The sequence below is a fragment of the Heteronotia binoei genome, chromosome 11 (genome assembly GCF_032191835.1).
Source record: "Heteronotia binoei isolate CCM8104 ecotype False Entrance Well chromosome 11, APGP_CSIRO_Hbin_v1, whole genome shotgun sequence".
Classification (NCBI taxonomy): Eukaryota; Metazoa; Chordata; class Lepidosauria; order Squamata; family Gekkonidae; genus Heteronotia; species Heteronotia binoei.
The window spans coordinates 9,798,565-9,867,525 of NC_083233.1; the positions used below are offsets into that span (position 1 = coordinate 9,798,565).

General features: G+C 47.6%; 4 protein-coding genes across 8 annotated transcripts; all 4 read left to right on the top strand.

The window, feature by feature from the left end:
* Positions 1 to 4,999: 4,999 nt before the first annotated feature.
* On the top strand, positions 5,000 to 9,114 carry LOC132579682 (uncharacterized). 2 transcript variants are annotated; one of them, XM_060250206.1, is made up of 3 exons: positions 5,000 to 5,373; positions 7,336 to 7,928; positions 8,109 to 9,114. In XM_060250206.1, exons 1-3 carry the CDS (start codon positions 5,058 to 5,060, stop codon positions 8,247 to 8,249), a joined length of 1,050 nt encoding a protein of 349 aa, XP_060106189.1. In that variant the 5' UTR covers positions 5,000 to 5,057; the 3' UTR covers positions 8,250 to 9,114. The 2 variants fall into 2 exon arrangements, with proteins under 2 accessions (XP_060106189.1, XP_060106190.1); XM_060250207.1 differs by lacking the exon at positions 5,000 to 5,373 and adding an exon at positions 5,847 to 5,988.
* A 3,834-nt stretch (positions 9,115 to 12,948) lies between these two features.
* On the top strand, positions 12,949 to 15,797 carry LOC132579639 (protein shisa-1-like). Its single transcript, XM_060250158.1, has 2 exons — positions 12,949 to 13,368; positions 14,301 to 15,797. Exons 1-2 carry the CDS (start codon positions 13,047 to 13,049, stop codon positions 14,645 to 14,647), a joined length of 669 nt encoding a protein of 222 aa, XP_060106141.1. The 5' UTR covers positions 12,949 to 13,046; the 3' UTR covers positions 14,648 to 15,797.
* Positions 15,798 to 18,667: 2,870 nt separating this feature from the next.
* LOC132579120 (protein shisa-3-like) lies at positions 18,668 to 24,900 on the top strand. Of its 4 annotated transcripts, none has more exons than XM_060249307.1 (3): positions 18,668 to 18,922; positions 20,147 to 20,389; positions 24,151 to 24,900. In XM_060249307.1, the coding sequence occupies exons 1-3, from the start codon at positions 18,752 to 18,754 to the stop codon at positions 24,184 to 24,186; spliced, it is 450 nt and encodes a 149-aa protein (XP_060105290.1). In that variant the 5' UTR covers positions 18,668 to 18,751; the 3' UTR covers positions 24,187 to 24,900. The 4 variants fall into 4 exon arrangements, 3 of the variants coding, with proteins under 3 accessions (XP_060105290.1, XP_060105291.1, XP_060105289.1); XM_060249308.1 differs by having other exon boundaries at positions 18,875 to 19,009; XR_009555960.1 differs by lacking the exon at positions 18,668 to 18,922 and adding an exon at positions 19,223 to 19,346.
* Positions 24,901 to 39,033: 14,133 nt separating this feature from the next.
* LOC132579263 (uncharacterized) lies at positions 39,034 to 43,665 on the top strand. Its single transcript, XM_060249514.1, has 2 exons — positions 39,034 to 39,630; positions 42,927 to 43,665. Exons 1-2 carry the CDS (start codon positions 39,327 to 39,329, stop codon positions 43,316 to 43,318), a joined length of 696 nt encoding a protein of 231 aa, XP_060105497.1. The 5' UTR covers positions 39,034 to 39,326; the 3' UTR covers positions 43,319 to 43,665.
* The last annotated feature ends 25,296 nt before the right edge of the window (positions 43,666 to 68,961 follow it).

The window sequence follows — 68,961 nt, forward strand, 5'->3', positions numbered from 1 at the left end:
ATGAATGACAGGCAATCATTCAATGGGCACATATGGGGGACAGCCTTGGGGTAAGACTGCCTGTTGGATTTCTGCCTTTCTCAGAAAAACTGTTTGGAAAGTGTAATGTGCTGAGTTCTGAGACGTTTAAAAGCCAATAAAGAAGGCTTTATTGGCAAGTACATCACAAAGACATGGCGGGCCGGGTCCCCGATTATATACATCTCCCGGAACAACCCCCTTACCTGGCCGGGTCCAATCCTGGCCAATTAAACTTCCCGTCACAGATCTTCATAGGCAGAGTGCATTTTTGTCCTTACATCCAGCGACCTGCGGTTTCCCTCTGGTCACCTCTGTGCGCACGTGCACTGTGTTTTAAATTCAGGGACCGAATTGCAAGACACAACACTCCTCCCCCCCCCCCTCCCAGTTCAAGAAACATAGTATTTCAAATAAGCCAGTGGCCTTCATTCCCTGCTCGACCTCCTAGGTTCGCTCTGGGGAGCCAGAGCGGCTGCTGTTGCTGGTTCCTCATTGTGGGGCAAAGCCAGAAGAGCGCTGGTGCCTGCAGCCGCTCCGGGGGCTCCCCTTGCCCCCCCACTGGGGTGGGGTTGCTCCAGCCATTGTGGGGCCCCTCCGCCACAGGGCTGGCGAGGCCGGCACCGGCTGGGTGGTTTCTGGCGGCATGACCGCTATCACCCTGCTCCCTCCGGCTCTGCTGGTTCTTCCGGCAAGGTGCGACGGCGCAGCTGATCAATGTGTCCCCGGAGGAGCTAGCCCCCTTCTGAAGAGACCTTGTAAGAGCGGGACCTGGTGACCCGCAGCACCCGGGCTGGTAACCACTCCAGCCCACTTGCAAAGTTCTTCACATAGACCGGGTCCCCTGGAAAGAACCCCCTAGCGCCTTCTCTTGTCTTGGGGAAGCTGTGGAGGTCCGGGGCCTGGTCAGGATTCAACCTATCTAGCCTAGTGGCTAACCTTCTACCCATGAGCAGCTGGACAGGGCTTAGGCCGGTGACTGGGTTGGGAGTGATTCGGTTCCCAAAAAGAAAGGCTGCCAGCCGAAGGTCCCAATCTCCCTGCACTATGCAACCCAGGGCCTCCTTGGTGGTGCGCACCATGCACTCTGCTTGGCCATTGGTGGCTGGATGGAAGGGAGTGGACCGTTTGTGTCAGATGAGATACCTATTCAGGAACTCCTGGAAGTCCCGGGAGGTAAAAGCGGTACCATTGTCCGTGACTAAGTTCTCGGGGATCCCATGGGTGCAAAAGACCCTCTGTAGGGCTCTGACCATGGCCACGGTGGAGGTTGAAGCTACGGGAATCACCTCCAACCACTTTGTGTAAGAGTTCACCAGGATAAAGAATATTTGGCCCTGGTATGGCCCCGCGAAGTTTAGGTGTAGCCAGGACCACGGCATGCGATTGGACTCCCAGCGGTGGACGAGGGCGCTGGGCGGATCTGGCTGAGACTCTTGGCAGGGTTGGCACCTTCTAACCCACCCCTCTATCTCTTCGTCCCTCCCTGGCCACCAGACATAACTACGCACCAGGGCCTTCATACGCACTATCCCCAGTTGCGTCTCATGCAAGGCTTCGAGCACTTGCTTCCGAAGTGGGGGGACGTCTGCGTGTCCCATTGCTTTGCGGGGGTGGTGGGGTGAACTAGCTTATACTTGTACAAATTGAGGAACTGGTTCCACCACAGGATGCGCTGTGACAGGATTTGTGGCATCTGGCGGTCTGGGGTGAGGAGGCCCAGCAGTGGCTTGTGGTCTGTGGCAATCGTGAAATGCCTGCCGTACAGGTAGTCGTTGAATTTGTACACGCCTGCCATGATTGCCAACGCCTCCTTGTCGATTTGGGCATAGTTACGCTCCGCGGGGGTCAGGGTCCAAGAGTAGTAGGCCACGGGGACTTCCCTCCTATCTGGGAGTTGGTGACCCAGGATGGCGCTCACCCTGTACGGGGAAGCGTCACAGGCTAGTATCATTGGAAGGGACTCATCAAAGTGGTGGAGCACCACATTGGAAACCAGGATGTCCTTTACTGCCTGAAAAGTGGTGGCCTGCATTTTCCCCCAGACCCACGGGACATGTTCATCAAAGAGCCTATGTAGGGGTTCTGCGAGGGCGGCTTTGTGGGGCAAGAAGGAATGATAAAATTCAAGAGTCCCAAGAAACTTTGTAACTCCACCTTGCACATGGGGGCCGGGGTGTGGACTATTGCCAGGGTGTGGACTATTGCCTGGTCTTGTAGGGTGTATTCCCACGGCATCCACTGCAAACCCGAAGAACTCCTCCCTCGGCACCCCGAGAGAGCACTTCTCTCGTTTCACCTTAAGTCCTGCAGTCTGGAAGTGGCGGAGTACCTCTCGCAGACGGCAGCTGAACTCCTTGGCATCTGGGGCGGCAATCAAAACGTCATCGAAAAAGGGTTGTTCTCCAGGAATCCCTCTGAGGAGAGAGTCCATTATGCTCTGAAAGATTCCCGGAGCCACGCTTACCCCAAATTGTAACAGCCACACCTTGAAAGCCCCCCTGTGCGTCACTATTGTTTGAGCCTCCACAGTCTCAGCGTCCACTGGGAGCTGCTGGTATGCTTGGACCAGGTCCAACTTCCCCAAAACCTTAGAGCCAGCCAGGGCTGTGAGGACGTGACTGACTACTGGGACGAGGTACAGGTTGTCCTGGAGCGCTTTATTTATTGCGCATTTATAGTCTGCGCATATGCGCACGTCCCCATTTGGCTTCACCGGAGTGACTATGGGGGTCTCCCATGCAGTGTAGGAAACCAACTCTAGCACTCCCTGGGCCACGAGGCAGTCCAGCTCCGCTTCGATTTTTGGCTTTAAAGCGAACGGAACTCGCCTGGGCTTCAGCCTTATTGGTCTCACGTGGGGGGACCACTGAATACCTCCGGGAATTCCCGGCACACATTTTCAAACTTGTGCGTTTGTAACTGCTGCACCCTTACTATTTGTATGCCCAGAGGTCTGAACCAGGCCAGACCCAGTAATGTGGTGAGCTGGCGCTTGACCACAAGTATGTCCAAGGCCCCCTTAAAGTTATTGAACTCTACCCTCACAGTGGCCCATCCCAAAATCCGTACGGGGTTTTTCTGGAAGTCCCACAGTATGAAATCAGCAGGCTGCAACGGGGGCCAGCTGTGGGGGCAGAGTTTTCATAGGGACTCCTCTGATATTATGGAGATGGAGGATCCCGAGTCCAGCTCCATTATGCAGGGAGAACCCTCAATTTGGACCGACACTTTGACCTTATTGGGGGTGTCCAGGGGCAAATTAATTACTTGGATGCTGGTTGATGCGGTCGTGTGAGCGTCCGTCGAGTCGTGGTGTGTGGACTGGCGCCTGTGGGTGGTCTTGGTTCTGCAAGTGCATGTGATGTGGCCCACTTTTCCGCAGCTCCTACAATCTGCATTGCAGTAGGGGCAGTCCCGTCGCTCGTGTGGGTCTCCGCAGCTGGCGCACTTTGTGCTGGCGGGCCTCTCTGTAGCTTACGGCTGGGTGGAAGATTTCGGCCCGTTTCCTGGTTGGCGGTGGAACTGGTTTGCCTCTTCCTCCTTGTGGTTACCTGACATCATCTCCACGTGGTGGACGGCTTCCGACCGAGGGCTAGAGTGAGCCTTGGTGGCTCTCTCAAATGCGGTGGCTTCATTGAAGGCAAGTTGGAGGGTCAGATAATCCTTTGTGAAAAGCTTTTGCTGTAGCCTTTCATCCCGGAGGCCCCAGACAAATTGATTCCGCGGGGCTTCCTCCAGCTTGTTGAAGCTGCAGTTTCCAGCGATTTGGTGGAGAGCAGCCAGGTAGATGGCTGCCGTCTCTCCCGCCTCCTGATCCCTCTTGTGGAACAGGAATCGGCAGGCGATGATGGATGGCTGGGGTAAGAAATGTCTGGTCAGGAGTTTGACTACCTTCTCGTACGTTTTCGCGGTGACTTTCGCAGGGGCAGAGAGACCATTGGCTATCTTGAATGTGGCATCCCCGCAGACACTCAAGAGCACGTTTTGCTTCTGGCTGTCATCCGTTAGCACGTTCGCCCGTAGGTAGCAGTCGACACGCTCCACATAAATCTCCCACCTTTCGGGTTTGGCGGGGTCGAACTCTGCAATGTGGCCCGTCATCCTGCTCGGCGGTTGCTCCGGTGGCAGCGGGCACTTCTGCCCCTCTGGGCTGCATGCCTTCTTTGTCTCCAGCCAGATCGGCGATTTCCCAACGGGGGAAACGAGCTGCCCGCTGACCCAGCTAGGATCCCATCCTCATCACCAGTGTAATGTACTGAGTTCTGAGATGTTTAGAAGGCAACTTGCTTTATTAGCGAGTACATCACAAAGACAACATGGAGGGGCCGGATGCCTGATTATATACATCTCCCGAAACAACCCCCTTACCTGGCCGGGTCCAATCCTGGCCAGTTATGCTTCCTGCCACAGATCTTCATAGGCGGAGTGCATTTTCGTCCTTACGTCCGGCGACCTGCGGTTTCCCACTGGTCACCTCTGTGTTGTAAATTCAGGGACCGAATTGCAAGACACAACAAAGTCAGTAGACTGACTCAAAGGCAAGCCCTTCTGGGCTCAATGGATGGGACTCATACATAAGAAGGCTTGGAGTTCAGCCTTTATAGCCATATCCCATACATGTTGGCCTGGAAGCAGCAAGAAAATGTGTGGCTTGGTCACATATGCTAAATATTGGACACAGAGATGTGTTCCCAAGTAATTATCCCAATGAGCAGGTGGTTATCAAGCAGGGAGCTCTGCTCACCATCCTAGGGCTTCCTTCTGAGTGAACACACGCTGGTTTGTTACTTCGGTGCACACATAGCTGGTGTGGAGCTCTCCCCAGTGAATGGATGACTGAAGCTGGAAAGGGCTAGTTGTCCTGGTGGGTCCATCACAGCTGGAGCAGGTGAGGGTGGTTTGTGGAGATCTTGGGGATGGTCCAGAGGCCAATTAGGAACATCAGTTGGGGCTGCATAAAACCTGGCTGGCTAGAGCCATCTTTTGGGTGTTTTGTTGGGCCTTTCTTTTAGGGGGAGAGGGTGTCTTTGTGAGTTATGGGGCGTGGGGGTCTGTATGTTCTTGTCCTCTTGGGTCTGTTTGTGGTTGCAACTGAAAGCAACAAGGCTGCTGGGGCTGGCTGCTGGGTGAAGGGGAACAATATGACCATCCACCCTCAACAATGCCCAGCAGAGTTTCCGGATGCAGACCCCAGGTTTTGCTGCCGCCTTTGCTATGGTCCCAACTGCTGCATGCCCAGGAGGCCCCGGGTGAACCAAGACAAGTGTCCCCCTATGGCCCGGCTGTATTGGCCTATCCGAGATCGCAGAGCAGCCCCTGATCCGGAGATTAGAGGGACTCGAAAATGGGAAGGTAAGATGGCTTCCGTGTTCTTGTAATTGTTGAAGTTGTTTAAGCTAGGGAACTCTGATTTTATTCGGGGGCTTCATTTATTTTCTGTCCCGCCCTCCACAAAAAAATAGCAGACTCTAAATGGGGTTATATTGTCCTTCTCTGTTTTGTCCTCACAACAACCCTGGGAGGTAGGTTGGGCAGAGAGTTTGTGAGTGGCTCAAGGTCACCCAGCAAGCTTCTGTGGCAGAGGGGGGAGGTGAGCCCGGATCTCCCAGACTCCAGTCGGACCCTCTAATCACAGCACCGCTCTTGTTTTCTTCCCAAAGGGTCAAGAGTCCTTCCCGCCTCCCTTCCCTTTGCAGCCTTACCGGCCCTTCCCTTCAAAGATTGCCAGCTCCAGGCAGGGAGAAAAGGGGACAGAACAAACAGCCCAACACCCAAAAGCTTGCTATGTATATATGATGGTTTGTCCTTCCCTTCTTCAGCGGCCTTTGATTTTTTGCCTCTCAAAAACTGGACTGATGTATAGCATTTTAGGCCACTCTCCCTTTAGGGTTGTCAACCTCCAGTTGAGACCCAGAGATCTTCTGGAATTGCAACAGGTCACAAGGCTGCAGACATCAAACCCCCCTGGTGAAAATGCCCCTTGGAGTTGGGGGCTCTATGGTAGGACACTCCACTGAGGTCCCTCCCCTCCCCAGAGTCCACCCACAAAACCTCCAGGAATTGCCCACCTGGAGCAGGCAACCCTGGGGGGCAAGAGACCCCCCCCCCATGCTAAGTTTGACGCACTAGCCATGGTTCAGTGGCAGAGCCTCTGCTTGGCATGCAAAAGCCCCCTCCCCCCGCCCCCACACAGTGCCTGGCCTCTGGAGTAGGAAGGATCAGGCCCAAGACCTCGTTTCTGCCTGCAGGGGAGACAGTGCAGGCCTTTTGCACAGGAAGGATTCTGCCCTTGGATCCGGGAGGGCTGCCAGCTCTGGGATGGTTTGGAGGCGGAGCCTGGAGATGGGGGAAGGTTGGAGGGAGGGACTTCCGCAGGATAGAATGCCCCTGAGTCCACCTTCCAAAGCAGCCGCTTTCCCCCAGGTAACCCAAAAAGAGTAACGTGGAAAATGGAGCAGGTAGAAAGCACTAAAGCATCCACGATAAGCCAGCCTCAAGAATAAATAATTTCTATTCATATACAAAACATAGAAACCTTGTGCCGTTGTTACTCTGCGGAAAGGATTGAGCTATTGCCATGTATAATGTTATAAAAGATACTGAAGCTTGTAGAAGCCATGTGTGAAACAGTGCCCTGTGGCGTCAACGTGGCTTGCTGTCGTAATGATCTACACCGGTTACTTCTAGAGAAGAACTGGAGCATTGCTCTCTGTCTTCATGGCTTGTCTTATCACATTCCGGACCCTTCTCTACGAAAACAAGAACTTTTATTGTGAACTTTGAACTTACGGGACTCGGATGTGATATCATTGCACCTTTGTAATAATTATCGCACAAGGTTTCTGTGTTTTGTATATGAATAGAAATTATTTATTCTTGAGGCTGGTTTATCGTGGATACTTTAGTGCTTTCTAAGGCTGCCAGATCCCCCGGCCGGTGATGGGGGTAGAGCGGGTGGATCCAGGTTGGGGAGATCCTGGAGATCTGTGGGCGGAGCCTGGGAGGTAGAATGTTACGCAGCCCCCCACCCCACCCCCAGCGGGCATTTCCTTCCCTTGGGAACTGGTCTCTTGGTCTGGAGGTCCCCAGGTCCCACCTGCAGGCTGGCATTCCTGTCTCCTGGGGAGCTGATCTTGGCCATCTGGAGATCAATTTTATCAAGGGGGCATCTCTCAGGGCCACCTGGAGTTTGGCAAGGGGTGTTTTTGCAGGGGGTGGGGGGTGGTGACGGTATCAAAGGGAGGTGAAAAATGCAAGGGACTGGGTTGGGGTGTCTGCAAGGGTGATTGACACGGGCTTTCTTTCTGTTTTCAGTTTTGTGTTATCTTGGCATCCTCATTGGACTTTTGGCACTGGCTGTCATCTTTACAGCCACCAACTGCTACCGACATTGCAAAAGGTGCTTGAAATTCTGCTGGAAACTCTGCCTCAGAGAGGAACAGGCCCAACCCAGAGTCAACATCCCGTCTTCCAGGGTCCTTTTTCACAACCCTCCAAGGTCCAACGATCTCTCTGACTTCCTTCTTCAACCCTATACTATACCTAGGGGAGACCCACCACCATACTCTCTGGTAGACCCTCAAAGAACCCGTGACTTGCCACCCCCATATCCTGGACAATCTGCAGAAGACCCTCAAGGAATCCGTAACTTGACACTGCCATATTCTGAAGGACCTGTGGTGGCATTCCACCATTCAAGATCTCAAGCACAAGATGATACGGTGGTCCTCTTCCCTGTGCTGGTGGCCCCACCAGAGGCAGCTGCATCTGGTGGTGTCCCAAAGGAGGTGTCCGTGACTGGCAGTGCCCCAGACAAGGTGGACAAGCTGGAGGCGGCTGCAACTGGCACTGCCCGGGAGGAGGTGGACTGGCCAGAGGTGGCTGCAACTGGCGGTGCCCCAGAGGAGGTGGACTGGCCAGAAGCGGCTGCAACTGGAGGTGCCCCAGAGGAGGTGGACTGGCCAGAGGCGGCTGCAACTGGCGGTGCCCCAGAGGAGGTGAACTGGCCAGAGGCGGCTGCAACTGGCATTGTCCGGGAGAAGGTGGACTGGCCAGGGGTGGCTGCAACTGGCACTGCCCGCGAGGAGGTGGACTGGCCAGAGGCGGCTGCAACTGGCGGTGCCCCAGAGGAGGTGGACTGGCCAGAGGTGGCTGCTTCTGGCGGTGCCCCTAAGGATGCAGACTTGGAGGTAGTGGTTTCTGGTGGTGCCCCCAAACTTCCAGAATAATCAGGATGCCCAGGGCTTTTGTTGGTAGCAGGAACTCTTTTGCATATTAGGTCACACACCCCTGATTTAGCCAATCCTCCAAGAGCTTACAGTAGGTCCTGTAAAAAGAGCCCTGTAAGCACTTGGAGGATTGGCTACATCAGGGGGGTGTAGCCTCATATGCAAAGGAGTTCCTGCTACCAAAAAAAAGCCCTGAGGACACCAGTAACCAACTTGCAGACTTGTTTTAATGGAGAGGCTAGAAATCCTGCCTGCTGCCTAACTGTGGCTTGCTTTTAGGGTCAAGAAAATAGAGTCATCACTGATGCTTCTTTTAGGTTTTAAGGGGTTTTTCCATGATTCTGCTTTTAGGCTTAAGGGTCTTTGTTTTTCCCTGTGATCATGCTTTTTAAAACTTTGTATTAATTAGGCTTTTATCCACACTTGTGTTTTAGTACTTTGCTTGCCCAATGTTGTTGTCCTTCTTGCCAATGGTTGACTGTGACAAGGGCGAATGAAGAAGTAGCTGAGTGTTCCCCTTCCCATCAATATCACAGCTCTGAGGAGCTGATCTTGGAGATGGAAGCTCCATTCCACCTGGGCATCACTGCAGCTGCCTGTCTCTTAAGGGGGACAGAGTTCAAATGGGGTGTGTGTGTTGGAGGATCCATATCAGCTCTGCCCTCTTGCTTTACCATTGCAAGGAAACAAGCTGGCTTGGGTGACCCTGAGCCACCCGGGCTGCGTCTGGTGACGTCACAGAATTTTCAGCAATGCTTTGAATGAAATGTTTGTTTGAATTGTCTGTTCTCAAATTGGCTTGTTCTTTCTGTAACTGTCTGAACCAAATTACCAATAAAAGTCTTGTGGTCTGTCTTCTCCTTTATGTGGCTGGTGGCCCTGATCTTCCTTATGTCTGCATTTTGCTCCTGCTGGAAGCAGCCAGTGGCCATCCGGGGGGATTGCTTTTGGGAGTCTGGCGATGGCACCGCCCAGGAATACAACTTGGTGCCCAAGAGGGTCTCCCTGCCTCCCTCTCTCCCTCCCTCCCTCCTTTCCTCCCTCCCTCCCTCCTTTGGGCCCTCCTGTTTGTTGCTTCAAGGTCTTGGGGCTCCAAGAAAGGAGCAGAGTTGGCGGGTTGGGGGTGGTGGTGGTTGAAGGGAGCTCCAGTTTCCAGGAAGGGGATCTCCATGTGCCTTTTGCACTAACTGGGTTCACTGTGGAGGCACTAGTTGGGTGCACTTCAAGAAGGCAAAACTGGTTTCTTTTACATCACCACATTTGCTCCTCAGTGGGAACCCAGGCTAGCTTCTTTCAATGTTCTCCCAAGATGCTGGAGATCAGGGGCTGTCAGTGGACTGGTTGCAAATAAAATCATTCCTGCAAAAGGATCCAAGCTGTGCCCTTGGAGCCATTTTTGTAGTTTTACCGCAGGGCTTCCTCCTTACTTCACAGCCCAAAGCCATTCAGCTTTGGCTTCTTCCATCCACACTTCAAGGATATGCTTAAGAAGTGAACATTTTCTCTTTCCCCCTGAGGATGGCAGCCTCCAGATGTCGGCTTCTGTGCAGTTCTCATCAACTCAGCCTCTGTGATGCATATCAAATAAGGTGTTTATTGAAAGAGATACATGTTCACAGCATGAGACATTTTTGTTAGAACTGCCCACCTATCATAGAGGCAGGTACTTATAAACTATGCATGGCAGTTAACATAGGTAAGCAATTCTAGCCGTGCAAGAAAAAGTGAGCGTGGTGTACTTCAGGGAGCTATTCTCTTGCCAATGATGTTTAGCATCTATGTACACCCCCTTGCCTAGATTGCTTGAGGTTTTGGGCTGAGTTGTCACCAATATGGGGATGATACCCAGCTCTATCGGTTGATGGATGGCCACTCAGATTCCACCCCACATCATCTGACCAGGGCTTTAGAAGCTGTGGCTGGATGGTTGCGACAAAGCTGGCTGAAGCTCAATCCAGCTAAGATGGAGGTCCTATCCTTGAACAGAGGGGAGTAGAGTCGGGCTTCCAACTAGGGTTGCCAAGTCCGATTCAAGAAATATCTGGGGACTTTGGGGGTGGAGCCAGGAGATTTGGGGGGTGAGGCCAGGAGACATTGGGGGTGGAGCCAGGGTGTGACAAGCATAATTGAACTCCAAGGGAGTTCTGGCCATCACATTTAAAGGGACAGCACACCTTTTTAAATGCCTTCCTTCCACAGGAAATAATGAAGGATAGGGGCACCTTCTTTTGGGGCTCATAGAATTGGACCCCCTGGTCCAATCTTTTTGAAACTTGGGGGATAGTTTGGGAAGAGGCACTGGATGCTATACTGAAACTTTGGTGCCTATACCTCAAAAAACAGCCCCCCCCCCGAGACCCACGGATCAATTCTCCATTATTTCCTATGGGAATAATACTCCATAAGAAATAATAGAGTTCCCAGCAGACATTTCTCTCCCCCTGCCCTGCTTTCTTGTGAGCTTGAAAGGGGGAGGGCCTCCAAACCGGGGGATCCCCTGCCCTCACCTGGGGATTGGCAAACCAAGAGGGATGAAAACAGTGAGGTTAGGAACAGGAGAGAACCGTGCTCTACTAAAGAATAGATTAGTTATGTGAAGTTGTTTCTGAGCAATGCTGAAATACTTCTGAAAACGAGATGCAATCAATGCAGGATGTCTCATTCTCTTCAGTGCTCAGCACAACATAGTTTATAATGTACAACAAGCACTCTTGCAGTTTACAATATATATTTACATGAAGGCAATTGCCAATTTACAATTTAATGAGAGAGTCCACTCAGAACAAAGACTCCAGAAGGTGCAAAGTCCTGATAGATGCGAAAAAAGCCTCTCCAAATCAGTAATGATGTTGCCAACGAAGTCAAGGTTACTTTGCAGAAAATTAAGGCAATGTCTTTATATGTGTAGCTGATATGAAATGCAGCCGATAACACGTTGCCTAAGTTTACAAAGCCGTGTTTTGGTGCCAGCTTTCATCTGATCATTCACTTCATATTATCTGGAACCAATGCTCACAGCAGTATAAGCGCAGTTAGTCAGCTTCTCCAAAGGGCATTGGAGCACCTCACAGTCCTCCCTGGTTCTCGCCACCCTGAACAATTTAGTGTCATCTGCAAATTTAACGGCTTCACTGCTTACTCTCAGCTCCAAATAATTAATGAACAAGTTAAAAAAGCATTGGACCAAGTCCTGCAGCGCCTCACAGTTTACCGCCTTCCATTGTGAAAATTGCTCATTTATAATCTCACTCTCTAATTTCTGTTAATTAACCAGTTTTTAATCCACAGGAGGACTTGCCCTCTTCTCCCATGACTGCTGAGTTTGCTTAGGAGCCTTTGATGAAAAACTTGATCAAGAGCTTTCTGGAAGTTTTGGGAAACAAATTCTACCAGGTCACCCTTAACCAATTTGGTACTCAATTTGTTCACTTCCTCAAAGAACTCTAAAAGGTGAGTGAGACAAGATCTTCCCTTACATAATCCATACTGGTCCTTCCTCAATAGCTTTTGTTCATCAATGTGCCTACTAATTTTATCTTTAATGACGGATTCCACCAATTTACCCAGTGTTGACATTAGACTGGTAAAGGTAGTCCCCGCCCTGAGCTAGCACTAGTCATTTCTGACTCTGGGGTGACGTTGCATCACGACTTTTTCATGGCAGACTTTTTCATGGGTTGTTTGGCCTTCCCCATTGCCTACACTTTCCTCCCAGTAAGCTGGGTACTCATTTTGCCAATCTCGGAAGGATGGAAGGCTAAATCAACCTTGAGCCGGCTACCTGAACCCAGCTCCCACCAGGATCGAACTAAGGTCATGCACAGAGCTTGGACTGCAGTACTGCAGCTTACCACTCTATGCCACAGGGCTGTTGACATTAGACTGACTGGCCTGTAATTTCCCAGCTATCCTCTGGAAACTTTTTTTAAAAGATGGGGGTTATATTAGCCACCTTCCAGTCCTCAGGAATGGAGGCAGACTTTAATGATAGACTGCATGTTAAAACTGTGCCTGTTGGATTTCCGTCCACTTCTGCCCCAATGTTTTGGGAAGGAATGGAATCCAGCTGGCAAGCGTTGCCCTGTCACATCAGGGTACCAAAGCAAACTGTATGGATACTGGAGCATAATGCTCAGTATGTCTGCTGAGAACTCAGTCCAATACGCGTTGCTTTCAAGTAAGTATGCTTAGATTGCAGGTGAAAATTCTGATCTCCCGTCTGTTTGCTTGAAAGTAAATCCCAAGGAGACGTTATCCGAAGGTATGCAAGATGTTCCCCCAATCCCATGCTTGTTTAATCAGAAGTAAGTCTAGCTTTGTTCAATGGGATTTACTCCTGAGTATGGTATGCAATGCTTACTGGGGAGTAAATCCTATTGAACTCAGAGGGGCTTACATCGGAGTAAAACATGGATAGCTTGCCACGATGTAATCTTATGCATATTTACTTGGGAGTGCTATTGTACATAAGGCTGACTTCTGCATAAATACACATTGGGTGAAACTGGTATTTGGGACTAAGTCCCACTGAATGGAGAAACACAGATGTTGGTCTCTGCTCCCCTAAGCAGTGGAACCAGACCTGCTGATTTTCTCTTCAGACCTGGCGTTTCTGGAACCACCTGGGTCAATCCTGCCACAGGCAAGTGTGGATGGTTGAGGTACTGCTTAATGACTGAGACTCATTAGGTTTCTAGTCCTCATTAAGGAGAGCTTCTTGGGGAGGTATAAAAGCTGCCAGGGAGGGGCTCCTCTTTTGTGTTCTTTGGAGCATTTCTAGAGTTGTTATCGAGTTGTATGTTAGAGCAAGCTGGTGCGATGGAGAGAGTAGGGTTGTGTTTTTTTCTGGTTTTGTTTCCAGGGGCTGTCTGGGCAGATGAAATATGTTATAGGTGGACTGAGGGGGTGCCATACCCTGTGGAAGTCTTTCACTGCCCAACACAAGAGGATAGGGCTGGTGTCAACTTCTGCTGTGGGACTTGTTACGCCCCCTTCTGCTGTTCATCTGAAGAGACTCGGCTGGATCAGGACCAGTGCCCTGGAAGTGTTCAGTGGAATGCAGGCAGCCCGCATCTGATGACCAACATCTCTGAGGACCTGCTAACAGCAACTACCCTGTGTAAGACACCCCATTCATATGAACATATGAAGCTGCCTTATACTGAATCAGACCCTTGGTCCATCAAAGTCAGTATTGTCTTCTCAGACTGGCAGCGGCTCTCCAGGGTCTCAAGCTGAGGTTTTTCATGCCTATTTGCCTGGACCCTTTTTTGGAGATGCCAGGGATTGAACCTGGGACCTTCTGCTTCCCAAGCAGATGCTCTACCACTGAGCCACCGTCCCTCCCTGTTCACTCTTGGAAGGTTGGAAAGAATTTGAAAGAGACCTTATTTTTTCCAGAAATGCCACCTTTCTGAGTTGTGTCTTTTTCTGTCTTAACTGAGTACGTTTGGATCCCTGGGTAGCAGCACAGAAGGCAACAGGACATAGAGAGGAGGTGTACAGGAAGTTGTAATTCCAGGAGATTCCAGTCCCCGCATGGAAGTTGGCAACCTCTACTTCTTTTGCACTTGTGAATGTGACTTGGAAAGGAGAGGGAGGGGAGGGGGCTTTCTTGGCAGCAGGGGAAATGGAAGATCTAAGCGTTGGCAGTGGGGCTGGGCAAGGCAGAGGGAAGACGTACTTTGTGCAGTGGCCTCTGGTGATTTTTGACATGGGTCTCTGCTCTATTTTCTGTCTATTTTTCTGTCTTAACTGAGTACATTTGGATTCCTGGGTAGCAGCTCAGAAGACAACAGGACATAGAGAGAAAGTGTACAGGAAGTTGTAATTCCAGGAGATTCCAGTCCCCGCATGGAAGTTGGCAACCTCTACTTCTCTTGCACTTGTGAATGTGACTTGGAAAGTGGAGGGAGGGGAGGGGGCTTTCTTGGCAGCAGGGGAAATGGAAGATCTAAGCGTTGGAAGTGGGGCTGGGCAAGGCAGAGGGAAGACATACTTTGTGCAGTGGCCTCTGGTGATTTTTGACATGGGTCTCTGCTCTATTTTCAGCTAACTTTATCGCTGCCATGCTAGTGTTTGGGGTAATGGCCATTGTGGTCCTTGATGTTTTCCTGTGTTGCTATGTGATCCTGCACTGCTCACATGCCCGTGATGAAGCTCGACAGCGGAGCCAAGCCACAGAGGACAGAGACCCTTCAAGCCATGACTCTTCTCCAAGAGGATACCTCTATCATCTAAAGCGCCAGCTTAGTAACCTTTCTATGAGAGTCGGTGTCGACAACCCACTTTGTTCTTATGGTGCCTGCGATGACCAAGTTGTGCCACCTTCTGCAGAGGACACTGCACCCCCCCAGGACTCCTCCCTCCCATATGCAAATACACCTGTCTGGTTCTAGAGGCTAGAAGGGCAGGGATGAAGTGGTCTTCTTATCCTCTCTAGCAGCTGCTTCTGGTCACTTCTAGAGCCTCCCTTGCCAAGAAAATAATCAGTAAGCATATCTGCTTGGGTACCCACCTCTAATGGAGAGGTTTAGGTAGGCCTGTTTGCAGTTTGGCTGTAGCATGCTTTTAGGATCAAGGAAGAGAGAATTTTTTTTATTATACTTTTAAGATGGAGAAATCTTGTATGTTTTTTTTAAAGTATGTATTAGTCTTTTTAAAAAGTCTTGAATTTTAGTGCTTTATTGTCCAAAGTTCTTGCAAATAGCGTTTTGTAGTAAGGTTGAGTGCAGAGGAACTGAAGCTCCATTCCACCTGGAAATCCCTGAAGCTGCCTGCAGCTCAAGGAGTTGAAGTCAAGGGGTGTCTCAGGCGGACTCCTTCCTTCTTATCCAGGCATGGGAATTAGCTGGCCTTGGTGGTCATAAGATTCCACTGTGTGTTCTCTCCTTCAGTGGTACAGTCCTGCAGTGCTTTGCCCTGAAGTGAAACACTCGCCTGTTTTTAAAGGCAGAGCCCCCTCTTCAGGCCTAGTTTTAACAAAAACGGTGGGGTTGCTTTGTCCAAAACACAGGTGGTGAGAAAAGGAACAAAGAAGGGGATGCTGTGTCCAAAGTGTCGTTAATCACAGTTCCGTCCCTTTACTAGCAGAGCTCATTCCGTGCACATTTCAGCGGTGTCACATTTGAGCCACCAGTAGGCAAAGGGTTGCTGTGCCAGCAATGAACTCTCTTTAACATCTGCTGTATGAGGGGAGGTATTGGAGCACCACGGGGCCATCTCTGGATGCATTTCCTCCTCCTGGGTGACTGTGCTTCAGACTGGCTTACCTGGGAAGAAGCCTTTTCCTTGCTGTCTGTACCTGAGCTCAAACATCTGCTTGCCTGAGTCAGGGGATGCTGGAAGCTCTGAGGATTTGGCCCACTTGGGTGTGCAGTGGAACACTCTTGAATATTCATCCTGTTGAGAGAAAATGGGCAGGCAGCAACAGAGGCCTCCTGCATAAGTCATCTGTTGTACCATTCTCAGACGTCACTTCCATAAAACAATTCTCTGTGACTGTATGTACTGTACTAGCAATAAATTTGTATCGCTTGTATCTTTCAATGGCGGTGTTGCGTCTTGTTGTTCAGATCCCCGTACAAGACATATCTCTTGTTTGACTTTTATTCCACTTTCTGTTAATACCGCTTATAAATTATGCTCATTTGTGGGATGTATTATATGCAGTCCATTGATATAGGATATGTTTGATATCTCCCAGGTGGCGAAATCCGGGAGACTTGCAGGAAGAGCCTGGACCGGAGAGGCCCGTTTGGGGAGGGAGCTCAGTAGTCCACCCTCCCAAGCAGCCAGCTTCTCAGGGGGAACTGATCACTGTAGCCTGGAGATCAGTTGTAATTCTGGGAGATGAGAGACCCCACCTGGAAGCTGGCAATCCTAGTATAGGAACATTCAACACTGCGTTGTGAAAAGTCTCTTGGGAATGGAGACCTGTCTTCTGCAAAAAGCCTTGCTTCCAGATCTCCAAATGTGGCTGGAATGTGGTTTCTTCTGTGCCCATAACCTTATTTTTCCTTGTCTGTCTTGTGAATTTTCCCATCAAGTGATGACATGTTCATTCTCCAAACATGTTCCCACCCTAAACACATACGATACAAACAGGAAGGGATGGTGAGCTCAGTAGTAGAGCATCTGCTTGGGAAGCAGAAGGTCCCAGGTTCAATCCCCGGCATCTCCAACTAAAAAGGGTCCAGGCAAATAGGTGTGAAAAACCTCAGCTTGAGACCCTGGAGAGCAGGGGAGGGACGGTGGCTCAGTGGTAGAGCATCTGCTTGGGAAGCAGAAGGTCCCAGGTTCAATCCCTGGCATCTCCAACTAAAAAGGGTCCAGGCAAATAGGTGTGAAAAACCTCAGCTTGAGACCCTGGAGAGCCGCTGCCAGTCTGAGAAGACAATACTGATTTTGATGGACCGAGGGTCTGATTCAGTAGAAGGCGTCTTCATATGTTCATAAGACAAAGTTTAACCTTGAGTTATGGTTCTACTATACATATACTTAAAGGACATTAGTCAGTTTTGCATTAGCAGAAGCATCATGGCTCCACTTTCATGGAAAACTAGTGTGTGCTTGTCCCAGCATTAACTGTTGTTGACTAGACCACACAGTGCTAGGCTGGAATAAGAATTAACTAGTCTTAAATATGTCCCAAGACCCTGTGTTAGCAGGAAATCCAGTTTTAGCTCTGATCATTTGTGTAGACAAGTCTACAAAACTTGCATCCTGCATATCAGTGAAAAAGGAATTGTCTCATTAGACACCAAAGGAAGACCTGTTCCCCTGGCAACCACTAGCTGATGTTAAGCAGCTTTCTTTTTTCTTGGTCTACTGTCTCAAACAGATTTGGGTATTTATATCCCCTGTTTCTCTACAATGGAGCCCTAAAGCAGCTCACAGCAGCCTCTGAAGGAGGTTAGGCCGAGAAAGACTATCCCATCCAACAAACCTCCCTGCCTCTCTCCCCATGGCCTCCCTGATAGCACAATGCCACAACCCGGCTTCATTCTGGTCTCCTCCACTCTGCCATTTCCCCAGCTAACCTTTTTGAGATGTGGTGACCAGAACTGTGCGCAGTGTTCCAAGGAGGCTGTACTGTCTGGGCTTGTCTCAGATCTGTTTTATTTTCAGTCCATTGCAGGATGATCCCTAGACCCCCCAAACCGATGGCATATTAGACTGGCAGAGTGCTCATGGCACAGAGGACTGATGTGCTGTGGAGAATAAAGTCACACACGGAGCCTTTTATCTTAGGAAACAAACGTGTGTCTAAAGCACCATTGAGTCACTGCCAACTTATGGCGACTCCCGCAAGGGAGAAGCAGAGGTGGTTTGCCATTGCCCTTCCTTGGTGCTCTCTCCCTTCTAAGGAATGACCCCACTTGGCTTCTGAGATCTGCTGCTATCTGGGCTGTGCCATGCTGCCCCACCCGCTGTGCAAGATCTTTTGTGTACCAGAGACCCCGCCTTCCATATGCAGCCATTTCTGTTCAGTTTCATCTTAATGGCCTCTGGAACACAGGGGGGGATGTGGTCATGGGCTCTCCTCCAGCTGTCATTTTGCATATAGCTATTTCTGGTGGCACCCCAGAGCCAAGCTTGTCAATGGCATAAGAAATTCTTTCTGTCTTTTTCTTTCTGTCTTTCTGCCTTTCCTTGTATCTCTCTCTCTCTCCTTGTATCTGTGTGTGTGTGTGTGTGTGTGTGCGCCTGGAAGTTGTGGTGACCTCTGGAGACTCCTATTGGAGCATGGAGGACATTCAGAGAAGAAGATGAAGATGAAGAAGATATTGGATTTATATCCCGCCCTCCCCTCCGAAAAGTCTCAGAGCGGCTCACAATCTCCTTTCCCTTCCTCCCCCACAACAGACACCCTGTGAGGTAGATGAAAATATTGGATTTATATCCCACCCTCCACTCCGAAGAGTCTCAGAGCGGCTCACAATCTCCTTTACCTTCCTCCCCCACAACAGACACCCTGTGAGGTAGATGAAGATATTGGATTTATATCCCACCCCCCGAAGAGTCTCAGAGCGGCTCACAATCTCCTTTGGACTTGGCAACCCTATCTCAGAGCCAGGAGTCAACTGTGTTAGTCTGTTGCTGCAAAATAGTAAAGAATCCAGGAGCACTTTTAAGACGAACAAATTTTATTGTAGCAGAAGCTTTTGAGAAACACAGCTCTCTTCGTCAGATGCCTCTTGAAAGCTTCTGCTTCAATGAAATTTGTTCGCCTTAAAAGTGCTGCTGGACTCTCTACTATGCTCAAGAGAGGCATTTTTCTCTTTCCTGAAGATCTGAGGGGTAACCCTGTACCCACTTAATTTCTCCCTGTCAAGGGTGCTGCCAGATCTCTAAAAAGAAAGCAGGCAGGCACCCGATTTGCCAGTGGACTCCACTGAGTGGAGCTAGCATAGGTTGGTTCCCTGTCCAAACTGCATCATGAAGCCAGAACCACAGGGCTGGTGGCCAATAGTTAACAAGCTTACTCAGAAGTAAACCTCATGGACTTCAGCAGTTCCCAGGAAAGTGTGCTGACACAGCCTTATGGCAAAATCCCAGGCATACTCAGGAGTTATGCTCCACTGCTTTCAATGGGATTCACTCTCAACTTAATGTTCATTGAAACAGTAATGACTTGGAATGATTACACTGTAGTTTCCTCAGAAGAAAAGGTAAGATGTGTGGCCCTGATCCCCCTGTGCATGATTAACAGAGGAGTGTTCAATTTCATGCAAGGGAATTCACTCCAGAGTACAGAGGTAAGTCACATACAATTTGCTGGCAATTAATTTCCAAGTAAAAAAATGCAGTGGAGAAGCCATTCAAACTGCAGCCCAGTCCCACTGAATATAGTGAAGCCAGTTTGGTGTAGTGGTTAAGTGTGCGGACTCTTATCTGGGAGAATTGGGTTTGATTCCCCACTCCTCTACTTGGACCTGCTGGAATGGCCTTGGGTCGGCCATAGCTCTGGCAGAGGTTGTCCTTGAAAGGACAGCTGCTGGAGAGCCCTCTCCAGCCTCACCCACCTCACAGGGTGTCTGTTGGTGGGGAGGAAGGTAAAGGAGATTGTGAGCCGCTCTGAGACTCTTCGGGGGGGTGGGATATAAATCCAATATCTTCATCTACCTCACAGGGTGTCTGTTGTGGGGGGGGGGGAGGTAAAGGAGATATTGAGCCGCTCTGAGACTCTTTGGAGTGGAGGGTGGGATATAAATCCAATATCTTCATCTACCTCACAGGGGTGTCTGTTGTGGGGGAGGAAGGTAAAGGAGATTGTGAGCGCTCTGAGACTCTTTGGAGTGGAGGGTGGGATATAAATCCAATATCTTCATCTACCTCACAGGGTGTCTGTTGTGGGGGAGGAGGGAAGGTAAAGGAGATTGTGAGCCGCTCTGAGACTCTTTGGGGTGGAGGGTGGGATATAAATCCAATATCTTCATCTACCTCACAGGGTGTCTGTTGTGGGGGAGGAAGGTAAAGGAGATTGTGAGCTGCTCTGAGACTCTTCGGAGTGGAGGGGAGATATAAATCCAATATCATCTTCTTCTTCTGCACACATCTAGTAGAGGTTATGGATGCAACAACCCTCTCTTGGCAGGAAACTTAGCTGGGAAGTAGCTGATCCCCGCCCCCCTCTCCTCCAGGTGTTAGTTATCTTTGGGGGCCAATTGCTGGTGGGGCAAATGAGAGTGATTGGACGGAAACCAGCTAAGTCTCTAGTCCTCAGTAAGGGCATTTTCTCGTGGGCAGTATAAATGTGGCTGAGAAGAACCCTTTCCTGAGCTCTATTTATTTATTTATTTATTATTTATTGGGCTTAATTCACATGGGTGGTTCTTGGCGCAGCTACGGGGAGAGTTGGACTGTGCATCTGGTTTTGCTGGTGTCTCTCACAGCTGCTGTGGCTGGGCCTGGGGGAGAAATCTGCCACTACTGGACTGCAGGAGCAGAATCACCAGCTGGAGCCTTCCAGTGTCCGGAACCAGGAAAGCGGGACAACGCGGGGGACGCATTCTGCTGCGGGACTTGCAGTGTGTCCTATTGCTGCTCGTCTGCAGATGCTGGAGCCCGGCTGGAGCAGGAGAGGTGCCCTGGCAGTGACCGGCTGCTGGTCCCCTTTGTGCCACCAGCTACCCATCGTAAGCTTGCTTTCTCCACACCTAGTTGTGGTGGGGGGTGGGGGAGGGGTCTGAAAAAGACCTTTTATACAAAAGGTGATTTTGGTAAAACGTTTGAGTCCCTTTAAGTCCAACAGTGCGTGCACATGAAAGCTTAGCCCCGGAATAAAACTTCGTTGGTTTTAAAGTTGCCGCTGGACTCCAACTTTGTTCTGCTGCTTCAAACCAACACATCCATCCCCTTGAAGAAGATGATGGTTTTGGATTTATATCCCACCCTATACTCTGAGTCTCAGAGCGATCACAATCTCCTCTACCTTCCCCCCCCCCCTCACAACAAACACCCTGTGAGGTAGGTGGGGCTGAGAGAGCTCTTACAGCACCTGCCCTTTTAATGACAACTCCTGTGAGAGCTTTGGCTAACCCAAGGCCATTCCAGCAGCTGCAATTGGAGGAGCGGGGAATCAACCTGGTTCTCCCAGATAAGAGTCCACACACTTAACCACTACACCAAACTGGCTCTTGGTAGTTATCTTGGTAGGTAGTTATCTTGGTAGCTAGAGTGGTGCTTCCTTTCCTTCCATTGCAGATGAGTCTGCTGATCCTTCCTAGCCCTCCCTTTTTCCTGCCCAGGTGTACAAGAAAGTAACAAAGACGACTACAAATGGAAAAATTTCCAAAAGAAGATAGAACTTTAATCTGGTACTTGCTCTCAGCCACTAGGACATTGTATGCGCAATTGTGGAAGCAAGAAAAAATACCAGAGAAATGGGATTGGATTATAAAAGTTATGACATGGAGTGAAATGGACAAATTAACAAGAATATTAAGAGACTATGACTTAGACGTTTTTAAGATGGAATGGAAAAAGTTTAGAAGATATGTAGAAAAAGAGTGGAAAATAAGAGGACATTGGACAATCTTTAATAATTAAGTTTTAAAAAGAAGAATATAATTTTTTGTTTTAATAGTTAAGAGTACCTTTAAATATTTGCATTTTAAGTAAAGAACACTGGCGGGGGTCAAGTAATGGGGGGAGGGGGTGGGTAGAATGTCAAATATGGGGTAGATAAAAGAAGCTCTTTTTTTAAAGATGTAAGATATAGATTTATTACCATATGTTGCCAATAAAATTGTTTTAAACTCAAAAAGAAAGAAACAAAGACAGACAGACATGAAAGAAAGGCACGAAACAACAAACATGCCTTATCTTGAGCCAGATATCAGTTTTTGTCTACTCAGATGCCTATCGGATTATTTTATCTGGAGATGTTGAAGACTGAACCTGGGACCTCGTGCCTGCCAAGCAGATGCTCTACCACTGAGCCACAGCCGCCTAGCTTTCCCCCACTAGTTTAACCCTTTAGTTATGCAGCTGCATCCCTCTATAGAGAGTGTCAAGTGGGTAGTCTTGTTGGTCTCCAGTAGAAGAGCGAGGCTGGAGTCCAGTAGCACCCTAGAAACCAACAAGATCCCCACGCTATTATGCTTTAGAGAGTTACAAGAAGAGGGAGCTTTGGTTCTGTGAAGCTGACACTCTGGAGATCTGGGGATAAAGTGGAATCAAGTTGCAGCTGCCTGTAGGTTTTCCAAGGCAAAAGGTGGTTTGCTGTTGGCAACTCCCATTCAAGTACTAACCAGAGCCGGCCCGGCTTCGCTGTCGAGAGTCAATGAGCTCAAGCTAGCCTGGCCCATGCAGGTTAGAGAATCTAGCTGGTCTTTTGGGTATCGCTGGACTTGAACTTTATATTCTCTATCTAGATTAAATGGTAACTTGAGTGCAGAGTTGCTAACAATCTGGAGAGGAAAAGATCTGTCCCTGTATTGACCACGTGAAGCTATTTATGTCCTCGCCTGGAAAAACTCCACCTGCCCATTTTGACGTCTTATTAAAAGGACAGGGCAACTTTCGACAAGCTTGGTTCAGTCCTGTCCAATGGGATGCTGGGTGAGGCTCTGCTGTTATTGGGAGTTGTCAAACTGGCCTGGTCTTTTGAAACAGAGGCTTAACTTGTGGCAATGAACAGCAAAAGCTCTTTGTGGCCAGGAATTAAATAAACCCACCTGGTCAATAACATCCTATTCAACCTCCGTTAAGAACAGGGCACTTCTTTCCCCATGGCACAGAGTGGTCAGCTGCAGCACTGCAGTCCAAGTTCTGCTCACAACCTGAGTTTGATCCCGGCAGAAGCTGGGTTCAGGTAGCCAGCTCAAGGTTGACTCAGCCTTCCATCCTTTCAAGGTCAGTAAAATGAGCACCCAGTAAAAAGTCTGCCAAGAAAACGTTATGATGTGACGTCACCCCATGGGTCGCTAATGACTCGGTGCTTGCACATGGGACTATCTTTATCTTTACTTCTTTCACCAGGCAGTTGGCAACCTAAACAGCATCCAGATTCCTTTAGAAAGTTCCTAAGTGGACCATAAAAGGAACGGCTTGCCCTCTTGCCGAGTCCCTGGCACCTTGTCTTCAGAAATATGCTGTTTCTACTTAACCACCCTGTTTCATGGGTGTTGGTGGCTCTTGGTTCTCCACAAATAGGTTTACTTTCCTTTAAAACCATCTGAGTCGGGGCCTGCTATATCCTCTCACTTGTGGAGTGAGCTGGGCTGCATTCTCTTTTTTTGGTTTTCAGTTCGTTGCCATGGATTACAGAGAAAAACAACCTTTTCCTGCCTGGTGGAGGTGGTGGGAAGTGCTCTCAAGTTGCAGCTGATTTAGGGTGGCCCTACAGAGTTCTCAGGGCAAGAGGTGGTTTGCCAGGGCCCTCCCATCCAAGTAGCGACCAGGTCTCCCTTTTCTGTCTGCCTTCTCCAGACTCTGCATACTTGGCTGAATCTCCATCATGTCATGCAGCACCCCTGCGCTTTTGCAAAGAAACTGTTTGGTAGCCTTTCACTTTAGGGAAGCTCTCTAACCCCTGGGTTGCCAACTCTGGACTGGGACGTTCCTAGAGATTTGGAGGTTTGTTTGCTATCAGATTTCTATCAGACTTCACCAAATGCAGTCCTAAATGAAACGTCTCTGGAGAAGCTGGGGGGGAGGGGAGGGAGACAGGAAAGAATCTGATTCTCCTCTCTGAGAAGGATGGGGGTAGGGTTGCCAAGTCCAATTCAAGAAATATCTGGGGACTTTGGGGGTGGAGCCAGGAGACATTAGGGGCGGAGCCAGGAGCAAAGGTGTGACAAGCATAAGTGAACTCCAAAGGGAGTTCTGGCCATCACATTTAAAGGGACGACACACCTTTTCAATTCCTTCCTTCCATAGGAAATAATGAAGGATAGGGGCACCTTCTTTTGGGGCTCATAGAATTGGACCCCCTGGTCCAATCTTTTTGAAACCTGGAGGGTATTTTGGGGAGAGGCACTAGATGCTATACTGAAAATTTGGTGCCTCTACCCCCAAAAACAGCTCCCCCAGATCCCCGCGGATCAAGTCTCCATGATTTTCTGTGAGACTAAATCTCCATAGGGAATAATAGAGTTCCCAGCAGACATTTCCCTCCCCTCCCCCCGCTTTCTGATGACCCTGAAGCGGGGGGGAGGGCCTCCAAACTGGGGGATCCCCTGCCCCCACCTGGGGATTGGCAACCCTAGATGGGGGTGTTTTCCTGGATGGGGGGGGAGACAGGCCAGTTCCATGGGCTGGAAATGAAACTGGGGGGTGGGGAGAGAGACCAGCCCTTCCTCAGTCCCTAGCCTCTCACTCCCTGCTGGAGTCTGGGGACCAGGGGAGGGACACGGCAACCCAACTAAGGACTCTTCTCTGTCTTTTTTCCCAGCTTACCCGTATTCATTCTACATTGGTGTGGGACTAACCGCAGTTGCCTTGTTGGCTATCATGGCTTACCTTATCTACTTAAAAATCTGCCTGCCACTGAGGACCTGGGTTCGAGTTCACCAGCAGGTCCGTCAGCAGGAGATGCCTCTTTCGAGGGTTTCTTTCCAGGACCCTTCTCCAACCTTCACTTACAGTCTTGGTTCAAGGCTCCGGAGCCCTAACCCACCTCCCCTTTACCAGGCCTTGACAGCCATTCGACTCACAAATCCTCCTCCTTCAGCACAGATGGGCCCGCTCAGTCCAGCCAAGTGGACTCTGGTCTCTCAGGGGATGATGCAGCCGGTTCCTCTCCTGCAGCAGCTCTTCTGGATCCAGCTGCCTCTGGGGGGACTCCAGAACCAGAGGAATAAGCGACCAGCTCATGTCATGGGGTGCTTGTCTGCATGGGATAGAGTCACATAGGGGTTTTTTTAGGGTCAAAGAAAGGAAGAAAGGACAGTGCTTTTAGGATGAAGGAAACTCAGCTGCTACGATTATGCTTTAAGGACATATATCGACTGAGATGATTTTTATTCCTTTTAAATGGGGCACTGCCTGTCTGAAGATGTCCTTTGCTCTCTTTTCCATATAGTGTGTTGGGGTAACAGGAAAGCTCTCCCCTATTCAGTGAGGTACTTTAAAGGAACTCTCCATGGAGACAAGCACTCCTGTTGTCCCACTGAAGCCTTATTAAAGACAAATGAAAATCGTTTCCTTTTGGTTTTCAAATGAGTTGAGTGTGGCTGTCCTTGTCGCAAGTCCTCACAGGGCACACTAGAATGGTTTGCTTTAAAGTTACAAATGTGCAATCAATGTTCGGGGCTCCTCTCCTCCCTCCAACTGGACCAGAAGTGATTTCTCCGCCTCTGAGCTTGGAAGGCCCTGCCTCTAAGGAAACATCTTGTGTCCATGGGGTTACTTGTCTCCCACACATGGGTGGTGGGAAGAAAAAATGGATTGGAGGACATTTTCTGCAATGCCTTTTGTTTTCCAATCGCAGCCTTCCCTTTATGGGCAGAACTTCTTCAAGGATGTTCCATGGAGTCTTGTCTGAGCTGTGAGTAGGCAAAGTGCAGCTGTGCTTTCAACTAGCTCTTTACAAAGAAACTGCTGTATAGGACCAAATATTCTTCAACATTCTCCCAGGTGGCTTGGTCAGCCTGGCTTACCTGGGAAGGATGATCCTTGACGGTCTGTTTGGGAGCTCGAATGCTGTATTCCTTTCTCTGGAGCTGCAGGGCGATGCGCCCCGTGGCATATTGCCATCATCTCTAACTTGGGCATTTTGGGAACTTTTTAATGTTGGTGGGACAACATAGGCGAGCAAGCTGTGTGCGCCTTCTGAGTGTAGTGTGTCTGATACAGCTTTGTGATTGTTCCGGCTGAACTGTCAATAAAGTGTGGGGTGTTGGCCTCTCGAACAAGTGTTTGCACAGATTTCTGACTCCCTCACTCCAAACCAGCCAGTCTCAGTTGCTTGTTAATGCAGTCCAATTCATTCTTCTTAGCATGACTCCCAGATTAGCCTTTTCTTGTTCAAACCACCAATTTAGTGCTGGAACAGGAATGGGGAACAGCAAGCCTCATTTCACAAAAGTCTTGGATCTGGCTTTCCAGAGGGGGGGTCCCCTGTTTGGCTGGGTCTGTAATCTGAAAAGGGCATAGCCATTCACCCCCCTACAGCCCCAATGTGGAGCTGATACCTTTCCTGGCCCCTGCCATGTGCTTTTTAGACAGTGGATGGGGCCCAGGTTTGGGGGGGGGGGAGTTGCCCACAAGACATCTGATCGGCTGTGCAGACGTTTTGAAATTGCTTTGGCAGCAGCTGTCGCTACACTACAAGGATCTTCACAGTGTGACTGAAGGGGAGCCATACTGTGATTGACCCTGCCTCCTGTGGCAGCCGTTTTGTGGCAGTTGTTTTGTAGCTGGGCCCACCATGCTGTACCAGAACTCAAAGGTGCCTGCAAAAACGCTGGGAACCCCTGGTGCTCTACAGGCTAAGGCAAGCAAAAATGGGAGGTTTTTCCTTGGGGCTTTTGCTGTACCTATAATAGAAGCTAAGGTTAAAAAAGGGTAAAGGTAGTCCTGTGCGAGCAGCAGTCGTTTCCAACTCTGGGGTGACGTTGCTTTCACAACGTTTTCATAGCAGACTTTTTACAAGGTGGTTTGCCATTGCCTTCCCCAGCCATCTAGACTTTCCCCCCGGCAAGCTGGGGACTCATTTTACTGACATCAGAAGGATGGAAGGCTGAGTCAACCTTGAGCCAGCAACCTGAACCCAGCTTCTGCTGGGATTGAACTCAGGTCATGAGCAGGGAGCTCAGACTGCAGTACTGCAGCTTTACCACTCTGCGCCACAGGGCTCTTAGAAGCTAAGGTAGTTTTGTGCAAATGGAGCCAGCATAGCATTTTCCCCCACCATGCAGGTCTTTCCAGGTTAGGTTTGCCAAGCTTCAGGTAGGGTCTGGAGATCGCCCAGAATTGCAAGCGGTCTCCAGGTGACAGTGATCCGTTCCCCTGGGTAAAATGGCTGCTTTGGAGGGTGCACTCTGTGACATTATACCCTACTGAGCTCTGCCCCCTCCCCAAATCCTTTCCAGTCCTCCCCCCCATCTCCAGGAATTTCCCAAGCCAGATCTGGCAACCATGGCTTCAGTAGATAGCAGCCTTGAAGGAACTTGAAGAGTAACACACTAACGGAGAGGGAAATTGCTGAATTACAAATTGTTACGAAACCTGGAACAAACACCTCCCCAGGACTGAACAGGATATTGGTGTGTTTTTTTAATCTCATTACATATGCTAAACCCACTTTCACCAAGTATGGCTGTATATCCACAGTATTCCAGTGTATTTCTCTTTTAGGATAGTGTAAAAGAGTATGGCTGTGTAAAACCAAGTATGGCTGTATATCCACAGTATTCCAGTGTATTTCTCTTTTAGGATAGTGTAAAAGAGTATGGCTGTGTAAAACCAAGTATGGCTGTATATCCACAGTATTCCAATGTATTTCTCTTTTAGGATAGTGTATCAGAATAATGTTTTTGTATTGACATACTCAAACAATGGATATTGGCTGTTTATCTCATTACATATACTAAACCCATCTTCCACTATATTTTAATGTATTTTTTTTCTAATGGCAAACTAGTATATATTTATGTCACATGTTAAAAGGTAAATTAGTTGGACAGGAAAAACGTCTGGGAAAGAAATGCCCTCATTTTGACCCAGGCTTATTAGCAATAGAATAATTAACACACATTCTCACATTCTGACACGTTACTATTTTATTGGCTTTCCACACTAATGCAACCCAGAGCGAAGGTTTTCTGAATTTGCTAATTTTACTATTCTGCTATTGGATTTTAACTTTGTACCACTTTGCATTCCAAACCCCACCGGCTCTATGTAGCTCTGCTCACTGTATCTCATTCCTCGTCTGAAGAAGTGTGCCTGCACATCAAAGCTTACATTCTGAATAAAAGCTTGTTGGTCTTAAAGGTGCCACTTGACTCCTGCTTTGTTCTACTGCTTCAGACCACCACGGCTGCCCACCTGGATCCAATTAATTTCTGAATCAGCTTTCTAGCTACAGTTGTCAGCTCTGGTTTGGAAAAAAAAAACTGGGGGAACACCGGAGGTGGGGTGGGAACAGACTTCAATAGGGTGTAATCCCAGAGAGGCCTCCTTCCAAGGCAGCCATTTTCTCCAGACGAAGTGACCTCTACCACCTGGAGATCTCCAGCCCCTGCCTGGAGGTTAGCAACCCTGTTTCTAGCCTACAGTCAGGGTTGCCGGCTGCTTACAGGAAAAGAGTGCTGCCCCTTTCATGGCTGTTGCTTAGCAGGTGTTGTTATTTACCTCCATGTCCTGCAAAGCTGCTTCTGCCCTTTGCCACGTATGAGGGCTCTCTTAAAGAGACAGGATGTGTTTCATCAGATCTATGGCAACAACCCTATTGCCCCCCCCCCAGTCGGAATAATGAGGCAAAGACATGTGTTGGGTGAAAATCAGGGCCACTTTATTAACAATGAACTGTGTGGGGCGAGAAAGCAAGACAAGCCCGGGGAGAACCTACCCTGCCTTGTCTTGAACAGGGCGAGCCAGCCTGTCCCCGACACAAGCCATCAAGGCGGCTACTGCCGGGCAGCTGGATCTAGGCTGCCCCCCCCCCTCTTCCCAGCCTCCCAATCACAGGAGCTTTACAAGGCGAGGGCAGCCGCTGGCCGGCCCCCCACAACAGAGAGCCGTACAGCCCAGCTGCCGATGAAGCTGACCAGAGCCCTGAACAGGAAGACCTCTGGGTGCTCACCGTAACATCATACTATGCCCCACCTAACTCCAGCCAGTGACCAATTAACCAGCCTTAACAGGGTACCAAACAACCCTAATCGAACAGTGCAAGGTAGGCGAAAAACAACCCAACCAGGGCCAATCAGTTGGGATGAAAAAATTCCTACCTGGCCCGAAAACCGGCGACTGGCTAATCCTGCACTATTGTTGGGTGGGAGGGAGGGCCGAAAGACGCCGGGAGCAACTGCGTGCTCCTGGACAGAGGTGGGGGCTTATCAAGCCTCTGGCACCCCGCCCTCCTCAGATCCTAGGGTTGCCAATCCCCAGGTGGAGGCAGGGGATCCCCTGGTTTGGAGGCCATCCCCCCGCTTCAGGGTCACCAGAAAGCGGGGGGAGGGAAGGCAAATGTGTGCTGGGAACTCTATTATTCCCTATGGAGATTTATTCCCATAGAAAATAATGGAGAATTGCTCCGCGGGTATCTGGGGCTCTGGGGGGGCTGTTTTTTGGGATACAGGCACCAAACTTTCAGTATAGCATCTAGTACTTCTCCCCAAAATACCCCCCCAAGTTTCAAAAAGATTGGACCAGGGGTCCAATTCTATGAGCCCCAAAAGAAGGTGCCCCTATCCTCCATTATTTCCTATGGAAGGAAGGCATTGAAAAGGTGTGCTGTCCCTTTCAGTGTGATGGCCAGAACTCCCTTTGGAGTTCAATGATGCTTGTCACAGCCTTGATCTTGGCTCCACCCCTAATGTCTCCTGGCTCCACCCCCAAAGTCCCCAGATATTTCTTGAATTGGACTTGGCAACCCTATCAGATCCCCAGATGGACGAGAAGGCCTGTTAGCCCCCCATCCGTCCGGGGAGGCAAAAGCGGCCCCTGGCCTTAGCCGTGATGGCGGTGCGGCCGGGAGGGGGCCGGATTATTCTCCCACTGTCTCTGACACAATTGTTTTGCCCTTATGCCAAAGTCAATGTGTGTGAGTCTTTGCCACCTCAAAGACTCCTGTTTTGGGCTAAAAATGCTTCTCAAACGGTACCAGCCTCTTGGGAAGGTCAGCCTGGAATGTGCATCTTGTTATTAATACAAATGAGAATACCCTTGTCGAGTTTGTCTCCATATTCAACCCCATGATTGTGGAAGTTTTCCTCCTATCTTAACCAGCCTGGCTTCTCATGCCTCCTTTACCGAGGTCTGCTGGGAAACTCCTGAAGATTTGGGGGTGGAGCCTGGGGGAGACAGGGACCTCAGAGGGAAACAATGGCATAGAGCTCCCCCTCGGAAGAATCCATTTTCTCCAGGGGATCTGATTTCTATATGAACATCTGAAGCTGCCTTATACTGAATCAGACCTTTGGTCCATCCAAGTCAGTATTGTCTTCTCCGACTGGCAGCGGCTCTCCAGGGTCTCAAGCTGAGGTTTTTCACACCTCTTTGCCTGGACCCTTTTTTGGAGATGCCAGGGATTGAACCTGGGACCTTCTGCTTCCCAAGCAGATGCTCTACCACTGATCCACCATCCCTCCCCTATAGTATAGAGATGACCTGTAATTCCCATGGGATCCCCAGGTCCAACATGGAGGCTAGCATGCCTAGATCTTGTAACTTAAGAACTTGCCTTTCAACACATAGTAAACCACAGAATGCCAATAGCTGTGAATAAGTAATAAAAAGCACAATAATATACCAATTTTTACAACAATTCATGCGTCCAAATTAATATATACGACATAGGTACAGTGTATTATAGAAAAGCTCTCATAAATATCCTTAAAGTGTAAGCGTCTTCTCAGCCTCTCAAAAGAGCAGGGGGAAAGTGCTTGTGCAGAACCTATGTTTCTTAAAGTGCATGAAGTCTTTTGTCAATGTCATTCATCAGTTTCCATTCAAAGGCTGATATTCATAACGGCGGCACTGGCAAATTGCTCGGCCTCTGACAGATAAACTGTTTTCGCACACAGCTCGCCTCGCAGTCACAAGCCTGCTCCCTCCGCAGCGTCTGTCGGATTTCCCACCATCTGCGCCGGAGTTACAGGAAGTGCTGCGGCTTTTGCGTAGCAAATGTAAACTGGGGTGGGAAATCCAACCGGACGCTGCGGAGGGAACAGGATTGTGACTGCGAGGTGAGCTGTGTGCAAAAACGGTTATACTGTTGACCTCTGAAGCCGTTTCCTTTGAATTCTTTCTCAAAGAGGCATTGCATACAACGTCCATATTATTCCAAGATGGTCAGCATTGTCTCAAGCAAAATTTCTTGGATGGGAGACCACTAAGGAAGTCCAGGGTTGCCACCCGGAGCCAAGAAATGCTTGAGACCCTGGAGAGCCACTGCCAGTCTGAGAAGACAATACTGACTTTGATGGACCAAAGGTCTGATTCAGTATAAGGCAGCTTCATATGTTCATATGTTCTCTCATGCCTGGAATGCCCTGTGGTGGGGTTGGCATGAGTCAGCTGCGACTTAGCAGCACGTTCTTCTTCTTAGCTGGGCAAGATCCAGCTTGGCTCACTTCCGCTTGAGCACAGACAGGCTGGGCAGATGCAAAAGTGTGGATTGTGCTCTCCTTATTTAATAGGCCTTAGAACAGGGATGTCAAACTCATGGCCTGGGGGCCGAATCAGGCCCCCAGAAGGCTCCAATCAGACCCCTGAGAAACTGGCTGTCATCTGCTTCCTTCCTTCCCCCTCTCTCTCTTACTTCTTGCTGCATAACAGCTTGCTTTGCCAGGCTTGCTCAATCGCACAGAAGCTACAAAGCAAAGCCTCTATTTTCTCCATTTGCTGAGGCTCCTCCCTTGGGGAGGAGGGAGAGCTTGCTTTGCCAGGCTCTCTCAACTGAACAGCAAAGCCACTAAGCCAAGCTTCTCTTCCTTCTATTGGATAATATAAGGAAATCACCGGAAACAATGTAACTTTCACAAAACCCCGCACAAATATATTTAGTGCAAACTGAGTTGAACAAAAAGAACAGAACACTGAGTGTACAGTATAAGTAATGTCCCCACAAAGTCTTTCCACAGCCTAAAAGTCAGCTTCTTCTAACAGACACAGGGGTGGGCAAAATCCTTTGAACTCAGCGTTCGACAACAAACGGCACAGAGAAAGTAAGGAAGAACCGCTTATTGCAGGACTCCTCGCGATTTCGATAGAATATCCTTCATCAGCCTCCTTCTCTCAACGTTATGCGGAGCCTTAGCTAACTTTCTTTACACATGGATTAACACATGCTCTTCTACAGGTGCTGCTGGCTCTCCATTGAGCATACCCGTTCCATTGTTCTCCATTGAGTACACGGGTTCCAGTTGTGTTTATTATCTCTTCCTTCTATTGCTGAGGCTCCTCCCCTTCCTGGTCCCCTGGGGAAGGAAGGAAAGAGCCAGAGCTTCCTTTGCCCAGTTCCCTGGGTCCCATGGGAGAGATACAAAGAAAGCACCTTGAAGACCAACAAGTGCTAAGGTTTTAAGCATGTTTTAAGGGGTTTAAAAAAAAAAAAAAACAGTTGTGTTTGTGTCCTTTATAATTTTTTTTTTTTTTATCTCTACTACCTAGTCTTAAATAGGCACACACACGGCCTGGCCCAACATAGCTCAGCCCAACAAGGTCTCATTTATGTCAGATTTGGCCCTCGTTACAAATTAGTTTGACACCGTGGCTTAATATGAGTGCCCTGGCCTGGATTGGCCACGTAGCCCAATTTTGTCAGATTAAAAGGGGAACTGAATTAGATGGATTTACGGAGGATAGTTCTATCTAGGGTTGCCAATTCCCAGGTGGGGGCAGGGGATCCCCCGGTTTGGAGGCCCTCCCCCCGCTTCAGGGTCGTCAGAAAGCGGGGGGAGGGGAGGCAAATGTCTGCTGGGAACTCTGTTATTCCCCTATGGAGATTTATTCCCATAGAAAATCATGGAGAATTGATCTGCGAGTATCTGGGGCTCTGGGGGGGCTGTTTTTGGGGGTAGATGCACCAAATTTTCAGTATAGCATCTAATGCCTCTCCCCAAAATACCCCCCAAGTTTCAGAAAGATTGGACCAATTCTATGAGCCCCAAAAGAAGGTACCCATATCCTTCATTATTTCCTATGGAAGGAGGGCATTGAAAAGGTGTTCTGTCCCTTTAAATGTGATGGCCAGAACTCCCTTTGGCGTTCAATTATGCTTGTCACAGCCTTGATCTTGGCTCCACCCATAATGTCTCCTGGCTCCACCCCCAAAGTCCTCAGATATTTCTTAAATTGGACTTGGCAACCCTAGTTCTATCAGTGGCTACTACCCTGGTGACTAAAGGGAACCAAAAAGAGAAGTGAAAAGAAACTCAGCCAACCAAGCAAAAACCTCCAAAAGAAGATTAGAGTACTAGTAAGGTCCCAAAAGTTAAAAAACAGCAAGAGTTAAAAACAAAGGTACAGGTGCTTATTACAAAAACATATTAAAAACCTTGTAGGGGCCCAAATGAAGCCTCATGAAATCATCAAAATGACAACTGCACCAAAAGGAACTAGTATGTAAGGCCTGAGGCGTTTCAGCCTGCACAGGCCTCCTTTAGAGGTCAAACAGTACAAATTACAACATACAACAAGGTCCCTGTTACTCTTGTAAGGCAAGAAACACTTAATATAGGATCTAAAATGGAATGTTCCAATTTGGAAATGATTCCTCCCCCCCCCCCCCTAAAAAAAAAATTCAGAGGCCACAAACGTATCTTGGCTTTATGTCAGCAGCAATTACATATGCTGGAAACAGTAATATTGCCAATAATATTACACCTTCCAGTTTGGGTCCTAATAGCACAAGTAAAATTCCCTTATCGGGGCCAGTGATAAGGCTTCATTTAGGCCCTATGAAGTTTTAATACGAACATATGAAGCTACCTTATACTGAATCAGACCCTTGGTCCATCAAAGTCAGTATTGTCTACTCAGACTGGTAGCAGCTCTCCAGGGTCTCGTTTTGTAATAAACACATGTACTTTTGTTTTTCGCTATTGCTGTTTTTAACTTTTGGCCCCTTCCTAGTACTCTAAACTTCCTTTGGAGACTAAAGAGAACTACCATGTCCAGAGGCAGGCAACCTCTGAATCCCAGTGCCAGGAGGCAACACCAGGAGAAGGCCTCGGCCTCCATGCTCTGTTGTTGGCTCTCCAGAGGAAGTGATTGGCCACGGTGTGAGACAGGATGCTGGGCTATTGGTTTGATCTAGCGGGGCTTTTCTTAGGTTCTTCCATTCTTCTGATCTCAGAAGCTAAGCAGGTCAGCCCTGGTTAGTGATTGGATGGCAAACCACCAAGGAACTCCTATGTCGCTACTCAGAGGCCAATCCCAGGTAGGGGCAGGGGATCCCCCGGTTTGGAGGCCTCCCCCTGCTTTACGGTCATCAGAAAGCAGGGGGAGGGGAGGGAATTGTCTGCTGGGAACTCTGTTATTCCCTATGGAGATTTATTCCCATAGAAAATCATGGAGAATTTATCCATGGGTATCTGGGCACTGGGGGCCCTGTTTTTTGAGGTAGAGGCACCAAATTTTCAGTATAGTATCCAGTGGCTCTCCCCAAAACACTCCCTAAATTTCAAAAAGATTGAACCAAGGGGTCCAATTCTATGAGCCCCCAAATAAGGTGCCCCTATCCTTCATTATTTGCTATGGAAGGAAGGCATTTAAAAGATGTGCGGTCCCTTGAAATGTGATGGCCAAAACTCCCTTTGGAGTTCAATTATGCTTCCCTGCTCATTGCTCCTGGCTCCACCCCAATGTCTCCTGGCTCCACCCCCAAAGTCTCTTGGCTCCACCCCCAAAGTTCCCAGATATTTCTTGAATTGGACTTGGCAACCCTAGCCAGACATGGCAAATCACCTTTGAAAGTCTGTTGTCTGCCTCAAAAACCTTACACGGTTGCCATAAAACAAAGCAGCAGACAAGCACACCTTTAAGACCAACTCAGTTTTATTCAGAATTTAAGCTTCCGTGTGCTCTTAAGCAGACTTCATCAGACAAAATGGGAATGGCAAGCAGCAGTTCTTAATATAAGTGGGCAGTGAGTTGGTACGTAGAATCATGGGGATGTTTTTAGCACATTAAAAGAATCACAAATCTACACGGTTGCCATAAGTTAGCTGTGACTTGATGGCACTTTCCACCAGCACTGAGCAGCACCTGACACTTCCACCTGCAGTTGGCTTGCCAGTTATCTATTTGGGGGGGGGGAGGGGGACACTTTTTCCTCAGGCAGTCTGGCTCAAGGCTTTCAACAGGTCAGTCTCTACATATGCATACAACACAGGGCCTTCATTCTCTCCAGGTGCGTTGGCAACCCTGTATGTAGGGTGAAGGCTGGGCTGGGCCTGTTTCTCCCTGACATGGCAATTTTCATACTGGAAGGAATTACTTTCTGTTTCCTATTAATGTGGAAACCCCCCCCCCCCACACACACAGTTAAGAACATCAGAAGAGCCCTTCTGGATCAGGCCAGTGGTGCATTGAGTCCAGCATCCCGTCTCATACAGTTGCCAACCAGTTCCTCTGGAGGGCCAACAACAGGGCAGAGAGGCCGAGGCCTCCCCCCTCATATTGCATCCTGGCACTGGGTGATGGGGGAATTCCGGAAAGAGCCACATGTGGCTCCCCAGTCACAGTTTGGCCACCTCTGATCTAGAGGAAGTGGCTGGCCACTGTGTGAGATGGGATGCTGGACTAGATGGGCCATGAGTCTGATCCAGCAGGGCTCTTCTGATGTCTATTTTCTCAGGAGTCGCTCTGTTCTTCAGACAGCAATCTGAGCTCTGGGTGCCTGTTCTGGAGCACAATTGACACTCCCCAGAGTTGCCAGCTTTTGAAGTGGTCCCACTCTCTGCCCCTTTAATATCGGTTTGGTCCGCAGCAAATACCAGGTGGCCTTATTTCTCTCTATGCCATGAAAAGCTTCAGCTGCTTGTTTTCACACATTAAGGCTCCCTTAAAGGAACCCTTAAAGGTCTGGCTAGCCTGACCTCATCTGATTGCAGAAGCTAAGCAGGGTGGGCTCTTGAATGGGAAACCACCAAGGAAGTTCAGGGTCACCAAGGAAGTTCAGGGTGCAGACAGATGATGGCAAGGCTCCTCTGAACTTCACTTGCCTTGAGAACTCCTTGCGGGCTCACCACAAATTGGCTGCAGATTGATGACATTTTTCTTCAAGTGTGTTGGCAACCCTAAGTTGGGCACAATAACAAAAGTTGATACTTCCTGTCAACTAAAGTGTCCCACCATGTTTTAAAGGCAGCATCCTATGAACAATGTGTGTTTACATATGCTATACATAAGGCACAAACCCCAAAAGTGGTGTCAGAAGAGTGTATGTAGGAGTTCATTTCTGATCCCTTGGCATTTCACCTTCAGCAATATAAAGCACTAGCCTTCTACTGAGTCAGGCCTTTAATTCATCGATGCCATCTTTGCCAGCTCTGACTGGCAGGGGGTCTCCAGTTGCCCCTCACCTCCTACCTGATCCTCTTGAACCCAGGGCCTCCTGCATGAGCGTTGCTACAGCAATCTCTTGGTGATGCTCCAACCAAGATACCTCAGGGCAGCAATGAATCAGACATGAGCGTTGCTACAGCAATCTCTTGGTGATGCTCCAACCAAGATACCTCAGGGCAGCGATGAATCAGACAATATTGCCACAGCCCACTCCCCTAAGTATTGCTTCGGGCAAACGCCGAAGGATAAAGGGACACAAATCTAACATCAAGAATCACAAAATTGAGAAACTTTTAGAACACTTCAGTCTTCCAGGACATTCAATGGGTGACCTCAATGTAGCTGTTTTATTGCAAAGGAACTTCAGGAACAGATGGGAATGGGAGACTGGTGAATTACAAGTTATTACAAACTCAGACGTATGGACCCCCAGGACTTAACAGATATTGGCTTCTTATCTCACTACACGCTAAGTCACTCAGTTCTCAATTATATCCAGTAATCAAACTTTGTTGGTCTTGGAGGTGCCATTGGACACAAACTTAGTTCTCACATCTGCTTTTTAACTGCTTTATTATCCATATACCAACTTACCATAGCTTACCTAATGTGTTATTCTGACCTCAGCTGTATTTATTGCTAAGTTACTTAGGCATCTTGGCTCTAATTGGCTCTTCCTGGGAAACCCCACTCACCGTGTAATATTTGAGGAAATCTGCGCAGTGTATCTGAATTAGTGTACATACTAAGTCTCTTTGTTCTCGCTTGTACCCAGAATTGAACTTTATTTGTCTTGTAAAGTGCCACTGGACTTAAGCATCATTCCTATACCTGTTTGTTATCTCTTGCATTTGTATGCTAATTTACTGCCATTCATTAGATCTTTCTTCCATTCTATCTCAGCTCTAATCGCACCCAATATCTTGACTCTAAAAGGCCCTTCCTGACAACCCCCATCCCTCTCCTATAAGCAGTGGAGGTTCTGCTCCATCTTTCTGAAGAAGTGTGCCTGTACACAAAAGTTTATACCATGAATAAAACTTCAAGGTGCCCCCCTGGACTCAGGCTTTGTTCTGCTGCTTCAGACCAGAAGGCTGCCCACCTGAATCTGGGCTGCCTTCTAATGGTGCCCTCCTTGACCAAAATATCCCAGGGTGGCCCTGAACCAGACAAGATTGCCACAGGCCTGGAATCTAGAGCAGGATCTTCATTATGAGGGGAGTTCCCCCACCCCAGAAATCTTCAAGGGACCCGTAAGTCTTGTTTGCGAGGGCTTTTGATGGGGTATGAACAGCAGGCATCTTTTGGGGGGGGGGTTATTGTATTTGGTTTTAATCTGTTGTTTTAATTATTACTTATAAGCCAAGAGGAAAATTGGTGTACATTTTTTATAACTTTAGGGTCTCCTGCTGGCCTAGAAAAAACATCCTGCTCCTTTAAGAGAGGCTGCATGAGTAGAAATATGCAGTTTGAATCTTTTCATGACATGGAGCTAGACCATGGGTGGCCAAACTGTGGCTCAGAAGCCACGTGTGGCTCTTTCACACTTATTGTGTGGCTCTTGAAGCCCCCACTGCCCTGTCAGCAGACTTGGAGAAGGCATTTCTTTCTTTAAATCACTTCTCCAAGCCAAGCCAGCTGGCAGCTTGGAGAATGCATTTAAAGTCAAAGTTTCTTTCTTTCCACCTCTCGCTCCTCCCATCTATTTGCCTTCCTTCCCTCAAACATCTGATGTTCATGTCTTGTGGCTCTCAGACATCTGACATTTTTTCTATGTGGCTCTTGACCCCTGAGCTAGACAACATCATCTGGAGCCACATATGCCACTTTCACACATCTTATGTGGCTCTTGAAGCCCCCCCCCCCGTCAGCCAGCTTGGAAAAGGCATTTATTATAGCTGGTGGCTTGGAGAATGTATTTAAAGTTAAAGCTGCTTTCTTTCCTCCTCTCTCTCCCTCCCCCATCTATTTGCCTGCCTGCTTCCTTCCTTCCTTGTGGCTCTCAAACATCTGACGTCTATTCTATGTGGCTTTTATGTTAAGCAAGTTTGGTCACCCCTGATCTGGACTTTGCTGCAGATCAGACTGATGTTAAAGGGACAGCGAGAGGGTCCAGTGTGCTAGGACAGGGGTCCCCAACCCCTGGTCCATGGACTGGTACTGGTTTATGGCCTGTTAGCAACCGGGCCATGAGTTGGATAATTATTTAATTATATATTACAATGTAGTAGTAGTAGGAGTAATTAATAACAAGATCAACAACAACACATCGGATTTATAGCCTGCCCTCTACTCTGAATCTCAGAGCAGCTCACAATCTCCTTTATCTCTTTCCCCCACAACAGACACCCTGTGAGAGGTGGGGCTGAGAGAGCTCTTATAGCAGCTGCCCTTTCAAGGACAACTCCTGTGAGAGCTATGGCTGACCCAAGGCCATTCCAGCAGGTGCAAGTGGAGGAGTGGGGAATCAACCCCAGTTCCCTCAGATAAGAGTCCATGCGCTTAACCACCACACCAAAATAAAGTGCACAATTGTATCATCCCGAAACCATCCCGCCCCCCCCCCCCCCCCGGTAGAAAAATTGCCTTCCACAAAACCGGTCCCTGTGATCCTTTTTGGCACCACTGTGCTAGGAGGATCACAGTCTTGAGAGCCAGTGTGATGTGGTGGTTATAGTGTTGGACTAGGCTCTGGGAGCCCTGGATTTGAATCCCCACTCATCCCATGGGAGCCTGCTGGGCTAGTCACATGCTTTCAGCCTCAACTACCTCACAGGGTTGTCGTGAGGATGAAAGGAGAGGAGGATAAGGATGACCCAACAAGCCTCGTCCTCAAGACGGGGTACAAATGAAGCCAGTTAATAAATAAGCCTTCTAGCGCAATCCCATGCCTACTCAGGAGTCTGTCCTGCTAAGTGAAATGGCATACACTCCCTTCCAAGGAAATGCGAGTTTACTGAACGAGCACACAATTCGCTGTGCACCTCCAAGTCCCTCAACAAGGTGACTGGCAGAAATTCCAGCCTCATTCAAAGGTGTTTGCTTGCAGGTGCGTCTTGCCTACTTAGCAATTACACCTCCCAAGTATGGCTACACAAAACAGATTCGGAAGCGGCAACCCCACGACCCTTTCTTCAAGGGCAAGCCCCGTCACGGCACTCCCGAAGGCTCACGTCCAACGCAGCCGTGCCCGGGGCTCTTCCCGGCCGCCCTGTGTCCTTGGGGGCCAATCGCTGGGCGGCGAGGGGCCCGCAGGGGCACGGGATTGGCTGGGCCCTTGTGGAGGGGCGGGGGCGAGGAGGCAGGGCGCCAGTCCTCATGAAGTGGAGCCGCTCGGGCCGCTATAAAAAGCGGCTGCGGCGGGCTCCGGCTTGAGACTTGCCGGCCATGGAGCAGCAGCGGCGGTGGCGCTGGGTTGCGGGCCTGGTGGCGCTGCTGGCGTGTTGCCTGCGGGGGGCGCTCGCCTTCGAGGTGGACGAGGAGTGCTGCGAGTGGTGGGCCGAGAGCGTGGAGTGGCCGGTGGGCGCCAGCGAGTGCCCCGTGAACCCCGACGACCTGCAGGAGACCTACTGCTGCGGCCTCTGCTTCGCCCAGCACCAGACCAACGTCCCCCAAGGCTGGCTGGACGACGTCTGCCCCGTCGACGATCCCCTGCCTGCCGCGTCTGGCTCGGCGTCGAGCTCCGGCGGGGGTAAGGCGGCTGCAGCCCGGGGGGGGGGGGGAGTCCAGCCTGTTGGGCAGCTTTCCTGCCTCGACGGGCGGCTCTGCGGGCTCCTTCGAGGAAGCGGCGCCGGGCAGCCCTTCCCGTCCAGGATGCCTTCCCGGGCGTGGCCTCCTTCACCCCGGGCTTAGGGTTGCCAATCCCCAGGTGGGGGCAGGGGATCCCCTGGTTTGGAGGCCCTCCCCCCGCTTCAGGGTCATCAGAAAGCGGGGGGAGGGGAGGGAAATGTCTGCTGGGTACTCATGATTCCCTATGAAGACTTATTCCCATAGAAAATAATGGAGAATTTATTCACGGGTATCTGGGGCTCTGGGGGTCCTGTTTTTTGAGGTAGAGGCACCAAATTTTCAGCATATTATCCAGTGGCTCTCCCCAAATTACTCCCCAAGTTTCATAAAGATTGGACTAGGGGGTTCAATTCTATGAGCCCCGAAAGAAGGTGCCCCTATCCTTCATTATTTCCTATGGAAGGAAGGCATTTAAAAGATATGCCGTCCCTTGAAATGTGATGGCCAAAACTCCCTTTGGAGTTCAATTATGCTTGCCACCCCCAATGTCTCCTGGCTCCACCCCCAAAATCCCCAGATATTTCTTGAATTGGACTTGGCAACCTTACCTTACCCGGGCTGCCCACTTTCTGGGACCTGCGTGTGGCTCTCCTTGGAAGCCGGTGGGGGGGGGGGATCCTGTCCCTGCTGCTGCCCTCCCCTGGCCGCCTGGCAACTCGAGCAGAGCAGCCAAAGGCCTTGCGGAAGTCCTGGGGGGGGGGGGCTGGAAAGGGAGCGGCTGGCTCTGCTGTTGGGCCTCCAGCTACTTCTGCCTCTGAAATCACCTCCGTGGTGGTTCCATGGATTCTGGCAGTTCTGCTCCCCGTGCATGAGTTGACTTGCCTTGGGAGCTGCCTGTGCCGGTGGCCGCTCCATCCCGTCCCCTCGGGCTTCCGCGGTCTCAAGGTGGGGCGCATTCTCCGTCGTGTCGTGCGCCCCTGCAGGTCGGTAAAGAAAAAGTTGCGTGACTTTTCTCTACAGGAAGATCCCCAGCCCCTGCGTTGTCTTTAGTGTTGCCAACTCTTGGCTTGAGAAATTCCTGGAGGTTTGGGGGCAGTGGCTGGGGTGGGTGGACTTTAAGCGATGACTTCACCTATGCTAGGACGCTGTATGCGCAGCTGTGGAAACAGGGAAAAATACCAGAGAAATGGGATTGGATTGTGAAAGTTTTATTGTGGAGTGGGATGGACAAATTAACGAAAACCTTAAGAGACTTTGATTTAGATATATTCAAAAAGGAGTGGAAGAAATTTAAAGGATATATGGAGAAAGAGTGGAATGTTAAAGGACATTGGACAATTTTTTAGCATTAATGAGAAAAGAAAAATAATGAACTTGGTTAGTGGTACCTTTATAATGGAAACTAAATTTTGTAACTTCGGGGAAGTCAAATATTGGTGGGAGGGGGGGTTGAAATATCATATGGGTTAGTATAGAAAAGAGACAATTAAGTACTGTAACCATATGTTATTAATAAATTGCTAAAACACAAAGTGATAACTTCACCTAGAATCAATTGAGCTGCCATGTTGTCCAGAGGAGAAGATTGGTTTTATACCCCACCCTTTACTCGTGAGTGGCTTACAATCGCCTTCCTTTTTTCTTTCACCACAACAGACGGTCAGTGGGGGGCTGTTAGAGCTCTGGGAGAATTGTGACTGATGCAGGGTCACACCAGCAGGTGAAGAAATGGGGAATCAAACTCAGTTCTTCAGACTGGAGTCCATTGTTCTTAGCCGGTGCACCAAGCTGATCTCTGAAGTCTGGCGATCAAGTGTGGTGTTGTGGTGAAGAGTTTGGGAGTTGCGTCTGAGAGACCCAGATAGCTCCTTTGAAGCTTTCTGGGTGGCCCTGGGCCCAGTCACCCACTCTCAGCCTAGCCTGCCTGCCTCACAGGGGGTGTTGTGAGGGTAAAATGGAGGATGGGTGAATACTGTAAGCTGCTTTCTAGGAGGACTTCAGACCCTGCCTGGACATTGGCAACCCCATTGCTTGCCTTTTTCTGGCTCAGTATGTGGAACAGAGCAGCCAGGATCAAGAACTGAAGCACCTGGTTCTCTTGTGTATCAGGAAACTCCTTGTGCCTAAGTTTCCTGGTTGGTTTTGCTGCTTATCCTTTTGGCTCTGGAGGCCTCTGCTACTGGGACTGGGAAAGTCTCTTCCAATGAGCCAGGCTCCCTGCAGCATCCAGCTCTGGAGGCGCCTGAGGCCGAACTGGGAGTGGGGGCGGCTTTCAACACTTGGAGAATATTTTGAGCCTCTGAAGTTCACCTCGTACCAAATAGGATCTTGCAGATGACTTCTTTCCATTTCTTTCCTGTAGAAAGAGAAGCTTTAGGCTGGCATAGGCACCCTTAACCGGGAACTGTGCAAAAGTCTGCTTCTCTCCCCACCACCAGTCAGTACTTCCTAATGTGGGGGGTGGGACGGGCCTCACCTCAAGGGGAGGGACGGTGGCTCAGTGGTAGAGCATCTGCTCGGGAAGCAGAAGGTCCCAGGTTCAATCCCTGGCATCTCCAAAAAGGGTCCAGGCAAAGAGGTGTGAAAAACCTCAGCTTGAGACCCTGGAGAGCAGGGGAGGGATGGTGGCTCAGGGGTAGAGCATCTGCTTGGGAAGCAGAAGGTCCCAGGTTCAATCCCTGGCATCTCCAAAAAAGGGTCCAGGCAAATAGGTGCGAAAAACCTCCGCTTGAGACCCTGGAGAGCCGCTGCCAGTCTGAGAAGACAATACTGACTTTGATGGACCGAGGGTCTGATTCAGTATAAGGCAGCTTCATATGTTCATGTTTTGGGGAGGGATGGTGGCTCAGTGGTAAAGCATCTGCTTGGGAAGCAGAAGGTCCCAGGTTCAATCCCTGGCATCTCCAAAAAAAGGGTCCAGGCAAATAGGTGTGAAAAACCTCAGCTGGAGACCCTGGAGAGCCGCTGCCAGTCTGAGAAGACAATACTGACTTTGATGGACCAAGGGTCGGATTCAGTATAAGGGAGCTTCTTATGTTCATATATATGTTCAGTGAAATACAGTTGAGGAGGAGGAGGAGCTATTCTGGATCACCTCGTTGGGCTGAACTGGTTTTATTCTTCTCTATGCCAAGCTTCTCCTGGAGAATGTGGGGGCTCGCTGGTGGAGGGAGGGGGAGGAGGCAGCCCTGTGGCCTGGAATGAAGATGGGAGTGAATAAGGCTTCTAATGATACTCTTCTGTCTCCCCCCCGCCCAGGTTTTTGGGGCTCCGCCATCGCTCTGATTGTCCCAGCAGTTTTCCTGATCCTCTTCTTCTGTGCCTGGCTGTGGCTGAAGGACACCCCCAGGGGCCCTGCCGTCGGTTCTGGCTCCACCAGAGGCTCCTCTTCCTCCCGGCTTCGGTCCTGTTATGGTGTCCGTTCAATGCCAAATGCGCTGAAGTTCATGCTTCCCACCTCCAAACCCCAGGACTCGCCCGCTCTCTCTGAAAATACTCATCTTCAGTTCTGTCAGCCAGCTGGGGCGAATGATGGCGTCTTGAGTCCTGTGGTGGTTCTGGGGCCCCCGGAGGAGCCTGTGCCTAGCGAGGCCCTGGAGGAGCCTGTGCCTGGGGGGCCCCCAGAGGAGCCTGCCTTGCCAGCCGAGTAACCTGTGAATCCAAGTTGACTTGAGGGCTGACCTCGGATGATGTGTCTGCATGTCGTGCAGTCACACAGCTTGTTTTTAGAATCTTTTTAGGGTCCAGGAAACATGTGAGATTGTGCTTTTATTATAGGCTAAAATGAGGGGGGGGGTTCCTTTTAAAATGTGTCAGGACATGCCCAAAGATGTTACTCGCTGTTGTTGTGGGTGGTGTGTTGGGCTGACGGGGAAGCACTCCCTCCTCCCCCAGCTCACGGAGGCGTTTTGAAAGGGTGGGTTTTATGGAACGCTGGAGGCCACCTCGCTGGAAGCTGTGTCTGTTTGGAGTAAATAAAGAATCTACAGGGAAAAAAGTACTTGTGCCGGCTCTTCTTTACACTATGATGTCAGGGTATTGTGTGCTAAAGGTCTCCTAATCTGAGCCTTTGAAGACCCAAGTTTACAACCTCTCCTCTCCCTGGCTTAACTAGTCCTGCCCTGGCCCAGTCTGCTCTGACCTCAGAAACTTAAACAGGGTCAGCCACGGAAATAGATCAAGGCAGGTAGTTGTGTTAGTCTTTCTGTAACAGTAGGATAAAAAGAGCAAGCGTCCAGCAGCACCTTGAAGACTAACTTGAGGCAGGGCAGGAGCTTTCTGTGAGTCCCTGAAGAAGTGAGCAGTCTTGAAAGCTCCTCTCCGGCCACCAATTTGTGTAAGTCTTTAAGGAGCTGCTGGACTCCTGCTCTTTCTACAGGGTCAGCCATGGGCAGCATTTGGATGGGAGACCATCAAGGAAGCCCAGGGTCACTACGCGCAGGCAGGCAGCAGCCAACCACCTCTGCTCATCTCTCTGGGCCTTAAACATCTCTCTGTGACTTGACGGCACTTTGCAGACAAAACCAAAATTTCAACAAGACGGGGCGATTTTACAGAGATTTAGGTGGGCAGCCGTGTTGGTCTGAAGCAGTAGAACAAAGCAAAGTCAAGAAGCACCTTTAAGACCAACAAAAGTTTTATTCAGAATGGAAGCTTTTGTGTGGCTGCACACTTCTTCAGGTGAGGAATGAGGTGCAGGAAGGAGAGCTACGTACAGCTGGTGGGATTTAGAAGGCAAAGCGGCAGTGCAGCAGCTTGACTAACGCTGGGCGGTCAGGGCCTCAAGCGGGTGCAGAGCTTGAAGGACGGGAGCCACTGATACCCAATGGGCCATCCTGAGGCCAGGGTTGCCAACTTTGGGTTCTGAAGTACTTGGAGATTGGGGAGGGGGAGCCTGATGAGGGTGAGGTTTGGGGAAGGACTTCAAACCACCATAGAGTCCACCATCCCAAAGTGGCTGTTTTCTCTAGGTGGATCTGGAGGTCAGTTGTTACAGCAGGAGATCACCAGCCATCGCCTGGAGGTTGGTAGCCCTTCCAGAAGGTCTCAGGCGTCCTAAGAACACAGTTGCTTGTTAGGAGGGAGGGAATTTTAAGCAAGCAAAGCAGGTCTTATGAAATAAAGTGTGCTTCTCCCAGTAAGGAGAAGTATTGTTCTGCCATGGTTGCCCAGTATTGTTCTGCCCAGTATTCTGCCATGATTGTTGCTCTGCTTCTCTTGACAGAAAGAACAAGCGCAGCGGCCTTCACTGCTCTAGCCAAGCCAATGATTTTTTTTACCATTTAGGTTGCTTTTTGCCTGGGTGGAAACTAAGCGATGGTGCAAGTTCGCTGCAGTGGGCTATAAAATGGGAGCAAGAGGCGGGCACGTGATGGGGAGATTCACTTGGTCAGTTTGGCCAGACAGACTGGATTTTTTTTTTGTCTTCGCTGCAAATGCCGTTTTACAGAACGGATGCGCCAGGCACAGGCTGGGGGAAGCAGAAGCAATGAACTCGCTTTGCGTGTGCACACAGCCAGCCACATCTTTCTAGAAGAGAGCCATGTGCAGGTGGTGTTGCCTCTCTGAGGAAGGAATGGGAGCTTGCTTCCCCGGGGTTTTTTGGAGTAGCACCTGACGTCTGTAGTGCTTCCCCCTTTCCTGCAGACACACTGGTGTTCGAACACATGAGGCTGCCATACACTGAACCAGGCCAGTGCTCTGTCAGAGTCTGGTCTTCTCAGACTGGCAGTGGCTCTCCAGGGTCTCAGGAAGAGCTCTTTCACATCACCTACTGCTTGATTCTTACTGGAAATGCCAGGATTGAACCTGAGACCTTTTGTGTCCCAAGCAGATACTCTCTGGGGAGGGACGGTGGCTCAGTGGTAGAGCATCTGCTTGGGAAGCAGAAGGTCCCAGGTTCAACCCCTGGCACCTCCACTAAAAAGGGGTCCAGGCAAATAGGTGTGCAAAACCTCAGCTTGAGACCCTGGAGAGCCGCTGCCAGTCTGAGAAGACAATACTGACTTTGATAGACCAAAGGTCTGATTCAGTATAAGGCAGCTTCATATGTTCTCCCACTAAGCCGTGGCCCTTCCTCCTTTAAGCTCTCAAGCACCAACCCAGCAGAGCTTGAAGCACAAAAGAGTTTTATGTTCTGGTCTCTCTTCCAGGTGACTGACAACCCTGTGTAGCAAACGTATCTCCCCAGTAGCCTGTCTTCTAAGCCGTTTACAGTTAACAGTGGCTCTGTGCGCAGGCAGCTCATTCCAAGCTGTGCCTTGTATTTCCTGTGTCTCCCACAGTGGGTCAGACACAGCCAGAAAGGGGCTCTTTGACTGTACCAGACAGAATATTTTATAGCGACTGCTCATTGCTGTGGAAAAGGGTAATATCCTATTGCTGAAAAGCACCACTAACAAGGCTGATCAGAAAAGTGGATCTAAGAATGCCACATAGAAGTAGAAATATATTGTTTCCTCTTGGATAATTTTGACGCAGGAAGCCCTGCTAAATGGTTTCTGCAACTAAGCGGAGTTCTGAAAAATGGGCCTTTTTAAAAAGCAGGTGCACAAGAAAGAGAGAGCACCCCAGAACCTTGGATGGGAATGAATTGCAGCTGAGACTGCAATATCCCTGCAAATTCTGAGCTTAACTATGTTATGGAATCAGAGTTGGAAGGGACCTCTAGGGTCATCTAGTCCAACCCCCTGCACAATGCAGGAAACTCACAAATACCTTCCCCTAAATTCACAATATCTTCATTGCTGTCATATGGCCATCCAGCCTCTGTTTAAAAAGCTACAAGGAAGGAGAGCCCACCACCTCCCAAGGAAACCTGTTCCACTGAGGAATCGATCTAATGGTCAGGAAGTTCTTTCTAATGTTTAGCCGGAAACGCTTTTGATTTAATTTCAACCCATTGGTTCTGGTCCTACCTTCTGGGGCCACAGAAAACAATTCCACACCATCCTCTATATGACAGCCCTTCAAGTACTTGAAGATGGTGATCCTATCACCTCTCAGCCGCTGCCTCTCCAGGCTAAACATCCCCAGCTCCTTCAACCTTTCCTCATAGGACTTGGTTTCCAGACCCCTCATCTTTGTCGCCCTCCTCTGGACCCGTTCCAGCTTGTCTATATTCTTCTTAAAATGTGGTGCCCAAAACTGAACACAATACTCCAGGTGAGGTCTTACCAGAGCAGAGTAAAGCGATACCATCACATCACATGATCTGGACACTATACTTCTGTTGATACAGCCCAAAATTGCATTTGCCTTTAGCCACCGCATCACACTGTTGACTCATGTTCAGCGTATGATCCACTAAGACCCCTAGATCCTTTCCGCACATACTACTGCTAAGACAAGTCTCCCCCATCCTATAACCATGCATTGGATTTTTCCTACCTAAATGCAGAACTTTACATTTATCCCTGTTAATATCCATTTTATTGATTTTAGCCCAGTTTTCCAGCCTGTCAAGGTCATCCTGTATCCTCTTTCTGTCTTCTACTGTATTTGCAACCCATTCCGATTTAGTATCATCTGCAAATTTAATAAGCATTCCCTCTATGTCCTCTCCTGTAGTTGTGTGCTGAGACCTTTGAGCTTAGACCTTAATTCCTAGCCAACCTGCAGGTGGGGGCAGGAGATCTCCTGGGATTGTGACTGATCTCCAGGCAACAGAGATCTGTTCACCTGGAGAAAATACGAAGGTGGGCTCTCTAGCATTGGCACCCCATTGAAGTCCCTCCCTTCCCCAAACCCCACCCTCCTCCACCCTCAAATCTCCAGGTATTTCCCAAACTGGAGCTGGCAACCCTAGATGCAGAGCTTCAATGTGGCCTGGGGAAAGGGATTTGTATTCTAGGAGAACTGGGTTTGATTCCCCACTCCTCCTTCACATGAAATCTGCTGATGCGACCTTGGGTCAGTCACAGTTCTGGCAGAGCTGTTGTCTCAAGAGCAGTTCTCAAAAGAGCGCTCTCAGCCCCACCTTTCTCACAGGGTGTCTGTTGTGGGGAGAGGAAGGGAAGGAGATTGTAAGTCTCTCTGAGATTCTGGGTGGAGGATAAATCCAACTTCCTCTTCTCCACCTCCCCTTCCTCTTCTCTTCCTGCATTACTTTCCAGAACAAATGACCCCAGGCAACCAGTTTGCCCTACTTGGGATACTGATGTGTAAGCTTTTGTGACCCTGTGGGTACCTTTGGCATTCTTACACGGGATGGTGGGCACAGCCACAAAATGGCTGCCATACACACACCTAGACAGGGTTGCTAGCTTCAGGTTGGGAAATACTTGAAGATCTGAGGGATGGAGCCTGGGGGGGGGGGGGAGGTGAGGTTTGGGGAGGGAAGGGACCTCAGGAGGGTAGAATGCCTCCAAAACAGCCATTTTTCTCCAGGGGAACTTGTTTGTCTGGAGATCAATGCTAATAGGGGGAGTTCTCCAGGTGCCACCCAAACACTGGCAACCCCCTATATCCATAAGTAGTTTGTGTGTCGGGGAAAAGAGGGGTAATTTTTAAAAAAAGCACTGGGAAAGAGAAGTGAGAGAGAATAAAACTGATACTAACATAAGCTGCCACCTCAGCAGTGACATTTTAATCAGCACCCCAATCAGATCTCCAGTGCCCTATCAGAAGTTGTGCCAGGCAAGAGCTCCACCTACTTCCAGAAAACACTTGGTGGACACCAGCTAAGGTGTCTGGATGCTGTGGATGCTGCCACTGCAAGCACCATGGTGGGGACCCTGATGTAGACTATTAGTACACAAGTACCTCGCAAACATGCATAGCTTAAAAAAAAATAGCCCCCAACTGCAGAGTCTGTAGTTTTGGTTCTGTTCATGCAAGGGCTACAGTTAGGATTGCCACATTGCCCCTAGCCACCGGTGTTACACCTCAACTAACCTTTTATTGGGCAATATTAATATTTCTTAGCTCAAAATGGTGAGTCTACGAGAGGTGAGGTGAGCAAGGATCTCCGTCAATGTTTATGGAGATAGACCCCTGAAAATCCTTTGGTTAAATAATGGATTTTATTATAGGTATTGGTTTTCAAATAGTTACATCCCAATCAAACAATTTCAAGCATACAAGAGGAATACAGTGGTTAGCTGAATAAGTGTGGATGAGGGAGAGGTGATACAATACCTAGATCTTGCAGAGTAGGCTCAGTCAGAGGAAACACAAGGCCTCTGGAAGGAGATTTCTCTTGAGAAGAAGGCGGGGTGAAGGCAGGAAGGGATGGAGGGAGGAGAGGATGGAGAAATCTAATCCTGACAGGTAGGATTGCCTGTTTTCTAGGGTAAATTACGTCACATCAAGCGATTCAATTACCCAATGAGGAAGCAGAGTGTCACACCAATGGAAAATTGGAGTGTCATATGTTGACTATTCAATCAGAGATCATTGTATCATAAACCCATACCCCAATAGAGGAATTTTAATTACACTGACCAAATGACTTTTTATGGCCCGGTTTTTCCAAACTGATTCCTTTGAAGCTCCCCAAAAGCGATAGATTTCTCCCTTAACATCAAACATGAATAGGCATCCTTCAAGTGTTCAGGAGATTGGTTGGCTTTGATAGCCTTAGCAGTAATTGAAGAAAAATAAAAATTTTGTTAAAAGTTAGATTCCCTGGCAGAAATGTGAGACCAGTTTACAGGTATATCACACATTCACAACAAGATGGCCACTTAACCTTTAGCCTTTGTGTTTCTGCTGTCTTGCCCTGAAGAATAACAGAACATATATATACAAACCATTTGTTTGTGTTGCAGGGGTTCTGGTAACCCTTATATTGTTTTTATGTTTTGATAACAGGACGTCAAAGGTTTCCAAAAGAAGTGAAGGAACTTTTACAGCTCTGCCCCTCTCTGGGCCTGGAATTCTTCATTTCCAGGAGCAGGAAGTTGGATGTTCTTTAGCCTTCCAGCACATCCACCACGTTTGCCCATTCTGTGAGCCAGACTTGGCATCATGCCAGCCTGCTTGGAGCATAGAAGGAATTGGATTTGTCTCCCTTATGTGCAAGAAAGACCATTCCAATTCAAATGGGCATTGCTGTGTCATTCTATTCTAGGGTTACATTGCAATATCACATTCCAGGGGTGCATGGCTTGGGAATCAGTACAGGGGTGTCTTTCTGGATATCAGTTTCCCCCTTGAAAAATGGAGGCAAACTCTCAGTGAGACTTTTTTTTCACACCAAGGTACAACCATTCACACAACAAAATGGGATTCAGCAAAAGAAATACAGAGATATATTTACATTGATACAGTTTCCTCTTGTGTTTTAGCTAGATACCAGATCCAGGCTGGGAAACTCCAGGGGAACTGATCTCTCTAGTCGGGTTATGAGCTGTAATTCCAGAGGATCCCCAGGCCCTGCCTAGAGGTTGGCACCACCAGATGTTCTTGAGATCTGACCATCTGCTATTAAAGCCAGGGTGCACTGATGCTCTTCTCTCTTAACAATAATGTTCTGAGGGTAGGGGACTGACGGCAGCCAGGTGGGAGCTCAGCCACACAGTTTTGCCTATTTGGTTTTCAAACAGTGGCGTCTGCTTGTTCCTTAATACTTCTGCGGGGCTGATCTGTTATAAGAGAGGGTGGTTAACAAAACCAAACCAAACAGAAACTCTCCATCCAGAGAGGACCTTTAACCACAACTCTCAGCTTTCCTTACGAGTTAATGCTGGCTCATCTCATTTTGTCAAGTTTATCTTTGAATTATGATTTTAATACCTTGGTCTGACTAAGATCTGCTGCTGCCTGCGGGGGGTGGGGCTAGGCTTCCGAGGAAGACATCGTCGGGCTTCTTTCCCCGTTGGCATGCCGTCTGCCGTGATGCCAAGGCAGCAGCACACTTGGCCGGAAGGATTTGATCCATGGGGCACAATCTACCGGGGAGTTCTCGTGTATAATGGCCATGGGAATAAACTGGGCCTACCGGGGCACACAACAGCTGTCCAGTGTTGCTGTTTTTTAAACAATTCTAAGGCTGGCAAGTAGTCCGTGTTGTCTTATATGCCAAAGGAGGAGTGCTGCCCCTTTGGACTCCTATATTTACAGCACACCTGTGGGGAGCAGAAAAATAAGTGGAAACTCAGCTACATTTTTCACACTCCTCTGGCTAGAAAGTAAGATTCAATCGCTGTTGCAAGGATGAATTTGTAATTACATGAAGTGCCCTGAAAGGATGTTTTCCAGGTGGACCAAGCAAGGTGTTAATTGCAGGTGGGCATCATGCTGTGCTCAGGCCATCTGCATTCAAGCACCGGCGTGAAAGATTCCGCTTGATCTGCCCCGCAGAAGACTAGCTTAGGGTGACCGACAGGTCTGGAGAAGAATGTCCTGGCCCTTTCATTGAGGCTTGATATTTGACAATGGGCAGCTGAAGCTTTTCACAGCAGGGAGGTAATAAATATCAGCTGGTCAATAGCATCCCATCCATCCTCTATTAAAGGGACACAACCCCCCCCCTGCTGGGGGTAGGGTAGTGAGGTACAGTGCCATAGAGCTCGCCCTCCAGAGCATCCAGTTTCTCCAGGGGAACTGAGCTCTGGAGATAAGCTGTAATTCTGGGGGCTGCCCGGTTAAACCTGGATAGGGTTACCAGGTCTGGGTTGGGAAATACCTGGAGATTTGTGGGGATGAAGCCTGAGAAGGGGAAGGGCATCAGTGGGGTATAATGGCATAGAGTCTGCCTTCCAAAGCAGCCATTTTCTCAGGTTGAACCAATCTCTGTTGCCTGGAGATCAACTGCAATCCCCGGAGATTTCCTCTCCTGGGATCGGCAGCCTTCAGCCTGCAGGCTGGCATCCCTGTCTCCTTGCTGCCTGACCCCACCCCTGGGATTCCTCCCCACTCCTCTTGAGGAGGGTCTGAAGGCCAGCGATGTGAAGGGCAGATAATTACTTGTCAGAAAGGTTAATCAGTGAGTTCATTACCATAGCAGGAGATGGACTTTCTTGTTCCCCTGTCCGATTCTAGAGCTCTGTGAAACTGTGATTCTATTTGTATGATAATATATCCAATTTCAGGCTGGAATGGCTCAGAAATAGACATGGGCTTATTATCGAACAATGCTTTCAGGAACGCAGCTCTGGGAGTGCTGTCCTGCTGCAACAGGGAGTCAAGAAATCAGGGATAAAGATCTGTCTTGATACTGTTCTACAGTGTAAATTTGGAGAGGGCCCAAACAACCCCAATTCCTGTTTTCTTATGCTGTTAGCAAGAGCAGTCCGAGCTTCTTCACAAGAGGTCATTTGGCAACTGATGCCAAACTGGAAAATTAGAACGGGACTTAATTAGAACTAGAAAATCAGAATTGATGTGGAAAATAAGAATGAAGAAACCAGAGAAAGCTGCTCATCCGTCATCTGGAAAGTTTGTTCCTGAGTTGGGCCACTCCAGTCTAAAAGGACCTCTGCCTGAGACCCTGGAAAGCCTTTGCCAGTCTGAGGAGACAACACTGATGGGATGGGCCAAGGGGCCAATCAGCAGAAGACAGCAGCTTCTTATGTGGCCATCTGTGGTACAGGGGAGAATGCCATGAGGCAGCATTTCCTCGATAGGGCTGTAAACCACCAGACAGGACCTCAGTATCTCCTGGAATTACAGCTGGCAGAGCTCAGTTCCTCTGGAGTGAACGGCTGCTTTGGAGGGTGGACTGTATAGGATGGGACCTTGCCAAGGACCCCCTCTCCAGGTGCCACCTGCAAATCTCCCAAGAATTTCCCAATCCAGAGTTGACAACTCTGTTCTTCCTGAAATACAGGCCTTGAATTCAGTAGGAGCTTATAGGAGCACAGCTCCTGAACCTTTTGACGGCCCCCCTCCTCCTCCCCACCTTGTCCATTGATTAGTATGTGTATCTGCATATCAATCCCTGGATGAGCTCCAGCACCTATTTTTCTACAAAATGACCCTTGCTCAAGAATATCTCAATAGCATGCCAAGAGAGGCTAAGCTAACATCTTGCTTTCTGTCTGCACAGAATTACAGTCCTTAACTGGGTTCAGGTGGGTGGTGTCAAGACGTGGAACTTCAAACAGAGACGGATCATAATGTAGCAAAATTAGTCCATTTATTTGAGAACGTACAGTCTAGCAAAGTAGCAAGTTGAGTTTGTGCATTTCAGAGAGGGGAAACAATACAGCATTCTCACATGCTTGGAGACAGTCGGCGCTTCCCATACTTTCTTATCTCTCTCCCAGGAAGCTACCCACTAGTTACCTTGAATATGCTAACTTCAAAGGACCAGATGGCTTTTAGGCCTAGTGCGAAATTCTTCTCCTTGCAGTTAGGAATTGCCTTGGGGAAAAATGCATATTGCTGTTCTCACGGTTAGTAGAAGCAGGGAACACAGCATAGCAGAATACAATATGGGGTTAGTCATGTCAAGTAGCTACACTCTACCAGTTACAGTACTACAGCTAAGTTACATGTCTGACAGGTAGTTGTGTCGGGCTAAAGCAGCAGAACAAAGTTGGAGTCCAGGGGCACCCTGAAGACCAACAAAGTTTTATTCAAGGCATGAGCTTTCTTGTGCACAAACACTGCTTCAGATACGCACTGTATCCGAAGAAGGGTGTATGCATACAAAAGTGTATACCTTGAATAAAACTTTGTTGGTCTTCAAGGTGCCCCTGGACTTAGTCCAGAAATAGTTACACTATGCAACAAGGTTTTTTTGGGGGTGGGGTGGGTTTAGACATGGCTATATGAGGTCTCCCCTGGCCACAAGCAGGGGATGGGCGGCAGGGTTGCTAGTTCCAGGTTGGGAAACTCCAGATTTGGGGGTGGAGCCTGGGGAGGAAAGAGACCTCAGTGGGGTAGAATGCCACAGAGTCCACTCTCCAAAGCAGCCATCTTCTCCAGGGGAACTGATCTCTGTATCTTGAGATTAGCTGCAATTCCAGGGGATCCCCAGGTCCCACCTGCAAGCTGAGATCCCACCATGAAGGGATGTTTTATGTACTTTCTTTTTTTAAACCCTTTTCATACTGCTGCTCAGTGAAAAAGTTCCTGAGGTGATGTAAGCAGCTGGGCTGCCATTGGAGATGAAGGTCAAGAAGGTTTGCCCAAATATTGTAGGTGTGATAAATAAGGAAAAAACAGGGGGGGGGGGACACTGGAAAAAGTGCAGAAAAGGGCAACTAGAATGATTAAAGGTTTGGAACACTTTCCCTATGAAGAATGGTTAAAACGCTTGGGGCTCTTTAGCTTGGAGAAACGTCGACTGCGGGGTGACATGATAAGAGGTTTACAAGATAATGCATGGGACGGAGAAAGTAGAGAAAGAAGTCCTTTTCTCCCTTTCTCACAATACAAGAACTCGTGGGCATTCAATGAAATTGCTGAGCAGTCAGGTTAAAACGGATAAAAGGAAGTACTTCTCCACCCAAAGGGTGATTACCATGTGGAATTCACTGCCACAGGAGGTGGTGGCAGCTACAAGCATAGCCAGCTTTAAGAAGGGATTGGATAAAAATATGGAGCAGAGGTCCATCAGTGGCTATTAGCCACAGAGTGTGTGTGTGTGTGTGTGTATACACACATATATTGGCCACTGTGTGACACAGAGTGTTGGACTGGATGGACCATTGACCTGATCCAACATGGCTTCTCTTATGTTCTTATGTAGTGTAAAAGTCAAGTGGAAAACCAAAACCTCTGTTCAGACCACTACACAAAACCACTCAATGCACTCAAGACGCATTAAAACAAAACAGTTTATGTCTCTCATCTATAAACTCATATCAATATGCAACATACAATATTCACATATGCCCAAAGCAGAAAGGTGTGTCAAATCAATCATTAGAAGTCCCAAAGTACAAGTTCCTAAATATGCAAGTCTCACTCCTGCTACAGTAATTTCCTCTTCAGTCGGGATGTATTTTCCAAAGTTCCTTAAGGAGTGGACCAGTGATCATATAATGGAGGCGTTTCGAAAAGCCAAAGAAGGACAGGTTTCCAGGTATAGTATCGCATTTTTAATGGTTCTTTATCCAAACTGTATTGGCTTCTAAGTGGGACCCAATCACAACAATATGACAACAGTTTATACTATTGGGTTCAATAGGTCCTGACCACTCTTTCTTCCACAGTATGAAGGGGAAGCTGCTTTTTCTCTGGATGGATGAAGTTCCTCCTGCTGCTGCTGCAGGATCTGGATTGAGTCGAGGGCTTCATCCTTCCTCAGTGGCCTCCCTGCCACTGGTTCCGTCTCCTCATCCCCGCTGTCTTGGGAGGTTTCTTTCCAGTAACCTCAAATCAGATGGGGAGTTTCTCTCTCAATTTTCCCTTTCGAGTGACTGGCCTACAAGAACGTGTGTCCCTTCGCACAAGTGGTCCCCCCCACCATGTTCTTTTATCATGAACCCAAATAATCTCTCTGGGCTCTTATGGTCAAGCCCCATGACATAGGTCACAATCCCTCCTTCCTCTCCCCCTCTCTGTGGCTGGCCCACTTAATCTGTTCCTCGGGGTTTATTTGCTGAGGGAGGAGCTGAGGAGAGCCCGTTGGCAGGGCTGTCTGAATACGACAGTCCAGGAGCCATTTTGAGAGAGGGGAAATTCTCTATCTTCCATCACATCAGCCCTTTCTCTATGGATGTGCATTCTCCTCAAATGGTGCCTTGGGACTTCTGCTACTTTCTGTTGGATGCTGGGAATATAGTCTATAAATTCTTGTATCCCCCATTCCCACATTCTTCCAAAACATTGCAGGCAGTGTGGGGTCATCCAGTCTTTAGTAAGGGAGACAGGGATTGAGGGTTGATGGTCTACTCCTCTCATACAACCTAAGCCAATGAAAGTCTTGGAGACGTTCACATGATACCTATGATACCCATAGCTTCTTTTGCAATCAGATGCTCACAATGTTCTTTCTTTTCTTTTTTACTGTTAAGGCTGACATGTGTTGCGAAACCTATCTTTGTCTTGTGTGATGCTGTTTCATTGTTAGGCCGGTTACAAAGGACACCTTGAATGCCTTGAGGAAGCAAAGTCATTCCCTTTTGGAAGCCTTTGGGTGTGGAAAAGATCTCAAAGCAAAGTCTTTTCAAGCAATATCTCTCCATTAGCCGTGTGGACTTATCTGTGCAAGGCATTGTCCCAATCTGCTGTTAGCATTGCATTTGGAGAAGAATTTGGCTTTGCTCAGCCATCCCAATGTGTGTTCCACTGCTGGCATTGGGTGCTGTTCTTTTCCCACACTTCTACTTAGCTGGGCCAGATCAGCATAGATCCTTACATCACCATTTGGCTTCCTGGTAATACTAACCACAGGGGCACATCAATGACCCTCAAGGAGGGGTTTTTCAGGCTATAGGGGAGGGACTGACCAGGTAATAAGAGAAATTGAAAAAAGGAAAATAAGGACTAAAGAGCACACGGGGGAGGGGGTTGTTAGAACTAAGAACCTAATGATTACTAAGAGCCAGCATGGTTTTCTCAAGAACAAGTCATGTCAGACTAACCTGATCTCTTTTTTTGAGAAATCTTGCTGGATTGGGGAAATGCTGTAGACATCGTTTATCTTGATTTCAGTAAGGCTTCTGATAAGGTTCCACATACTATCCTTGTTGACAAGTTGGTAAAATATGGTTTGGATCCTGTTACCGTTAGGTGGGTCTATAACTGGTTGACAGATCGCACCCAAAGAGAGCTTGTGAATGGTTCCTCATCCTCTTGGAGAGGAGTGACAAGTGGAGTGCCTCAGGGATCTGTCCTGGGACCTGTTTTGTTCAACATCTTTATCAATTATTTGGATGAAGGAATAGAGGGAATGCTTATTAAATTTGCAGATGACACTAAATTGGGAGGGGCTGCAAACACAGAAGAAGACAGAAACAGGATACAGGATGACCTTGACAGGCTGGAAAACTGGGCTAAAACCAATAAAATGAATTTTAACAGGGAGAAATGTAAAGTTCTGCATTTAGGTAGGAAAAATCCAATGCATGGTTATAGAATGGGGGAGACTTATTGTCAACCATCTTGTTTCTTTCTTGGTATAGCTGTATTGTTAACTGTTATTCTAATGTATTGCACATTAAAGCCATGTAACCTCTTTCTTAGTTCTCACTAGCAGCAAAAGCAGGAATGCCCTCTTTGAAGATAAGGCCTCCTAGGACACTTTCCCAGGCTGAACCTGGACCCAGGATGTTGCTAAACCGCAAGAATAGATAAAGTAGCCAGCGTGTTAATTTCACACGCCTGTGTAAGAATTCCTAAGATACCTTTGATGTGCCCCCTTAAAGATAGTATTCTATAGTTACACTGTATCACTTCCAATCTGGTGCCTACCCGAGCACAACGAATTATCAATAAACCAAGACTTTGTTTCAAAATCATTGACTGGTTATTTTGAGATCTGATGCTTGACACTTATCTTAGCAGTACTATGTGCAATAATAATAATAATAATAATAATATAAATTTTATTTGTATCCCGCCCTCCCCACCGAGGCAGGCTCAGGGCGGCTAACAACATTTCATAAAACATACAATAATAGATAAAAACCTTAATTTAACGATATAAAACTTTACATTTAACAGCATTAAAAACCCGTTAATACACTTAACAGCATTAAAAACCAGTTAATACACTCAAAATAACTTAGTCTGACAGTGCCGATAGTGTTTGATGCTAATTCTGTCAGTTCCTATGATCTATACAGTTTACACAGCGGTATAGTCTTTAGTTAGATCCTTGGTTAACAGCTTTCTTCAGCAGTCCGAATATGCAAGTTTAAAGAGGATAGTCTTGCAGGCCCTGCGGAACTGGTCAAGGTTCCGCAGGGCCCGCACCTCCTCAGGGAGCTGGTTCCAAAGGGCAGGGGCCGCGATTGAAAAGGATCTAGGGGTCTTAGTGGATCATATGCTGAACATGAGTCAATAGTGTGATGCAGTCGCTAAAAAGGCAAATGCAATTTTGGGCTGTATCAACAGAAGTATAGTGTCCAGATCATGTGATGTGATGGTATCGCTTTACTCTGCTCTGGTAAGACCTCATCTGGAGTATTGTGTTCAGTTTTGGGCACCACATTTTAAGAAGGAGATAGACAAACTGGAACAGGTCCAGAGGAGGGTGATGAAGATGGTGAGGGATCTGAAGACCAAGTCCTATGAGGAATTGAAGGAGCTGGGGATGTTTAGCCTGGAGAGGAGGCGGCTGAGAGGTGATATGATCACCATCTTCAAGTACTTGAAGGGCTGCCATATAGAGGATGGTGTGGAATTGTTTTCTGTGGCCCTGGAAGGTAGGACCAGAACCAGTGGATTGAAATTAAATCAAAAGAGTTTCCGGCTCAACATTAGGAAGAACTTTCTGACCGTTAGAGCAATTCCTCGGGAGGTGGTGGGCTCTCCTTCCTTGGAGGCTTTTAAACAGAGGCTAGATGGCCATCTGACAGCAATGAAGATCCTCTGGATTTAGGGGGAGATGTTTCTGAGTTTTCTGCATTGTGCAGGGGGTTGGACTAGAGGACCCTAGAGGTCCCTTCCAACTCTATGATTCTATGAAGAAATGGGGAGGGTGATTAAATTGTTCTGCTTGAATGTAAATGGCTTGGCCTTGGATGTTAAACGTTATAGACTAAATAAACAGTTAAAGGATTTAGGAATAGAGGTATTATGTATTCAGGAAACAAATAAAAGCAAAAGGGATTTGAGACCATTATTAAACTCTTAAGTATGGAGTATGAATATAGAATCAAGAGGAATTTAAAAAAACAAGTGGCTATTTTATTTCATTCTAGATGGAATATTAATATTTTGGAACATTTTAAGGATAGAGAGGGAAGATTTTTTTTTTAATTTAGCATGAATGGTAAGATATATACATTGGCAAATATTTATGCACCTAACAAAGGCCAAAACTTATTTTTGAATCAAACTTTTCAATGGTTGTAATCTTTCTATGAAGGGGAATTATTAATAGTAGGGGATTTTAATACTGGTATTTCAGATAACAAGAAATTGAATTTTAAAAAATGGAGACTTAAATATATGACTCTTTGCAAAGGTATAAAACGTTTTCTTGTATATACCATATATTAATAAAAGAATCTAATGATATGAGAATTAGTAGGGTGGAAACAGGGTCGATATGGATCTCTGATCATGCACCAATTACCATAGAGGTAGAACTGAATGAGGAAAGGAAGGTTAAACAATGGAGATTTAACCCTAAAATAGTCTTTCAACAGAAGGATAGGGAGGATTTATTAAAGGGAATGGAGTATTTTTTAAAGGAAAATAAGCAATCTGAAGATAAAGGTATAATATGGGATGCTGCAAAGGCAGTTATTAGGGGAATATGTATTACTAAAAACATTCTGTTTATGAAGGAAATAAATATTAAAAGAGCAAAAGTTGAAGGAGATTTTAGAGCTTCAGAGGAAGTTACAAAAGAAATATGAAAGGCAAACTCAGGAACGGTTGAATAAATTGAAAAACAAACTGCAGGAATTGGACCTTACCTCTGTGAAAAAGAGATATATTAGTAAAAAATGAGTATCAAAGAAGTAATATAAATACAATGAAGAGGTTGGCAAACTATTTGAAGAAAAGAAGGGGAAAGCAAAGGATAGGGTATGTGAAAAATGCAAAGGGAAATAAGGTTTTAAGGATAATAAGAGAGATTTTTGCTAAATATTACCAAAGGTTATTTAAAGCAGAGGAAAGTAAACAATTTGATGAAGTTATAAGGAATAAAATTAAAGAAGAGAAGTCGATAGAATTAATTGATGATATTACACAACAAGAAATCTTAAATGTCATAAATAATTTTAAAAATGGGAAATCACCAGGTCTGGATGGTGTCAGACATTGGAGAACATTGCTATGATGCTATACTGAATGTACTATATAACCTGCCTCTTGACATGACTAACTCCATTTTGAATTCTAATTACTAACCATGTAGCAGAGGCCTTGCATATCAAACGGCCTCAGAGATGTTACTAACCCCCGCTGGGAATTTCCTTGCATAGCACTAACAAAAGCAACAGTCTTTTGAAGATAGCAGGCCTCAAGGAGAACCAGCAGGGCTCCTCCGTGTGAAGAGGAGTCACAAGTGATAAGATGTGGGGAAAGTGTTACTTGTAGCCTAGAAGTGTGAGAAAGCTCTATTGTTTAGAATTGCTTTGATGTAATGGTTTAAAACTGTATGCCTGTGAACAGAATGTATCAGTTTCAATGACTGCCTAGCCAGAACTTTGAGATATCAAATAAACGCCTTAACTTTTGCAACAAATGGAGGTCCGTTTACTTTGAAAATTCCAACGTCTGACAGATGGATTTACAGCAGAATTTTATAAAATGGTGGGAGATTTGATAGTTCCGGAATTACAAAGGTTATGTAATAAAATTTTGAATAAAGGGAAAGCTCTGAACTCTTGGAGGAGGATAGAAATTATCACAATAGCAAAACAACAGAGAGATCCTGAGGATCCTAATTCATATAGAACAATAAGCTTGGCAAATCAGGATTATAAAATTTTTGCAAAGGTCTTAGCAAATAGATTGAAGAAGCTATTACCAAGTCTAGTAGGAGAAGATCAGTATGGTTTTGTGAAACGAAGGTATATAGGTCACCCTATAAGTAATGTGATCAATGCTTTATATCATGGAAATAATAATAAGATTGCTCTTTTGAAATTGGATGTATATAAGGCATTTGATACATTAAATCATGAATGCTTGTTCCAAGTATTACATAAATTTAGTTTTGAAGGACCTTTTGCAAATGCAATAAATGAAATTTATAAAGAAGGGAGAGCAGTGATTAAAATAAATGATGGACATACTGGGGAAGTATTGATACTGAGAGTAGTTAAGCAAGGGTGTCCTTTATCCCCAATGCTATTTGTTATAGCTATGGAACCCTTGGCAGACAGAATTAGAAATAGTATTAGAATACAGGGATTATAAAGTAGGAAACAAGGAAATTAAATTGAATTTATTTGCAGACGATATATTATTGGTCTTAGGGAATCCTCTAGAAGTGCTGAAAGAATTAGTAATAGTTTAGAAGACTTTAAAGCACGTTCAGGTTTGGAAGTAAATAATAAGTCAGAAATAATGTTTAGCAAGAAAGATTTAAAGGAACAAAAAGAAATAGCAAAGTTAACAGGTATGAAATTAGGAAATAAGAAATTGAAATATTTGGGAGTAATAATAAAAAAAATGTTAAGAATTTGATGGGGATAAATTATAAGATAATATGGAAGAAGCTACCAAAAAATTTAAATCAATGGAATAAGTATTTGAGTATACTAGGGAAGATTAGGACACTTAAAATGTTTATAATACCTAAGATGATGTATTTGTTAAATACCAAAATAGATATTTAAGAAACAGTTAGCAATGTGGGATAAGGCATTATAAATTGGGTTTTTGGAAAAAAACAAGCTAGACTATCAACGGAAGTGATATATTTGTCAAAGGAAAATTTAGGATGGGGTATGCCACAGTTGGAAGGATATTATGAAGCCTTTCAAATAAAAATGTTGTTGGAATTGGATGGTAAAAGTAAGGATAAATGGGTCTGATGTTAAGATTGTATATATAGAGGAGTAGGCAGATTTGGAATATTTGCACAAAGATTAAAAAGGAGATTGAGGCCCAAGAGAGTCAGCATTAAAAATATGGGGGGTGAGGGGGAGAAAGCAGGTTAAGTGCATGCCTCCACTTTCAAAGTGGGCACCACTTGAATCACTGAATGAGGAATTTAAAAATTTTGAGGCAACTTTTTTGAAAGAGCTAAAGGGAAAGGACCTATGGAAAGTGAAAGATATGTATAATGCTCAAGGGAGTTTAATTTTGATGCAAGATGTATTGGGAAGCATGGAAGGACAATATTGGTTAAGGGTTATTAGTTTATATAATATTTTGAAACAAAGGAAGTACTCTGGAATATTAAATGAGGTGGACACCCCGATGGAAGAACTGTATGGAATTAAAGAAGATAATAAAAACGGCATTGCAAGAAAGATATATAGCATATAGACTGAAGATAAAAACTATATGATTGGTATAATACAGTCAAAATGGGAGAAAGTCGTAACGTTATCAGAAAACGAGATAAAGAAAATAATGAGAGGTATTAGTGATATAAAACTGGAGAAATTTAGAGAAATGGAAATGAAATTAATTTTTAAATGGTATAGGACACTGCTCAACTATCTTATATGATCAAGGGAATGACATCCGATTGTTGGCTTTGTAAAAAGAAAAAGGGATATTATGCACATCTTTGGTGGGAGTGTTCTAAGGTGACTAAATTTTGGCAAAAGATCTTGGAAAAGGTGGAGGAAGTATGTAAGGTTAAAGTGGAGTTATCAGGGAAAATGTTATTTATGGGGATTTTGGGGAACTATAAAATAGATAAATCCTATCAGGATTTATAGTATTTAAAGCTATGATTTTAGCCATCCATGCGGTTATAGCATTTGGCTGGGAAAATGCTACCAAATGGACTATAGACAGATGGAATGGTTATTTATATGAATGGGTACAGTTGGACATATTAACATTAATACAGGAAAAGCTAGGTGAGGATAAGATTGTGGAAGTTAAGAAGAGGTGGTTTGAGTATATAAGATTCGTAAAAGCAGTGGGGGGGGGCAATAATGATATATTGGTTAAACTCCAAAATGTCAAGCATGGTAGAATTCCACTGGTAATTAATTGCTTTAGGGTCCCCCATAAAGCTGGTCTGTGAAATATCAGGGGGACCAAGGTATGTTGGCAAGAAGTATTAGAAAATTTTGCACGCAGCAGAAGAGCTGAAGGAGAGGGACAGGCAAAAACACAGGAATTAATAGACAAGAGAAACAACTGTATCCAATGGTAGATATATTTACCAGGATAGTATCCAATATTCAGAGTCGTTGCCAGGCCAAGGTCATACACAGTAATCAGTACACACTTCAGTAGATAACAGTATACAGCAGTAAGTATACACAGCACGATCCAAGCACAGTAGCATAGGATCCAACACCAGCAGTGTTTGCTGCCACCCGGACAGTGAGGCTCACAGTACCCACAATCCTTACAGGCAGACTGAGCAGGCTCACTGAGCTTCCCTAAGTACATGTACCAATCATGCAATCTCATCAGAATGTTGCATCAGCTTTGTGAGTCAGCACAAAGCCTAATTACAGGTGAGGTCATTCCACCTTACCTCAGTAACAGGTAACAGCTGGATCATGATGCAGCATGACTCAGCATGACATTGCAGAAACAACATTACTATTACTAAGATGGAGTCAGTCAGCCATTTTAGGACTGAGTTCCAGCAAGAAGTACTGGACAAAGAGCCAACGGACAAGGAAGGAAGACAGTTCCTCTGGTAGGAGCAGCACTACATCTTCTAGAGCAGAGACAGAGGACTTAGAAGAGAAGGCTGCGTGAGAATACCAAAAATTAAAGATACTTTTCAGAAGGGTTATGAGCAGACATTCACAGATGAAATGAAATTTCCATAATAGAAAAAAGGAAACATTGGAAGAAAGGAGAGGTCTTTATTTTCTCTCAGAGACTTTGATGGAAAACTATTCATAGGGAGTTTCTGTCCTGAGGAATTGCAGGAGATTACTGCTCAAAAAGACAGGATGTGCTGGTTTCAGAAAATTATAGTTACTTGATCTGAGAAGAAAAAGAAGCCACCTCCGCTGAGCAGCTGGGGGGCTGCTGAAAACACCGTGGAGCATTATGGGAAATGGAGGCTTTTACATCACACTCCCGAGGAAGGCCTCTGCCAGTGTCTTCCCACAAAATGCCAACACCTCCCTCAGAATACAACTAGTTTGGGATAATGGGAAGGAGAACTGGCTGATAATCGGTACCCACACAGGTGGCGCATGTTCACGAAACCGACAGTCTCACCCCCGAGAGCAGGAAGCCTGCTTTCCAGTAGCAGGGCACAACCCTCCTCCCTTTCACAGCTGCCTGCCTGCCTTTTCCCAGCACCGCCTGCTGCTTCCAGCCTGGGAACCTTCCCTCTCGCGTATCACTTGCATTGGGGGGCAACTTCCAAGCTGCTCATAAAGTTCTGGGACTTTCTGGAGACTCTCAGTCATTATTGAGCAGAAGCAGGATACGGGGAGTGGGAGAGCACTTTCAGAGTGCAAAGTCCTTCACAACTGCAGCCATCCAGACAACAGCCCTGCTAACGTATACCTGCTGATTGTGATGCTCTTCGATGGGACTAAACTTGATCTTTTTTAGATCACCTCCTCCCTTTCTCCTAGGCTGAAACTGACCCCAAAAGGCTTAGCACGTGAATCACGCCAACCCTCGACTCCTTCTCACCACCAGCCACATACAATTTCCTTTATCGTCTTTCATCACAGATCTGCCTGATTGAAATGGGCTGGGACCCACCAAAGATCAGACTGAAATCCAGGTGGTCAGTCTTGAAGGTGTCTCCAGATTTCTGCCCCCCATCAGTCCGCCCCCCAAAGCACTCCTTGTGCAGAGAGCCTCGGGGAGCCTCAGCACCAGCCAGGGGTGGGGGGTCACCGTACTCAGCCATTCTGTTGGTTCTCCCTCCCCTCCCTCCCTGCCCACCATTCTACAGGAGCCTGAAGTGTCTCCTCACCTGCCGGTTGCTGCTGAGGCTCTGGTTGTAGCAGAGGGGCAACCTTGGCCCGCCCAAACACAGCCCGCAGGCGTTGGAGGCTACAAGAGAGCAGAAGGAAAAGGAGGAGTGGGACTAGGGTGGCCATAATGTCTGAAGGTCAGCCAGGGAAACCTTGGGGGGGGGAAGGTAGGGGTGTGCGCGCGCGAAGCCGCCGGAAACAGGAAGTGACGTCACTTCCGGTGATGTCATGCCACCCTAGTAAATATAAATGACATTTTATATAAATATATAAATATAATTATATATAAAATTATATATATTTATATATATATATATATAATTATATAAATATAAATGACATTTTCTCAATCAAACATGATACCAAAAATAATTTGCTGAATGATACCAAGCCCGTTTGCTGAAACTCTAAGGAAAAACGTAACTCCAATATTTCAAGAGGCTGTGGCTCAGTGGAATAGCTTCTGTTTGGCAAGCTGAAGGTCCAGGTTTATTCCATGACCTTTCCAGTTTAAAAGGACTAATCAGGAGATGATGTGAAAGACCTCTACTTGAGAACCTAGTGAGCCATAGAAATGCGTCATGGCTCAGTGGCAGAGCATCTGCCTAGCATCCAGAAGGTCCCTGGTTCAATCCCTGCCATCTCCAATTAAGAAGGATCAGATAGGAGTGATGTGAAAGCCTGAGACCCTGGAGACCCACTATTGTCTATACATCAGTTGTAATTCCAAGAGATCCCCAGCCCTCCCCTGGAAGTTGGTAGGGAAGGAGCCTGGTAAAGTGAGAACCCCTGCTGGGACCTGGGGATTGGCAAGCCCAGGTATAAGCTTTGTCAAAGGCCCCTCTCAGCTACCAGTCCTCCATTTGCTAATAATTCTGACCTATCTTACAAGGCTGTTGTAAGAATTACCATATTAATATAAGTGAATCATTTTGCATGAAGATCTATACAAACCCTAAGCAATACCATTATTATTAATAACAGGGTCATTGAATTGAAACCAATTAAAAGGCCAAGCAATTAATTCACTCAAAATCTTTAATCAGTGGATAGCTCAACATTTGACTGTTCATTATTATCCTATGGTTTCATTAAAATCTCATCTGCTTGTGTAGCAAGGGCTGATATTAACATTTCCTCCGTAGACACGGTTTCTGGTCCATCAGGGACAAATGCCAAGCAGCTAAATTGAAGACTGATGTGGATGAATGGAGAATGAAGCACACACTCAAACATGGCCATCCTTCTAAAGGATGCATATCTCCAATGCAGTATTCTGAAATTATCTCCACTATTTTATGATCAATGGAGGTGTTGTTCTGCCTGCTCTCCCGCCCCCATTCAGCCTTAAAGACACAGACACACCATCCCAAGAGGAAGCCTTTCCAAGTGGAGTCTGAAGCCTCTGGAGGTAGAAAGGCACATGGTGGCTGTGGGGGCGGGGCTTCCCCCCACCAACCAGCTGACTGGGAGCGGGAAGGAGCCTGGGAAAGCGGGAGAACCCATGCTGGGACCTGGGGATTGGCAAGCCTAGGTATAAGCTTTGTCAAATGCCTCTCTCAGCTCCCTTAGTCCAATGCCACTCTCAAAATCCTATGCTTCTAAATTTACATTCTCTAAGATCCTACTGGACTTGAATCTAGCTGTTCTACACTTCACCCCCTAGTCTGTAAAAGGCAACACCCCCTCAGAGTCAATTCACACCCCCTCAAGTCAATTCATAGGTTTTAAAAGCTTCTTTCAAGACACAGTAAAGGAATAAAGAGAAATCTGTGCTTTGCAGAATGTGGATAAAGACAAGATTGGGGGGAAGTAAATGACCCCATCAGAACAGGTGTGCCACAACTAAGAAGAAGAAGAAGAAGAATATATTGGATTTATATCCCGCCCTCCACTCCGAAGAGTCTCAGAACGGCTCACAATCTCCTTTACCTTCCCCACCCCCCACAACACACCCTGTGAGGTGGGTGGGGGTGGAGAGGGCTCTCACAGCAGCTGCCCTTTCAAGGACAACCTCTGCCAGAGCTATGGCTGACCCAAGGCCATTCCAGCAGGTGCAAGTGGAGGAGTGGGGAATCAAACCCGGTTCTCCCAGATAAGAGTCCACACACTTAACCACTACACCAAACTGGCTCTAAGGATATATTGGTGGAGTAATCTAAATATTAGGCTCAAATCTATAAGGACCAGGAGGTCCAATTACTCTGGGCAGTCAGCTGGCCCCTCTCGGTCATAATTAGGGTTGCCAACTCTGGATTGGTAAATCCTGGAGATTGGGGGGTGGAGCCTGGGTATAGCGCAGTTAAGGGAAGTAAGGCACCTCAACAAGGTGTGATGCCCTGAAGTCCACCCTCCAAACAAGCTGATGAGTTGCAATTCTTTGAGATCCCTAGGCCCCACCTGAACGCTGGCAACCCTAGCTCATGATTGAGGCCAAGTATAACATTTGGACATGAATTCCATTCCAGCTCAGCAACTTTTGTTTAGCATCCTTTGAAACTCTTCTATTGGAGAGCCAGTTTGGTGTAGTGGTTAAGTGTGTGGACTCTTAACTGGGAGAACCGGGTTTGATTCCCCACTCCTCCCCTTGCACCTGCTGGCATGGCCTTGGGTCAGCCATAGCTCTGGCAGAGGTTGTCCTTGAAAGGGCAGCTGCTGGGAGAGCCCTCTCAGACCCACCCACCTCACATGGTGTCTGTTGTGGGGGCGGGGAGGTAAAGGAGATTGTGAGCCGCTCTGAGACTCTTTGGAGTGGAGGGCGGGATATAAATCCAATATCTTCATCTACCTCACAGGGTGTCTGTTGTGGTGGGGGGAAGGTAAAGGAGATTGTGAGCCGCTCTGAGACTCTTTGGAGTGGAGGGCGGGATATAAATCCAATATCTTCATCTACCTCACAGGGTGCCTGTTGTGGGGGAGGAAGGGAAAGGAGATTGTGAGCTGCTCTGAGACTCTTCGGAGTGGAGGGAGGGATATAAATCCAATATCTTCATCTACCTCACAGGGTGTCTGTTGTGGGGGAGGAAGGTAAAGGAGATTGTGAGCCGCTCTGAGACTCTTCGGAGTGGAGGGTGGGATATAAATCCAATATCTTCATCTACCTCACAGGGTGTCTGTTGTGGGGGAGGAAGGTAAAGGAGATTGTGAGCTGCTCTGAGACTCTTTGGAGTGGAGGGCGGGATATAAATCCAATATCTTCATCTACCTCACAGGGTGTCTGTTGTGGGGGAGGAAGGGAAAGGAGATTGTGAGCCGCTCTGAGACTCTTCAGAGTGGAGGGCGGGATATAAATCCAATATCTTCTTCTTCTTCTTCTTGAAGTATGGCAGCCTGCTGCTATTGAGTGTCTGGGGAGCATTCTTGGTTCTGAAAGTTCCCATTTCTGTTGCCTGGTTCACGTCCATTTATCCTTAATTTAGTGCTAGGAGAAGTTGGGGGCAGTAAAAGAGGTAGATTAACTCTATACAGGAAGCCACCACCTGCTGCTTGCAAGTCCTGAGCATGTCTGTGTGTGTAACCGTGTGCACATGAATCTTGAGACAACTTCCAGGGGGTCTACTTTAGTAACGTAATGTCATACAGCACTTTAAAGATGAAGGGATTTATTGTGACAGAATAATCCATTTCTTGGTTTATAGGGTTGCCAACTCTGGGTTGGGAAATTTCTGAAAATTTGGGGAATGGAGCCAGGAAAAGACCAGGTTTGGGGAGGGGGAGGGACCTCACAGCTGGGTATAATACCACAAAGAGCCTAAAGGCAGCCATTTTCTCCAAGGTAACTGATCTCCATCACCTGAAGATAATCCCAGGAGATCTCCAGGCCCCACCTGGAGGTATATGATGTCGTAAAACTCTGTTGTGCTGTTCCGTGCTCCACAACCTTCCCCTCAACACTTCTCTGTTTTTTATTGCTGTGTAGAGGATGAAATTCTGGAAACAGAAAACTGCATCAAACGAATATGTTGTGTACTGCATTTTGGTCCCTGAATTTCCAACACAGCGTTGCCTCGTGTGTGCAAGGGAACCTTGGGAGACCGCAGGGAAGGACTTAACCGCCTATTAGAACTGTGGCGCGGTCATTAAACGTTCAGGATTGGACTGGAATTGGGAAGGGGTTGTTCCGGGTGCATGCATATAAGCGGGGACCCGCCCCCACTATGTTGTCTTGTTGTGTGGATGTTAATAAAGTATGATTGCTGTTGAACGTCTCCGTACCCAGTACTTTACAGAATATGAACAAGAGGCAGCATAACCCTGCATTGATAATGAAACCAAAACGACAGGTTGCCAGATGTCCACTTTTCAGAGGACATGTCCTCTTTTTTGTCTGTCTGTCCTCTTTTGGGCTCTTTCAAAACAACTGATGAATCATGAAAACCTCCTTTTGGGGGGTTGGTGTCAGGAGGACCTCAAATCAAGGAATAACACAGTCCAATAATTCAGCAGTTTATTCCATAAGCATCATAAGGCAGTACACCATCTTTGCTAAGACTGATGTCTTAGCCCAGGAACTCTCCTTTTAACCCCTCGCCCCAACCGTTACATTTCAAGTGCAAGCACGGCAAAGCAAAACGGAAACCAGGTTTTGGTGGGACCCCCTCCCACCCCCAGTTTTAGAGCCCAGGTATCAAATCTATATTTCCCTAGTGTCTGACCTTGAAGTCGGTGGAAACAGCTTG

Bases quoted from the DNA above. Each gene is read 5' to 3' on its own strand.
- LOC132579682 (XM_060250206.1), top strand. From the start codon at position 5,058: ATGGGGCGTGGGGGTCTGTATGTTCTTGTCCTCTTGGGTCTGTTTGTG. The intron at 5,374-7,335 runs GTAAGATGGCTT...TTCTGTTTTCAG, and splicing joins AGGGACTCGAAAATGGGAAG to TTTTGTGTTATCTTGGCATC. The intron at 7,929-8,108 runs GTGGACTGGCCA...GCCCGCGAGGAG, and splicing joins CTGGCGGTGCCCCAGAGGAG to GTGGACTGGCCAGAGGCGGC.
- LOC132579639 (XM_060250158.1), top strand. From the start codon at position 13,047: ATGTTAGAGCAAGCTGGTGCGATGGAGAGAGTAGGGTTGTGTTTTTTT. The intron at 13,369-14,300 runs GTAAGACACCCC...CTCTATTTTCAG, and splicing joins GCTAACAGCAACTACCCTGT to CTAACTTTATCGCTGCCATG.
- LOC132579120 (XM_060249306.1), top strand. From the start codon at position 19,826: ATGCAACAACCCTCTCTTGGCAGGAAACTTAGCTGGGAAGTAGCTGAT. The intron at 19,977-20,146 runs GTAAGGGCATTT...TGTCTCTCACAG, and splicing joins AGCTAAGTCTCTAGTCCTCA to CTGCTGTGGCTGGGCCTGGG. The intron at 20,390-24,150 runs GTAAGCTTGCTT...CTTTTTTCCCAG, and splicing joins TGTGCCACCAGCTACCCATC to CTTACCCGTATTCATTCTAC.
- LOC132579263 (XM_060249514.1), top strand. From the start codon at position 39,327: ATGGAGCAGCAGCGGCGGTGGCGCTGGGTTGCGGGCCTGGTGGCGCTG. The intron at 39,631-42,926 runs GTAAGGCGGCTG...CCCCCCGCCCAG, and splicing joins GGCGTCGAGCTCCGGCGGGG to GTTTTTGGGGCTCCGCCATC.